General features: G+C 49.0%; 1 protein-coding gene across 1 annotated transcript; it reads right to left on the minus strand.

Annotated features, from left to right (window-relative positions):
- Nucleotides 1–15,781: 15,781 nt before the first annotated feature.
- Nucleotides 15,782–45,215, minus strand: SLC13A2 (solute carrier family 13 member 2). Its single transcript, XM_079955965.1, has 12 exons — nt 44,997–45,215; nt 30,616–30,744; nt 28,866–29,002; nt 26,573–26,781; nt 25,127–25,310; nt 24,276–24,398; nt 21,062–21,283; nt 20,659–20,762; nt 20,421–20,533; nt 18,461–18,622; nt 17,842–17,979; nt 15,782–16,710 (listed from the first exon to the last, which is right to left on the minus strand). The coding sequence occupies exons 1-12, from the start codon at nt 45,087–45,089 to the stop codon at nt 16,579–16,581; spliced, it is 1,746 nt and encodes a 581-aa protein (XP_079812091.1). The 5' UTR covers nt 45,090–45,215; the 3' UTR covers nt 15,782–16,578.
- Between the last annotated feature and the right edge of the window lie 8,070 nt (nt 45,216–53,285).

Genomic DNA, 53,285 nt, shown 5'->3' on the forward strand with positions numbered 1-53,285 from the left:
TGCTCTTTATTCAGCTCATAGTGGTGAGGAGGAATGAAAGTTCCCCCAAAGTATCTGCTTTATATACATTATTTACACAATGGGCTGCATGTGATTGGCTAATTCCGGAATTCTCCTGTAGGCCAATCAGGTTGTGGATTCACTTCCACCTAGAGCTGGATTGGGTGGCTCCTGCGGACCAATCATACTGCTTCATTGTTCTAGGACCAATCAGACTGCTGCATTCTGAATCCTATTGTTCTAGGACCAATCAGACTGCTGCATTTTGGATCCTATTGTTCTAGGACCAATCAGACTGCTGCATTTTGGATCCTATTGTTCTAGGACCAATCAGACTGCTGCATTTTGGATCCTATTCAACTCAGTACATGACAGGGGGCATCCCATAAAGCTGAATGTTGGGGGATTCAGGAATGAGAAAAGAAAGTCCTTATTCATGCAGCACATGGTTAACCAATGGAACTCACTGCCACAGGAGGCAGCCATGGATTCCAACCTGGAAATTTTAAAGAGGCAATTGGAGAAATTAATGGAGGAGGGCGGCTATCAATGGCTACGAGCCACAGCTGGAGGCTGCAAGGCTTCTGGAAACCAGAGGAGGGGAGAGTATCATTCTATTGCTCGAATCCTGCAAATTCCCTTGGGGGTATATGTTCAGATGCTAGACTAGGTGGGACACTGGCTTGATCCAGAATGCTCTTCCTACATTCTGAGGGTGCTGCCTTTTTGCTGGAGCTGTCTTAAGGACACCAGATTTCTGAAGCTCAATGGCAAATGTGAAAAAAGCAAAGGGGGAGCTATAGGACCAAAAAAAGGACCGCTCCTTAGAGACATCCTTCCTCCAACAGTGGAGAGGAGAACAGAGCCATTGTAGCTCATAGCCTGAGCATCTTTTGAAGTCCTTGCCTGTTGCGGCATCTGCCACAGTGAGAACAGGAGGCTGGGCGATCTGAGCCCCTTCAGCCTGATCCTGCACCCAGACACATCCTCTGATGTTCTGTGCACTGTGTTCCTGCAGAGAAAATTAACCCGACTGCCTGATGGAGGGAAGGGAGGGGATGTGGCCCCACCCTCCCCTCTTCCCCTGAGAACTCCTGCCTGTCTTAATGAATCGAAATTAATTCCTCAGATGATTTGCCCGAGGAAGAGGAGAGGGTGAAGGAAGGCACCCGGAGGACCGGAAACGCAGGCGACTCCAAAGCTAACCTGGAATCAGATGGTTTTCTCTTAATGGTGCATTTAGTGATTCTGCTTCTGATGAGGCGTGCTGCTTTGTGTGTTGAATCCGTAAGCAAAAACTGAAGCCTCCTGACCTGCCATTTTGGGGCAGGCTGGGAAAGCTGGTGCCCTTCCAGTTGTTGCTGACTACATAATGCCTATACTTTGGAACTCCCCGCCACTTGACAGCAGGTGGTCACCTTCCCTGAACTCTCTTCGCTGGTCACCAAGAACATCCTGTCCACCAGATGTTTAGAGAGCTGGTGCAAGTTTTGCTCTGCTTTCAGCCGGTTGCTAATTTAGCTGCTGGAGGTCTTACATGATACTTGTTAATTCTTCTTTTTGGGTAGTGTTTTTGTTTCTAAATCCTTTTCATAAACCTTTGCTGTTTTATGGTTTGTTGGTTTTTTAATGAGCAAGTGGAATATACATTTTATGGAATGAATGAATGAATGAATGAATGAATGAATGAATGAATGAATGTGTAAAGGTAAAGGTAAAGGGACCCCTGACCATTAGGTCCAGTCACGGACGACTCTGGGGTTGCAGCACTCAGGAGCCGGCGTCCAGCTTCTAGGTCATGTGGCCAGCATGACTAATCCGCTTCTGGCGAACCAGAGCAGCGCACGGAAATGCCGTTTACCTTCCCACCGGAGCGGTACCTATTTATCTACTTGCACTTTGATGTGCTTTCGAACTGCTAGATTGGCAGGAGCAGGGACCGAGCAACGGAAGCTCACCCCGCCGCAGGGATTCGAACCGCCGACCTTCTGATTGGCAAGTCCTAGGCTCTGTGGTTTAACCCACAGCGCCACCCACGTCCTTTAAGCAGCACCTTACTTGAGAGCAATGGTGCAGGTCTTTGGGGGCATGGAGAGCCTTGGCTGTTGTGCTATGCAAAGAAATTGGCTTGCTTCAAACTTAAGAAGAGCTTGCATGATCAGGCCAATGGTTCATCTAGCCTGTCATTATGCTCTCACAGTGACCAAATGCCCCCAAGACCCTAGGATTCTGGATAGACTGCCTCTGAGCCTGGATGTTCCATGAGCACGTAAGAAGAGCCTGCTGGACAAGGCCAATGACCCTTCTAGTCCAGCCTCCTTATCTCACAGAGCCCAACCAGATGCCAATGAGATGCCCACAAACAGGATCCAAACACAAGAGCCCTGTGCCTTCCTGCGGTTTCCCGCCACTGGTCTTTGGAAGCATTGCCCCTTCGGACTGTGGAGGCAGAGCAGAGCCAGGGTTCCCAGTAGCCACCGATAAGCCTTAGCCTCCACAAACCTGCCCCAGTGCTCTTCTAAAGCTGTCCGAGTTGGTGGCCTCCAGCGGGAGGGAGTTCCACAGTTTACCTATGTCCTGGCGCCTCCCTTGGGAAGCAGCAGTTGTGGTGTGTCCTGCCCGGGGCCCGAGTGACGTTCAAAGGTTCAGCAATTTGTTGCTTTCTCAGTAAACAGTTTATTGCCTTTGTAATTACTGTGATTAAGCGCCTGCCAGGCGGTGCCAGGCTGCTTTTTCTGGTGTGGCAAGTGAGATCCCTGCCACAACAAAGGGTGGGTTGCTTTCTGGGTCTCCCCCCCCCCATTCCACTGCCCTCCTGCTTTCTCCCAGATCCTGACATGCCCTCCTGCCCACAGCAGCACCCTGAAAGCCTTCAGAGCGTCTGAAATGGCCGCCTCTGCTCGGACCTGTTGCCCGTCACCTTGCGCGCTCTGGCTGGCAGCAGCTTCGAGATCTCAAGGGGAGAGCCAGGCTGCGCTGTGGGGCCACAGTTTTCCTTCCCACCCAGCAGAGCTGCTTCCATTCTGCTGCAGTTCATGTTTTCCCTAAAAGCGACGTTTTTTGTCTTGCTTTTCTGCTGTGGCGACATCACATAACTCTCACAACGTTAAGTCTTTCCGCAAGCACACTTGCAGTTTCTGCTCACAGTACTTTATTTGCTTCCTCGACTTTATTTATCTAATTTACATATCTGGCTTATCTGGCTTCTCTAACCTAACCTCTACCTTCCTGCATCATTTTGCAACTTTAAAAAGTCCTCGTGAAAAATCTCCATCGCTTTCTAGCACAAATTTTCTGTATCATTGGCAGCCTGGAAACAATTTGTGGGTTGATTTCTTCTCCAGACACAGGGCAAAGAAGTTTTGCATGCGATTTTGGCTGCGGTACAAATATGTATATTTGCCATTCTCCATAATATAAAACATTTTTTATGTCCACGGTCATGAATCTACGTGCTTTTTTTGTATACTGTGAATGAATGGAGGGGCTTGCTTATGAAGAAAAGTGGAGGAGTTTGGGACTTTTCAGGTGAGGAAGAGGCAACATGACAGAGGTTTCTAAAATTATACCCAGCATGAAAAAAGTAGAGAGAGAGAAACTTTTTGCTTCTCTCATAACATGAAAACTCCCAGGAATCCCATGAAGCTGAATACGGTGGTACCTCGGTTCTCAAACGCCTTGGTACTCAAACAACTTGGAACCCAAACACTGCAAACCCGGAAGTAAGTGTTCTGGTTTGCAAACATTTTTCTGAAGCCGAACGTGCTCCATTTTGAGTGCCATGCTTCCGTTTTGAGTATTACACTGAGGTCTGTCTGTTTTTGCTCTTTATTTTGCATTTGTTTGTTTTTTGCTGCTCTTTTTGTTTTGTTTTTGTAACTGTGTGGAAGCCAGTTCAGCTACTGATTGATTAATAATAATAATAATAATAATAATAATATAATTTATTATTTATACCCCTCCCATCTGGCTGGGTTTCCCCAGCCACTCTGGGCAGCTTCCAACAAAATATTAAAATACAATAATCTATTCAACATTAAAAGCTTCCCTAAACAGGGCTGCCTTCAGATGATTGATTGTGTGTCTGCAGTACATTGTTTATTGCTTTCATTATATGGATCAATGGTCTCGTTAGATAGTAAAATTCATTTTAAATTGCTGTTTTAGGGGTTGTTTTTAAAAGTCTGGAACGGATTAATCCGTTTTGCATTACTTTCTATGGGAAAGCGTGCCTTGGTTTTGGAACGCTTTGGTTTTGGAACGGACTTCCAGAACAGATTAATTTTGAGAGCCAAGGTACCACTGTACTGGAAGATTCAGAATGGATAAGAGAAAGTCCTTCTTCATGGAACATACAGGGTCGCTTACCCTTTGTCCTCCATTGCAGAGAGTTAGACTAGATGACTCTTGGGGATCTCTTCCAACTCTATGATTCCTTCTAGCACTTTAAAGCACCATGCCAGAGTGCTTTTTGTTTTTGCCTGGGCTCTTTCCCCGCAAAAAGCCAGTCTTTAATGCTGAATCACAACAAACAGCAATATGGGCGATCCACGGATTGCTGTGACCAAATGAAGGTGCTCAGAGACAGCACAGACCTGTGCCTAGAAATCCAGCACAAAAGGAAGTTTGAATGAGCCCATGGGACTCCCTGCCACTGGAGGCAGTGAGGGCCACCAACCTGGATGGATTTAAAAGAGGATGAGAAAAATCCATGGAGGAGGAGAGGGCTGGGCTGGGGCTTCGCAGTCAGAGACAGCAATGTTTCTGGCAAGCGCAGGAGGGGTTCTTTGTGCTCAGGCCTCGCTTGAATGTTTCCCATAACACAGGCATAGGCAACCTCGGTCCTCCAGATGTTCTGGGACTACAACTCCATTAATCCCTAGCTAACAGGACCAGTGGTCAGAGACGATGGGAACTGTAGTCTCAAAACACCTGGAGGGCCGAGTTTGCCTATGCCTGCTGTAACACATCTGCTTGGCCCCTGTGAGGAAAGGATGCTGGCCTAGGCAGGCCCCCTTTGGCCTAATCCCGCAACCAGGCTCTTCCTTATGGAACCTCCAGGTGCAGAGGCAGTCTATCTCGATCCCTAGGTTCTCAGGGGCATTTGGACGCTGTGAGAGCAGAACGCTGAACCAGACGGACCACTGGCCTGATTCTGCTGGGCCGTTCTGATGTTTTGAGCCCACATGGCCTCCATTTGAGGGTGGATCAGGAAAGGGGGGGTCCCAGGTGTGAGCAGGGACTGGAGGGGGCCGGTGACAGGAGGGGGGGCTGAGCCGCCATTCCCCAACAAGACAAGTGATTTATGAGTGTTCGTTTTCCCATGGCAGGAATGAAACAGCAGGAAGAGAGAGCCGACTTTGCTCTGGGGGACACGGCACCTTCTCAGCGGCAGTGGCGGGGCGGGGGGGAAATCCTTTTGAATTCCCTTGCAAGTCTCATCAGGACAGGCCTGTAGCGAAGCGGGGGTTGGTGGAGCAGAGTTGGGGGGGAGGACGGACCTGCGCTGTTTCTTTCTTACTCTGCCCGGGCAGGATCCAGTCCCAAGTTGGGGTCTCTATAAGGCTGTCCGTTCAGAAGGTGACATCGTGGTGGGGTCCTCGGTCATGGGACTCACTAGGACACCTGTGGAACTCACAGCCTCCTGCCCTCACCAGGGTCAGTCAGAGGCCCCAAGCAGGATTGGATCACAGACCAGTAAGTTCATGTTAGTCCACAGTCCGATTCAATCATTGAGCAGAAGTCAGAAGTCAATATGGATCAGAAACCAGGACAGGGCCGTGTTTCAATATATTCCTCTTCATCAGCTAATTTTTAAAGGGTCGTGTAAGTTTGAAGAATTCATATAAATATATCATATATATATATATATATGGACTAACATGAACTTACTGGTCTCTGATCCATAACTGGATATACATATCCTTATGTATGGAAGTGAGAGCTGGACCATCAAGAAGGCTGATCGCCAAAGATTGGATGCTTTTGAATTCTGGTGCTGGAGGAGACTCTTGAGAGTCCCCTGGACTGCAAGAAGATCAAACCTCTCCATTCTTAAGGAAATCAGCCCTGAGTGCTCACTAGAAGGACAGATCCTGAAGCTGAGGCTCCAAGACTTTGGCCACCTCGTGAGAAGAGAAGACTCCCTGGAAAAGACCCTGATGTTGGGAAAGATGGAGGGCACAAGGAGAAGGGGACGACAGAGGACAAGATGGATGGACAGTGTTCTCGAAGCTACAAACATGAGTCTGACCAAACTGCGGGAGGCAGTGGAAGACAGGAGGGCCTGGCGTGCTCTGGTCCAGGGGGTCACGAAGAGGCGGACAGGACTAAACAACTAAACAACAATCTTTATGAGTTTGAGTTTGTAATCTCTATTTGAGGCTGTAATCCTTGTCAGAATACATACTTTTGAATGGATTAGTTTTTGTTACAATTGACTATTGATTTGTGAATAGGGACCACTCCCACTACGGAAACTTATATTGGCCTGAGTTCTTGGTGTGCTTTTTTCTTGGGATCAGGCCAATGGCCCATCTAGTCCGGCATCCTGCCTTGAGGCAGGGTAAAAATAAATCAGGGAATCACAGAAAGGTAGAATTGATCATTTGGGGATAGAGCATGGAAACTCTTGATCTCAGGGTTGTGGGTCTGAGCCCCACGTTGAGGGAAAGATTCCTGCATCGCAGGGGGGGTCAGGCTAGATGATCGTCATGGTCCCTTCCAACCCTCAGCGATGCAGGAATCTCACGACGCCGACTCCCATACAACACCGGACTCCGCAAGAGATCACCAGGCCAGCCTGACTTTACCCAGACCTTGATTAATTCTGACATTTGCTGGACCCAATAATTTAGGGTGCCTTGCCCCCCACAAATCTTAGAATGTGTGCATTTCGTAGATTTGTTTTTAAACGCAGGCAGAATTGGAGAGAGGATCCTCTGCCAGATCAAACCTCTTTACAGTGGCACCTCAGGTTAAGAACTTAATTCGTTCTGGAGGTCCGTTCTTAACCTGAAGCTGTTCTTAACCTGAGGTACCACTTTAGCTAATGGGGCCTGCTGCTGCCGTCGTGCGATTTGTTCTCATCCTGAAGCAAAGTTCTTAACCCGAGGTACTATTTCTGGGTTAGCGGAGTCTGTAACCTGAAGTGTCTGTAACTTGAGGTACGACTGAAGTCTCCTCTGGGGCAGATTTAGAGGAGCAGGATTGCTTTGGTTGTACAGTGGTACCTCGGGTTACATATGCTTCAGGTTACAGACTCTGCTAACCCAGAAATAGTACCTCGGGTTAAGAACTTCACTTCAGGATGAGAACAGAAATCACGCAGCAGCGGCAGGAGGCCCCATTAGCTAAGGTGGTACCTCAGGTTAAGAACCGTTTCAGGTTAAGAACGGACCTCCAGAATGAATTACCAGTAAGTTCTTAACCTGAGGTACCACTGTACTGGAAGCAGAGACCTTGGGGGGGGGGGCTGCAGCTATGATGCGGAATGGAAGACAAGAGGCCGAGGGGTGCCAAATTTCTTTGTCGCCCAGGGGTGCTGCTGAAACTTGAAGCCCCAGGGTCTGGCACTGCTCTTCCTGAAGAACACTAGGAAGAACTTTCTGAGGTTAAGATGGATTCTTGAGGTGGGATTCCTGATTTGCAGAGTGTTGGACTAGATGACCCCTGGTCTACAATTCTTTGTTTGTAAGAAAGGTTAGAGCATTTGTAAGAAAGGTTAGAGCGTTAGAGGAAAGGTTAGAGCATTTGGGACTCTTTAGGATGAAGGAAAGGCAAGGAAGAGGCGACGTGATAGAGTGATAGACGTTTATAAATTCATGCCTGGCATGGAGAAAGCGGATAGAGAAACGCTTTTCTTCCTCTCTCTTAACCCTGGAACTGCTGCGAGATTCAGGAGAGGTAAAAGGAAGTCCTTCTTCATGCAGTGCAGAGTTAAACTATGGAACTCCCTGCCACCAGAGGCAGTGATGGCAGCCAACTTGGATTGCTTTAAAAGACGATTAGATTGAAGGAAGGACTCTCGATGGGTACTAACCACTACACTCTGCCACCCTGGTTGGAGGCAGCCATGGTTCTGAACCCCAGTTGCTGGAAACCCCAGGAGGGGAGAGAGCTCTTGTGTTCGAATCCTGCTTGCAGGTTTCCCATTGAGGCATCTGGTCAGCCCCTGTGAGGACGGGATGCTGGGCTGGAAGTGTGAGGAAAGGACTAAAATACCCGCCCTCTAAGCCTGTGTTTAACAGGGGCTGGCAGCGCTGGCAGTGGTGATTAGCACCCAATAAACGGGGGTTATTTTGGGCTCCTGGCACCTGATCAGTGCATGCCAGGCACCTGGGTGCTGGTTTGGGCACCTGAGCCTTGGCTGACTCCCATTGTAAAGCGGCGTGAGTCAGCCTGCAAGCAGTTTTTATGGGTGCCCCGTCGGAACAGAGGATCAGTTTGTAGGGTGTTGGGATGGGCCTGAGTGTGTGAAAGAAAGACATGGGTTTGGGGGGGCGCGGTTGACACTTGTGGTGTTTCTGCTGTGTCTGTGGTTGTATTGCACCTCAGACACAAAGGCTGTTGATCCATCTAGCTCAGCACTGCTTGCACTGACTGGCAGCAGCTCTCCGGGTAAGGGATCCTTCACAGCCCTGCCTGGAAAGGCCGTTGAGGGTTGAATATGGGCCCCTTTGCATGCAAAGCAGGTGCTTCACCCCTAAGCTGCAGCCCTTCCCTAAAAACAAAGCAAGATTCTAGTCCTCATGGTGCTAAACAAAGGTGGAATCTAGACACATATTAAAAAAACCCCTGTGAAAATGCTCTTTTGAAAAAACGTTTTGAAAAATATATTAAATTTGCCATTGCCCACCATCGCCATCTAGTGTCAAATTTGCATAATGCACTTTTACCACACACTTAAATTGTTTTATTTGCAGCTGTGTGGATGGTTTAAATGGTGGAAGAGAGTTTCCTTTGCTCCTCAGTCAGATGGATGGATCCACCTAGCTCAGCACTGCCTGCACTGGCTGGCAGTGGCTCTCCAGGGTTTCAAGAAAGGGACACTCCCAGCCCTCTCTAGGGACTGAACCTTCTGCATACAAAGCTGCAGCCATTCCTCTAACAATAAACTAAGATTCTAGTCCTCTTGGTCTGCTTTAAATAGGAATGTAGGGATCTGCTTTATACGGAGTCAGACCATTGGTCCATCTAGCTCAGTATTGTCGACACTGACTGGCAGCTGCTCTCTGGGCTTTCAAACCATGGGGACAGTCCAGCCCTACCTGGTAATGGAGCCCTGGTCCTTCTGCATGCTGGGCAAATGCTTCACCCCGCGGTGCCCAAAGTGGGCAGCAGTGGGATTGCTTAGGGGGCAGTAAGAGGCAAGGGAGCGGCCGAGGGGTGTTGGAGGCCCCCCCCCCCTGAGAGCTGGGATCACTTATTTACTAGGCTAGACCCTCGAGTGAAACACCTTCCTCACTTTGCATCTAAAATCTGATTGTCCCTTTCAAACCTGCTTCTTTTGGCCTGGTTCGTTTGCATTTATGATTCTGAGTTTTCCCAAGGCAGCCAATTACCAGGAATAATAATAATAATAATAATAATAATAATAATAATAATAATAATGAGCCCACTCCAACAAAATATTAAAATACCATAAAACATCAAACATTAAAAGCTTCCCTAAACAGGGCGGCCTTCAGATGTCTTCTAAAAGTCTGGTAGTTGTTTTTCTCTCTGACATCTGGTGGGAGGGCGTTCCACAGGGCGGGCGCCACCACCGAGAAGGCCCTCTGCCTGGTTCCCTGTAACTTGGCTTCTCGCAGTGAGGGAACCACCAGAAGGCCCTCGGCACTGGACCTCAGTGTCTGGGCAGAACAATCCTTCAGATATACTGGACCGAGGCCGTTTAGGGCTTTAAAGGTCAGCACCAACACTTTGAATTGTGCTCGGAAACGTACTGGGAGCCAGTGTAGGTCTTTTAAGACTGGTGTTATGTGGTCTCAGCGGCCGCTCCCAGTTACCAGTCTAGCTGCCACATCCTGGATTAGTTGTAGTTTCCGGGTCACCTTCAAAGGTAGCCCCACGCAGAGCGCATGGCAGTAGTCCATTGGATCACCTGCATCAGTTGGGTTGACTTAACTGAACTAAATAGCTTTCAACTGGATTTGGAATCAGTGGGTGATAGAGGGTTCCTGTTTTGAATTTTACTGTGTTGTTACCTTCTTTAGCGGGTCGTGCTAATTGCTGTTCTGAATAACGCTTTTCACAGGGCAGGGGGTGAGTTTTCAGAAACAAGGGGGCAGTGGCTGGGTGAGAGGGTTGGACTAAGATCTGGGAGGGGCCAGTGGGGGCTTTCCTAGCCCTGCCTGGAGGTTGAACCCTGGGCCTTCTGCATGAAAGGCAGGTGTTCCCCACCATTGCACCATAGCTTAGAGATGACAGAGGTGAGTTATGGCCACCTGCCATGGATGCTTTAGTTGAGATTCCTGCGTTGCAGGGGGTTTGGCTGGATGACCTTTGGGGGGCCCCTTCCAACTCAACAATTCCATGATCCTCCCCCCCCCCCAGCTAGTGGGGTGAAGCGGCTGGGATCCTAACGGGCAGGGGGATCCCTAGAGCCATGCCTGGGGTTTCCTTCTTGGAAGCACCTGCCTCTCTTCCCCGCCTGCCATGCTCTGCACCTTGCCAAATTGGTACTTGTTTTACCAGCCGCACGATAAGGATCAGGCCTGGAGCGGAGGGAGAGAAAGGGCGTGTGCCCAGGCCGTTTCCCGAGATGCTCAGAGCTGCAGTTCCCGAATGAGGCGGGTTCCCCATGTAAATCCTCCGCGGAGGGAGTCGTAAGCCTGAGACCGAAGGCAGCTGCAAAATGGGCAGCTGCGTTTGTTTTAAATTTAAAATATAGGCAGAACCAGTGCTTTTTTTCGGGGGGGGGGGGGCGACGCAGGGATATGCATTCCCCTAAACATTTTGTGAAACTTTGCACTTTTGTCCATTTACTGTATTTATTTCCCCTGATTTGAACTATAAAATGATTTATTTTAGTCAAAATGAGAGTACTCCTAAACATTTTTTTAAAGAAAAAAACAAGCACTGGGCAGAGCTGTGAAAAAATATGTAAAATATGAGAACATCAGCAGATGGCCCATCTTTTCTGAATTTTGCAAAAGTAGTTTTTGATTATTTTTTTTTAAAAAGTGTATAAAAGTGCATGCATTCAAGGGAAACAATGTGCAAACACACATTAAATTAGGGAGGATGACTTTGGGAGGGGGGGGGGTGAATATATTTGTCAGAGCTGCCCAAGGTCCCAGCTCACAGAGGACCAACGCCAGGTCGTCGTTATATACAAAAGTCTTTATTGAAGTTCAGTTTCCATTCCAAAGCCGTAGCGCGCAGCTCTACGTCTTAAACCCTAGACCGCCGAAGTTCCGTCTGAATCTCCTCCCCCCTGACACCAGTTTAAGATTCTAGCCCTGCTCCACCTCTTCCTCTGCTCTCTTCTCCTCTGGGTCCTCCTGTCCGCTGGGGCATTCCCCTTTCTGGACTCTTCTGACGCTGAGTCCCCTGACTCCTCCCCCTGTCTCTGGCGGGCTTTAGGACCCGGTTCCCAATCCTCGTTCTCTGCTGCCCTGCGTGCCTGTACTTTTGAACTTGGCTCTCGCGCCAACCCAGTGACCTTCCTCCTGACCGTTACACTGCTTCTGTCACTGCTTCCCTCTTCCGGGATGCTAGCTGGACCTGACCTCCCCTCCGTTGCCTGACTCTCCGATGGAGGCGTGGTCAGCCCTGACTCCTCTTCTCTCCCTGCTGGGGGAGACGCTACCCCCGATACCTGGGACTCTTCCCCCCCACTATGCTCAGGTGGGGAAGCTGGTCCTGATCTCCAACTGCTGCTCTGGGAGTCCCCGCTGGCCCCTTGCTTCTGGAGTGTCCCCCTTGGGACCCCCCTTGCCCTGGCCACCGGCGCCCCCTTCTGTGAATCTTCCGATTCGCTGGAGAGGCTCATGGAATCTCTCGGGCCACTGTCATCTTCTCCTACGCTGCCCTCAGATTCTTCCCCTTCGCTCTCCATCTCCCCTCTTCCCTGTGCTTCTGCTCCTGAGCCCCTGACAATATTGAATAAACCTGCCTACAGAAATGCATAGATCAGCAGAGAGGCGTACAAAAGTGAATTTTCATGCAAACTCAATTTAAAATATTGCAAACTAAGAAAGAAAAGGGGTGAGAACTGAACTTTAAGGATGGTCAACTCAGACACGGAGCACAAGCAGAGGATAGCGTCATGGAGTTAAGAACCTAAGAGCCCGCTGGATCAGGCCCAAGGCCCACCTGGTCCAGCCTCCTGTCCTCACAGGGCCAGCCAGGAGCCCACAAGCTGGTGAACAAGGCAGCAAGCACTGGGGCCCACCAGTCTGCATTGGCCTTAAGAAGCTCAGGTGAAATATTGTCTGCACCAGGAGCTTTGCCAGGTTTAAGAGACTGAATGAGCCTGGGAGCTTCTTCCGCTGACACCAGGGGCCACTCAGCACCAGGCTCACTTAGAGGTCAGGACAGAGCCTGAAGATGCTGGTTAGTTGTGTATAAGGATTGGAAGTATGACTCCCAAACCCCAACAGAGATGGTATATTCCCCTTTGGAGGGGGAATCTTGCCAACCTTTTGCAACTATTTTCCAAAGGTGACTGCGTCTCTCCTTTGAGAGGCCTCTATTAAATATTGCCACTCTTCCCGTTAGGCCTTAGGCTTTTTCTTTTTGTTCAAAGCTTTATAATTTCGTTCAGCTTCAAACCACTCTGCAGGGAGTAGATTGGCAGACCTCTAGTTCCTGTATTTTCCCAACAAAGAGTGCGTCATAGCGAGGCATTCCTGGTTGAACCAGGGTTTGGATTTGTTGGAGTATAATGGTCGTCCGCATGGGAAACAGGCAAGCAGGATTCGAACCCAAGAGCCCTCTCCTCTCCTCTCCTCTCCTCTCCGAGAGTCAGTGTGGTGTAGTGGTTAAGAGCAGTAGTCTCGTAATCTGGTGAACTGGCTTCACTTCCCTGCTCCTCCACATGCAGCTGCTGGGTGACCTTGGACCAGTCACACTTCTCCGAAGTCTCTCAGCCCCACTCACCTCACAGAGTGTTTGTTGTGTGGGAGGAAGGGAAAGGAGAATGTGAGCCGCTTTGAGACTCCTGAAGGGGAGTGAAAGGCAGGATATCAAATCCAAACTCTTCTTCTTCTTCTTCTTTGGCTTCCAGTAGCTGGGATTCAGAAGCATCGCTGCCTCCAGCTGTGAAGTCACAGCAGAGCCATTCTGGCTAGGAGCCATCAAAAGCCCTTTTCATTCATCAATTTGTCCCATCCTCTTTTAAAGCCATTCGAGATGTTGGCTGTCACTGCCTCCTGGGCGAGCAAGGTCCATGCAGCAGTGGTTAAAGGGCCAGACTAGTACAGTGGTACCTCAGGTTACATACTGTCAGGGGCTCAGGAGCAGAGGCACAGGGAAGAGAGGAGATGGAGAGCGAAGGGGAAGAATCCGAGGGGAGTGTAGGAGAAGAGGACAGTGGACCGAGGGATTCCATGAGCCTCTCCAGCGAATCAGAAGATTCACAGAAGGGGGCGCCTGTGGCCAGGGGTAGGGGGTTCCCAAGGGGAACGCCCCAGGAGCAAGGGGGCAGCAGGGACTCCCAGAGCAGTAGTTGGAAATCAGGACCAGCTTCCCCACCAGAGCAGAGTGGGGGGGAAGAGTCCCAAGGATCGGGGCCAGTGCATTCCCCACCAGGGAGAGAAGATAAGGCAGGGCTGACCACACCTCCATCGGAAAGTCAGACAACGGAGGGGAGGTCAGATCCGGCCAGTATCCCGGAAGAGGGAAGCAGTGACAGAAGTAGTGTAACGGTCAGGAGGAAGGTCACTGGGTTGGCGCGAGAGGCAAGTTCAAATGTACAGGAGCGCGGGACAGCAGAGAATGAGGATTGGGAACCGGGTCCTAAAGCCCGCCGGAGGCAGGGGGAGGAGTTAAGCGACTCAGCGTCAGAAGTGTCCAGAAAGGGGGATGCCCCAGCGGGCAGGAGGACCCAGAGGAGGAGAAAGCAGCGGAAAAGGTGGAGCAGGGCTAGGATCTTAAACTGGTGTCAGAGGGGAGGAGATTCAGACGGGACTTCGCCGGTCTAGGGTTTAAGACGTAGAGCTGCGCGCTCCGGCTTTGAAATGGAAACTGAACCTCAATAAAGACTTTTGTACATAACGACAGCCTCGCGTTGGTCCTCTGTGAGCTGGGACCTAGGGGCAGCTCTGACACATACGCTTCAGGTTACAGATTCCGGTAACCCAGAAATAGTACCTCGGGTTAAGAACTTTGCTTCAGGATAAGAACAGAAATTGTGCTCTGGCGGTGCAGCGGCAGCAGGAGGCCCCATTAGCTAAAGTGGTGCTTCAGGTTAAGAAGAGTTTCAGGTTAAGAACGGACCTCCGAAATGAATTACCGTATTTTTCGCTCCATAAGACACACTTTTTTCTTCCTAAAAAGTAAGGGGAAATGTCTGTGCGTCTTATAGAGCGAATGCGTGGTCCCTGGAGCCAAATTGCCCAGCGGCAAAAAACAGATCATGCTTTTCTTTTTGAAAGAGGGAAGTGGGTGTTGAAACAAAGCCGCTAATGGGCAAGCGATCGGGGAGGGAGATAAGGGATGCTAGAGATAAAGGAGGCTGCCTGGGAGGGGGCCGCAATGGTGCAAAAAAGTGGTTACAAAGCACGGATCCACATGGATCCTCAGGCTTTTTGCATTGGGTCACCCCAAATTCACCATCAGATCACATGTCTGTGGCCACAGCATGAACCACAAAAATCATACATCCACTGTTTTGTTCAGAATATTTTTTTTCTTGTTTTCATCCTCTAGGTGCATCTTATGGAGCGAAAAATATGGTTAGTACTTAACCTGAGGTACCACTGTACCTGAGAGATAGACCAGGGTTCAAATCCCCACTCGGCCATGTGACTTCCGCTGGATGACAGAGGGCCAGTCACAGCCTCTTGCTTTCTCAGCATAATTAAATTTGTTTCCCCTCCCCTTTCCCCCCTATTATGCATAACCATCAGTGCCGGATTTACATATAAGCTAAACAAGCTATAGCTTTGGGCTCCACTCTCTTGGGCCCCCCAAAAAAATTTAAAGGAAAAAAAACCTGGATGTTCATTTCCAAAATATAAGATAAAAAACAAATGAAATAAAACCTACATACAGTAACAGTGTTTTGTGTTGTGTAGGCTCCTGTGATGTAAGTAATGGGCCCCGCCTGCTCACCTGCTCCCTAAAATATCCCTGGTTTGCTCATTTCTATATATAGGGTGCCTATATTCTGCATGGGCTGGTTGCATGGCAACAACATGTGCAAATGGCTTTAGATCCCTATTAGGTCCACTAATTATCATATAGCATATATTCAACACAAAAAACAGCGACAATTTGTGGTTGACAAAGGACAGCTGGACATATAAAGGGCCCCATTACCTCCAGTAGCTTAGGGCCTCATCAAACCTAAATCCAGCCCTGATAACCATAGATAAGACCTAGTGCCAGAGCTTGCTTTTTTCCTCTTCCCTCCGGACGCTCTTTCCTTCTGTGCTGCGTCTCTAAAACTTGAGCTCGGCGACTCTGTTATCACTGATATTTGTGAGGTACTATGGATTATTATTTTTTGGCCTGGAGTGAGATAAAAGCACTTTAAATAGACTCAGTGTATGTGTGTGACTGTGTGTGATCCACAGATCCCCTTAAACGCATGAGAACAACCACAATACAGTTTTGGCCCACACTTTCTTTATTGCACAAAAGAGCTGTTGTGTTTTTCCCGGGGGCCTGGAAGCCCCGACCTCCTTGGAAGATGGGAGGCACCAACGGGGCACAGTGCCCACGATGCCCAGCGGCTGGTGGGGGTCACAAGGAGGTTGGGGGGGTGTCTTGGCTCTGCCTGCCCGCTGCTGGTGGCTCACACAGAACTACTCGGCAGCAACCTGTAAAAAGGACCAGCGGCAGAAAGACACGCCCAGACACGCCGGCGCTCTGCATCTGATGAAACGATCCTGCATCGCAGGGGTTGGACTAAATGACCTTTGGGGGACCCTCCCTCCTCCACAATTCCATGACCTCAGGAGGGAGCAGACTCTCCTTCTCTGGAGGCTTTTAAACAGAAGTTGGACGGGCGCCTGCCAGGGATTCTTGAGAAGTGATTCCTACATTGCAGGGGCTGGACTTGATGGCCTCTGGGTGTCCCCCTTCCAACTTTAGGATCCTGTGGTGTGTTGCCCAGGGAAGATGGTGCTGGGTGGAGATCTGGGAGGGGGCCATTTCTTTCCTGCCCCACAACGCTGGGTCTGTGAGGTGAGGTGCCCCACTGCTAAGCTCCACACGGGTGCTACAACTGGGGCAGAAGAAATCCCAGCGAGGGAGGGAGGGGAGCCCCGTCCACAGCCGCTGCCGGCTTGGGAAGGCTGCGTTTGCGCCTCCACGGCCCTCCAAGCGAGCCGGCCCCTCAGCGGAGCGTAGGAGTTGCCGCTCGAGGATCCGAAGCGCGTTTGCGAGAGAGTCGCTTCCCCGGGCTCAGCATTGACCTGCGGTGCCGTTTGCCCAACTTGGGAAATTGTGGAGGTCAAAGATGGGGAAGCCCCAGGTGTTGATGGCCAGGGTGATGGTCAAGACCCCCAGTAAGTTCAGCATGCAGCCGGCTTTGACCTGAGGACACAAAGGGAGGAGATCAGGATGCCAGAAGAGGCCGTAGAGCGAGCCAGACAGAATCCAGGTCAGTTCTGCCTGCACTGACTGGCAGCAGCTCATCAGGGTTTCAGGTAAGGGGCCTTCTGCATGCCAAGCAGGGGCTCTATCCCTCTTGCCCCAAGAAAGAGCAGCCATCCTAGATGTGCCTTGAGATATCACTGTACTTCCTCCACCTTCCTCTTCGCAGGAGGATGGGGGGGGGGCCAAGCTGGAATGAGTTGGCTCCGCCTCTCATTGGCCTTAGCTCCACCCACTGCTGGCCTCTGCCGGCCTCCCCACCAGTCCAAATAGGCAACCGGGCGCCACTGCAGGAGGGGCCATTAGAGGGTGCTGGAGTCGACAACCACCCATCTCTTTCTGCCACCCCCTGCCCAGGGAAGCTCCTGCATGAGCAGAGCCCGAGGTGATGGCACTGGCTTTGCGGGGGCTGGACTAGATGACCCCAGAGGGTCCCTTCCAACCCTACACGGCCTAGGACCCTCGTACCTACGGGACCGCCTCTCCTGGTATGCCCCGCGGAGGACCTTAAGGTCCATAAATAGCAACACCCTCGAGGTCCCAGGCCCTAAGGAAGTCAGATTAGCCTCAATCAGAGCCAGGGCCTTTTCAACCCTGGCCCCGGCCTGGTGGGATGCTCTGTCTCATGAGACCAGGGCCCTGCAAAATCTGATTTCTTTCCGCAGGGCCTGTAGGACAGAGTTGTTCCGCCTGGCCTTTGGCTTGGAATCAACTTGATCCTCTTCCCCTTTCTCCTTCTGTGATGGAACTCCTATTTGGGGACTTCCCTGGCTTTTTTTCTGGCCATGTAGGACCAGTCTGGATAGTTAGCTTTGGTGAAGACTTGACGTTTTTATCCCCCCAAAAGTTTTTGATTTGAGTTTCCACTGAAATGAGGCTGCATTTTAATGTTTTAATGTTTGAATGTTGTCTTTTAATCTTGTTTTTAAGTTGTATTTCAATCAATTTGTTTTATATCTGGTGTTAGCTGCCCTGAGCCCGGTCTTGGCTGGGGAGGGCGGAGTATAAATAATTTATTATTATTATTATTACTATTACTATTACTATTACAACGGCGTGACCCTCACTCACCATGTCTATGACGTGCAGCTGCCCGTAGGAGAAGACGATGGCGTTGGGAGGGGTGGCCACCGGGAGCATGAAGGCCAGCGAGGCGGAGAGGGTGCAAGGCAGCATCACGTAGAGGGGGTTGAGGCAGATGGCCTGGGCCTGGGGGCAACAAAAGGCAGGAGGAGATGGGGGGCATGTCTGGCTGGATCAGGCCAAAGGGGGCCCAAGAAGCCCACAAGCAGCAGGAACGCTCCAGCTGTCATTCCCCATTGTCTGAGATTCCGAGGTAGACTGTCCCTGGGCATGGAGGTTCTGCTATCACAAGAGACTTCCATAAGAAGAGCTGGATGAGGCCCTAAAGGACCTGTCTAGTCCAGCCTTCTGTCCTTACAGGGGCCAAGCAGATGCCCCAATGGGAAACCCACAAGCAGGATCCGAGCAATTCTTCCCTCTTGTGGTCTCTAGCCACTGGCATTCAGAAGCATTGTGGCCTCCAGCACAGCCCCTGTGGCCACCCATAGTCCTCTCCTCCTCTGTGAATGTCTCCATCTCTCTTTGCAACCCCTCCAAGTGGGATGGAGTTTCGTAGGTTAACCCCTTTTTGCTGTGCGAACGAGCCCTTCCTTTTTGCCACGCTTACCATGGAAGCCAGGATGGGCAGGAAGAGCGTGGTGGTGGCCACGTTGCTGGTGCACTCGGTGAAGACGGCAACCAGCAGGCAGAGCACAAAGGCAATGGCTGGGTGAGGGATGCTCTCCAGGGGGGTCAGCTTGCTCCCCAGCCATTTGGACAGGCCAGACGCCTGGAAGGAAAAAGGACAAGGGGGGGTGTCATTGATGGAGGACCAGACAGAGGGGCACAGACTCTGGCTTCTCACACAAGCGTGGCTCCCCGACTCCGCTTCAGCTGAGATTCCTGTATGGGCAGGATTAGACCCTGGAGGACTAGACCCAGTAGTGATGTATGGAAGTGAGAGCTGGACCATCAAGAAGGCTGATTGCCGAAGAATGGATGCTTTTGAATTCTGGTGCTGGAGGAGTCCCAAGGACTGCAAGAAGATCAAACCTCTCCATTCTGAAGGAAATCAGCCCTGAGTGCTCACTGGAAGGACAGATCCTGAAGCTGAGGCTCCAAGACTTTGGCCACCTCATGAGAAGAGAAGACTCTCTGGAAAAGACCCTGATGTTGGGAAAGATGGAGGGCACAAGGAGAAGGGGACGACAGAGGACGAGATGGTTGGACAGTGTTCTCGAAGCTACCAGCATGAGTTTGACCAAACTGCGGGAGGCAGTGGAAGAAAGGAGGGCCTGGCGTGCTCTGGTCCATGGGGTCACGAAGAGGTGGACACGACTAAACAACTAAACAACAACAAGACCCTGGAAGTCCCTTCCAACTCTCCTGTTCTATGATTTTTATTTCTTATTCTTATTTCTTAACCACCCATCACGATAAGGTTCTGCGGTGTCTTGCAGCAATTAAAAAACCCCGCAGCATTAAAAAGACTTCAGAGCAACCTGCAGCCCCAAGTATAGGGTGGGCTCCTAAAATAATATTGTTGCAGCTGAGCTTCCCAGGGGATAATAGAGCAGCCAAGTCATTCATCCCTTGAATGCCAGTTCAGCACGGCTTGGGCGCCCCCTAGTGCTTTGGCTGAGTCATTGCTGATGTTGATCTGAGTCAGGTCACTCACCCATCTCGGTGGGACCTCGTGGGAAAGTGAGAGGCGGTGGCGGTGTAGTGGTTAGAGCATCAGACTAGGAACCAGTGAGAGATCAGGGTTCATATCCCCCACTTGGATATAAAGCTCACTGAGTCCCTCTTCCGCTCAGCCTTACCTACCTCACTGGGTATTGTGGAGATTAAATGACGGGGGAGGAGGGAAAACCATCATCATCATCAGTGCTTTTTTTCTTAAAAAATGCTTAGGGGTACTCTCATTTTGACTCAAGAAAATCACCATTTTATAGTTCAAATCGGGAAAAATAAATACAGTGGTACATTGGTTTGCAACCGTTTTGGATTACAACCGTTTTGGATTACAACCACATCAAACCCTGAAGTGCGTGTCCCTTTTTTATTATTGCAACCCTTTTTATTATTATTACAACAGTTTTTTTGGGGAGGCCCTATTGGCGAAAGTGCGCCTTGGGTTACAACCTGTTTTGGTTTACGACCAGACCTCCGGAACAGATTATGGTTGTAAACCAAGGTATCACTGTACAATAAACGGACAAAAGTACAAAGGTTCACAACATGTTTAGGGGTATGCGTACCCCTGCGTCTCCCCAGAAAAAAGCAACAACAACAGATCCTGAAGCTGAGGCTCCAATACTCTGGCCACTTCATGAGTAGAGAAGACTCCCTGGAAAAGACCCTGATGCTGGGAAAGATGGAGGGCACAAGGAGAAGGGGACGACAGAGGACAAGATGGTTGGACAGTGTTCTCGAAGCTACCAGCATGAGTTTGACCAAACTGCGGGAGGCAGTGGAAGACAGGAGGGCCTGGCGTGCTTTGGTCCAGGGGGTCACGAAGAGGCGGACACGACTAAACGACTCAACAACAACAACAATAACAATAGCAGCAGCCCAAGGGGGATCACCTCACTGCCTTTGGCCAAGGCAAAGCCTCCTCCCAAGAGGATGACGATGTTCCAGGGCATCTTCTGATTAACGGTTGGCCAGTCCAGGAGGGCCGGGGTCACCCGGATCTGCCCTGCAATGCAAAGGGTCTGTGAGCCCCTGGGGCTGGACTAGATGGCCTTTGGGGGTCCCTCCCACCTCTGCAATTCTGTGAAGCACTTGCAGGTTAGGGGGCAGCATGGGGGCAGCATTGCTCACCTCCTGGTGGGGTTCGGCTCCGGAAGCCGCATCTGGGCACCTCCGAGGGGATGAGGAATAGCAGCATTGAAATGAAGATGACGACCGTGGCATCGGTGACGTAGCTGCGGGGGAAAGGATGGACATCGCAGGCGAGGATCAGAAGACGAGTCTGGCTGAGGCCGAATCGGGCCAGAGGGAGCCCATCTAGCCCAGCCCTCTACTCTCACAGCGGTCAAATGCCCCATAGAACCTGGGGGACCAGATAGACTGCCTCTGGAGCTGGAGGTTCTATCAAAAGGGCCCCCTCTAGCCCAGTTTTCTGCTCTCACTGTAGCCAACCAGGTGTCCCCAAGGGAAATCCACAAGCAGGCAGGACATTTCTAGGCCAGGAAGGAGCAGGGAAGGTGTGCCCCTCTCTCACCTCTTCCCGTCCCAGGTGAAGGCGGCACTCGCCCATCCCGGCATGAAGCCCGGCTCCCGGGTGAACCAGAGCAGCACCAGGATGATGAAGAGGACCAGGACGGTGATTTCAGAGAACTTCATGGGCCCCAGCGCCTGGTGCTGGTTCTTGATGATGCGGTAGGCCATCTGAGAGCCTGCCTTCTCCGAATCATTGGTGCCGCACCCAAAGTTCTTCCGGAAGCTGGAAAGGAAGAGAGAAATAAGATGGGGGGAGGTTGTGGTTCCCCTGGGGGACAAAACCCATTTAAGAGGGGCCATTCCCTGCTTGTGGGTCCAGCTCCATCCCTAGAGACTCGGGGAGCCTCCGCGGCCAGAAGTGCCTTTGACCAAGCGCAGCGCCGGCCACAAAAAAAATTGCCACAGTCATTGGATTGCTGCAATGAGCTCCATGTAGGACTCTCCTCGGGCTCGATCCGGAAGCTGCAATTACTGCTGGATGCTGCAGCATAATTGCTGATGACAGTGAGATTTGAGATCTGCACAGGCTGCTCATCATGGACCAACTTCATGGTGTTCCTATTTCGGTGCAAACCCTTTTCACAACTTGGGGCCAGTTGACCTGCCAGTTGACCTGAACCCGTGTACACCCGTTTGGCCGCTTCGATCTGCGTTGTGATTCGGGCCACATAATTCCTTGTTCCGCATTTGAAATAAATTGCCCTTTTAATGGGGCTGCACTTTGGAACTCCCTGCCTATTGATATCCAGCAGACGTCTTCACTGTACATTTTGGGTTCCTGTTCAAGACAATTTCATTCAGAAGCCTGTCCAGATGCTTAGAAATCTGATGCAAGTTTTAATCTGCTTTTAGTCTATTGTTACTTTCACTTATTGAAAGTTTTAGGTTAATCTTGAGGTTTTCTTTTGCTATCAAGCAGAGTATAAATTTTATGAGGGCATAGATAGATAGATAGATAGATAGATAGATAGATAGATAGATGATAGATAGATAGATGATAGAGATAGATATAGATGATAGATAGATTAGATAGATGATAGATAGATAGATAGATGATAGATATAGATAGATAGATAGATAGATAGATAGATAGATAGATAGATGATAGATAGATGATAGAGATAGATATAGATGATAGATAGATTAGATAGATGATAGATGATAGAGATTGATAGATGATAGTTAGATAGATATAGATGATAAATAGATAGATTATAGAGATGATGATAGATATAGATGATAGATGATAGATAGATAGATAATGATAGATAGATAGATATAGATAGATAGATATAGATAGATAGATGATAGATAGAGATATAGATAGATGATAGATAGAGATATGGATAGATGATAGAGAGAGAGAGATGATAGATTAGATAGATAGATAGATAGATAGATAGATAGATATAGATAGAGATAGATAGATAGATAGATAGAGATAGATAGAGATAGATAGAGATAGATGATAGATTAGATAGATGATAGATTAGATAGATAGATAGGAGGGCACAAGGAGAAGGGGACGACAGAGGACGAGATGGTTGGATAGTGTCTTCGAAGCTACAAACATGAGTCTGACCAAACTGCGGGAGGCAGTGGAAGACAGGAGGGCCTGGCGTGCTCTGGTCCATGGGGTCACGAAGAGTCGGACACGACTAAACGACTAAACAACAACAACAACAAGATTAGATAGATAGATAGATGATAGATATAGATAGATGATAGATAGATGATAGATAGATAGATAGATAGATAGATAGATAGATAGATAGATAGATGATAGATAGATGATATAGATAGATAGATGAGAGATAGATATAGATAGATGATAGAGAGAGAGAGAGAGATGATAGATAGATAGCCATGATCTGGTGTATGGCTGGCAGAGCTTAATGTCTCTCCAACACTGAGTATCGCAAAATGCCTTGTGACCAGTCCCTAAAAGAAGACCTAGGCAGCTGGGCAGAGTGGGTGTCACTGGGCCAAACATATGAACCTCAGCAGCTACCTTAGACCCACTCAGACTCTTTGCGCACTTAGCCTTGCATTGTCTGCTCTGGCTGGCAGCAGCTCTTTGGGGGCCTCAGACTCACCCCCTACCCCAACCCGATTTAGGATCACAGGAAATTGCCTTACACCAGCCTCACTGAAAAAGTCCGTACCTGAGGGACAGAGCCCCTGTACTGCATGCAGAAGGCTCAACCCCCAACGTCATCTCTGCTTAGGGCCGGGAGAGACTCCCTAGCCTGAAACCCTGGCAAGCCATGGCTGGCAGTCAGTGCAGGCAGCTCTGAGGTCAATGGGCCCATGGTCTGACTCTGCATAAGGCATAAGGACTAGAACTTTGCCTTCTTTTTTACATGCTGGTCTTGGGTGGAGAGACAGGAGTGACCCTCTTCCATGTGGGTCTCTCCTGTGTTGCCGGAATTTATGTATACGTTGGGGGGGGTTGCCCTCCAGCAGATATCATGCACATGCAGCCCACTACCAAAATCAACGCAATCGCTTTTGTGACTTTTGTGATTTGTCCCCACAAAACACTTCATCACAGTTCCTTCCTATCTATTCAAAGGGCCTTTGCGGCACGATACCAAATGTAAGAATTCACTGATAAATGTATCTATGTACTGGCTCACTGGGAAAATTTCATAAATTCACATAGACATGTGAGCTCAGCTACTCAGCAGCCCCTCTGCCTCAGTGATAATCCCTGGCATCCTGATACCAGAGTGCCAGACAGGTAGCCAATCCAGAAATACCAAACCCAGATGAAGACAAAAGGGTGGGATGAACTCGGCTGGGAAACAGGGAAATGTAAAGATCTCTTTTGTTCTACTTGATGGGTGTTTGGTGGGGGGCAAGGGGAACCATGGGGCAGGGTCCAGGATGCTCAGATTACTGCCACCAGACCTCCACTTTTATGATGTAACCATGGTGTAGTTTTTTTTTGGGGGGGGGGGTGTAACATGGGGATTAGCAGCTAATAAAAGTTTTGTTCAGGGCTTCGATCTTGTTCCCCCTATTGGCAGGTGGGAGTCCTGTCGCGACAGTCTTCAATCAAGACCAAGCCTACTGGCTGCTGTTTTGCTCTGGTATTCCTGGCTGGTGTCCTTGTTTTTTGTCCAAGGGAGCCCTCAGATTTCTCCATTAACACCTGCACGAGTCTCCCACCCACATTCCCACCGCATTATCACCTGTGGGTTTTGACTTACTCCACGCCCAGGAACAGCAGCAGCAGCCAGACCCAGGAGAGGATCAGAAGGACCACCATGGTGGGGAAGGCGAAGCTGAACCACGAGGCAAAGTTGATCACGTTGCCGTTGTCGGGGAAGAGGCTGGCGAGGAGAAAGGGGAGCCCTGAAATGTGAGCGGCTTGGTTGGCTTGAAGGTGGGTCTGCAATGCATGTCGTTAACCCCGTGCATTTTAATTATTGCACACTTTCCCCCTCCCCACAGTGGGTGCATTTTGTTCGGTTGCTGAATCGCGCTGCAAAATATGGAGAAATAATAGCACAGTCGATTTGGAAGGGATCCCATAGGTGATCTCACCCAATCCCTGCGACACAGGAATCGCAGTTATTAAGATTGCCCGCTGCTTTGATACTTCATGATACTTCTACAACTTGGGGGGGGGGGTTTGTAGAAAACAATTCTATACATGGAAAGAATCGCAGCTAAACATTCCCTGACAGGCTATTATCCAACCTCTCTTTAACCAAACCAATACAACCATGTGAAGAAGAACGAGAAGCTGAAATGGACAGATTCTCATCCATCACTGGTTCTGAGTCAGGGACTCTTCCTTCTCCTTATGAGTGTAGCTCAAGCAGAGAACAAATGGGGGTCATAGAATCGGAAGGATCCCCCTCACCACAAGAGGTGCTGGTCTTGACCTTTAAAGCCCTTTGTGGCTTAGGGCCCTCGTATCTGCAGGACCGCCTCTCCTGGTCTGCCCACAGAGGACCTTAAGGTCCATGAACAACCATTGTTTAGAGGTCCCGGGCCCTAAGGAAGCCAACTACCCTCCCCCAGGGCCAGGGCCAGAGCCTGACTCGGTACTCACTCGTCCATCTGCCCCTTCATCACCAGGTTGGGCGTGGTCCCCGTCAGGGTGGCGATTCCCCCAATGCTGGCCGCATAACACACCGCAAGGCTCATTCCTTTGCACAAGGTCAGGTGCTTCTTCTCCAGCTGCTGCTGCTCGTGGGACACTTTCTCCTTCTCCACAGTCACGACGTGTCCGTTCACTGCGGGAGGCGAGAGAGGGGTTGGTGAGGGGGAGGAAGGTTGGCCCAAGCAAGGTTGGGTGAGAGGCAGCGGTAGCCTAGTGGTTGGAGCACTGGGTGAGGACCTTGTTTCTTCATTTACCGGTAACCCTTTTACATCATTTTGTATGATTTGTGGTATTTTATGTGTTGAGATTTTGTGCTATTTTTATCGATGATAGATGAGTAATTTTTTATTGTAATTGGTAAGTGTAAACGGTGCAATTATTACTTACTGGTGTTTAATTTTAGTGTTTACTGTGGGATTCTAATGCATATTGCTTTATTTGGTATAAGTTGTTTATTTTAAAGTTATTGTGACTTTTTATATAGGATCTGATAGTTACTCCTAATGTTTGATTTTTATTTTGTGTGTGTGTGTGTGTGTGTGTGTGTGTGTTGGAAGCCACCCAGAGTGGCTGGAGCAACCCAGCCAGACGGGCAGGGTATATAATAATAATAATAATAATAATAATAATAATAATAATAATAATAAATTATTTATTTATTCATTCATTCATTCATTCATTCATTCATTCATTCATTCATTCATTCATACCCCGCCCATCCGGCAGGGTTTCCCCAGCCACTCTGGGCATCTCCCAACAGAATATTAAAATACAGTGGTACCTCGGGTTAAGTACTTAATTCGTTCCAGAGGTCCGTACTTAACCTGAAACTGTTCTTAACCTGAAGCACCACTTTAGCTAATGGGGCCTCCTGCTGCTGCTGCGCCGCCGGAGCACGATTTCTGTTCTCATCCTGAAGCAAAGTTCTTAACCTGAAGCACTATTTCTGGGTTAGTGGAGTCTGTAACCTGAAGCGTATGTAACCTGAGGTACCACTGTACAATAGTCTGTTAAACATTAAAAGCTTCCCAAAACAGCAATGCTTCCGGATGCGAATTGCTGGAAACCACAGGAGAGGAGGGGGCTCTTGGGCTCAGATTCTGCTTGGGGGCTTCTCTTTTGGTTGGTCCCTGTGAGAAGAGGAGGCTGGACTAGACAGGCCCCCTATGGCCCAATCCAGCTCTTCTTACAGAGCTCCATTGCAATAGCAGAGCCTCCATCCCCAGGAACAGTCTACCTCTGAATACCAGACAATGGGAAGCGACAACTGGAGAGCGCCGGATGCCGGCCTAGATGTTCCCCCTTTGGCCTGATCCTTCTCCGGGGCTCTTCTGACGTCCTTCCGGTGGCTTCAGGGGAAGGAGGGCTGAGTGACGGTCCTGAACCCGAACCTACCTTGCTGGTGGACGGTCTCCTGCAGCTCAAAGCCTCCGTTGATGGTCCCCTTCTTGGCCACGGCCTCCTTGGCCTGCAGCCGCTCCAGCTCAGATCTGTGAAGCTGCTCCAGGACGGCCTGGGCGATGGGGACCATCATGGCGGTGGTGGCCGTGTTGCTGATCCACATGGAGAGCAAGGCGGTGACGCCCATGAAGCCCAGCAGGAGCCTGTGGGGTAGGAATTTTGAGGTCTCAGATAGATGTTAAACGTTCATAAGTGTACCAACCAAGCACGTACATAGATCAGCACAGGAAGACCCACCTGGAACCATTTTTGATTCCCAAACTGACCAAATGTTTTCTCTGCAAGGTCAAAGTGGAAAAGCCTCCCCATTGTCTTTTCCCTCACAAATCCTGTCTTAAGGGTATGTCTGTGTTTGAATAGTGTGTGAGCCTGTGACCTGGCCCAGGAACGAAGTATTTATCATTACAAAAGACTGGCCAGGCTCCCCAGGGTATCCAATCAAGTGACCATTAACAGGTGGTCTGCCAGACAGGAGATAAACAACGCACTCAGATTTCTGTTGTAGACCACCCTTTCTGTGATGTATCTGGGGGGGTGGTCTTGAGGTACACCCCTTTCTGTGATGTAGGTATGATGTATGGAGGGGTGGTCTTAAGCTCCAGGGCGGGCAATTTAAAATGTCTTTATAAGGCCTTGCATGCGATTTTTCTGGGTCTTCCTCCTTTCCTGCAGGTGAGGGGAGCACCCTGTTGCAACAGATCAATAAAGATCGGGCTCACTAGCTGCTTTGCTTCTCAATATTCTCTGCTTGGCCTCTGTTATTTTCTCCTACCAATAGGGAACGTACGTAAGGACTCTATATGGGCTCTTGGATACCCCATAAGGGGAAAGGGCAATTTTTGTTTACAACACCTGCCATGGATGGAGACCCTGCCTGAGATGGGGTGGGCAGAAGGCTGGCACTCAGCTCCTCTCGCCACCAGAGCAGGGCGGCTCAGCCCTACTTGGGGAAGCTGGACGGTGGAGGCCAAGGGGCCGCCTGCCATGGCCCTTAAGTGTCGGGCTTTGGAGAAATGGCTCCCTCCCCAGCTTTGGTCGTGCATCAGCAGAACAAAGCCATTAGAGTCTGATGCAGGAATTTATGTATAGGTTGGGGGGGGGGCTGCCCCTCCAGCAGATATCACGCACATGCAGCCCACTACCAAAACCAGCCTTTGTGACTTTTGTGATTTGTCCCCACAAAATACTTCATCACAGTTCCTTCCTTTCTGTTCAAAGGGCCTTTGCTGCACGATACCAATTGTAAGAATTCACTGATAAATGTATCTATGTACTGGCTCACTGGGAAAACTTCAGAAATTCATATAGACATGTGAGCTCAGCTACTCAGCAGCCCCTCTGCCTGAGTGATAATCCCTGGATAATTGCTGATTCCCGGACTGTCCGCAGGCCGCATTTAGAAGGCAATTGGGCCGCATCCGGCCCCCAGGCCCTAGTTTTCCTACCCATGCTCTAAATCTATGCTGCTCCACTGTTCCTGGGCAGCTTCAGGATCCTGGTCAGGAGCAAAAAGAGGGGGAGTTTCCCACCATTCCTCATTAGAGCTGTAATCCTCAGTCTGGTCTCTGACATTAAGAATAAAGCAGGGTGCCCGTCCTCATGGCTCTGAATTAAGAGCCAGTTTAAAGAGAACTTGGGAACTTGGCCCAGCCAGCTCAGTGTTGTCTGCACTGGCTGGCAGCAAACTCTCCAAGGGGCTTTTCTACCTGGGGAGGATGGGGGTTGACCCTGGACCTTCTGCATGCAAAGCAGCTGCTCTGCCACCGAGCTATGGAGCAGAGGGAGCTGGCTTATGCCGAGTCAGCCCAACTAGCTTGGGATTTCCTGCACTGACTGGCAGCAGCTCTCCAGGGTTTTGGACTGGGAGGCCGCAGATGCTACTAGGGATCAAACCAGGGGGGCCTTCTGCATTCAAAGCAGATGCTCTCCTGCTGAGCCACAGCTCTCCTCATACAAGAAAGGTAAAATTCCATTCCCTGTGGATCTGAACTCAGGGTTGATTTAAATAGGAAGGAAACTGCCTTATGCTGAGTCAGGCATGACGCTTCTTGCACTGAGTGGCAGCAGCTCTTCAAGGACTTAGAGGCAGGGGCGATTTCTCCCGGCCTGAGATGGTGACGCCACTAGAGATTGAACCATGCAAAGCAGGTGGGGTGCCCTGACTCTGGGCCACCTCCAGAGCCTGCCCCCCCTTCCTCATTCCCTCTCTCCAGGCAGCATGACTCACAGGCCTGGCCGGACCCCGATGAGCAGCAGGACGCGGAGGGCGATGCGCTTGTGCAGGTTCCAGTGCTCCACCGCGATGGCCACCAGCAGCCCCCCGATGAAGAGCATGTTGGTGTCCTTCAGGTACTCCATGCACACCTGTGGGGAAGGAGGGGGGTGTTAAATATATCAGTTTAATCAAGCCTATGTTTGAATGCATTGTATTTAACATGCTCTGCAGAGAGCTTTGCATCAGGCAGGAGGTTACACTCTAGGTAAATGCGGCAAGGAGAGGCTCGGTGAGCATGCTGAGTGGTGGCGTCACAGCAAGAGATGGAACCACCAGCAGCAGCGGCAGTGTTGAACAAGGAAGTTGTTTAGGAGCTCCCTCTGAGCTCGGAGAGAGGATAGATCCTGGACTGAATTAAAGAAGACTGACCCCATTGCTAGTTTGTTTAGAGCAATGTGTTACTTTGCGTAACTAGTTTAAGACTGTTTTGCAGTAAAACTTTTTGGAACTTTTTCTTGTGGTGGAGAGCACTCATTTCTACTCTGCACAAGGTCCAGATCAGGGATTCAATTTGCAGTGGGGGGGGGCATTGACAGCCAGGAGAGGCTATAAGCCATGGGTAGGCAAACTAAGGCCTGGGGGCCGGGGCCGGCCCAATCGCCTTCTACATCCAGCCCGCACACAGTCTGGGAATCAGTGTGTTTTTACATGAGTAGAATGTGTCTTTTTATTTAAAATGCATCTCTGGGTTATTTGTGGGGCATAGGAATTCATTCATTCCCCTCCGCAAAAAAATATAGTCCCCCCCCACCAAGGTCTGAAGAACAGTGGGCCAGCCCCCCTGCTATAAGCCTCTCTCTTGCCCTTTTAGCGCTGAGCCAGAGTTTCCAGGCCACTTACTGATTAATAAAAATACTGAAATTTATATGCCACTTGATAATGAAGAAAACCAAACTAATCTCAAAATGGTTTCCAAAAAACAATAAGACAATAATATTACCCATAAGAAGAAGTAACAACAATAATTTAACACTTTCAAAAAGTGAAAAAACAGAAAACTAAAAACAGCTTAAAAGTCACACCAGCTTTCTAAACTGAAGGTCTGATTTCGGGGGGAAGTTCAAAGAATTTGATATTATAGTGGATATGAATGTGTCATTTAAATTTGTAAAAGAAAATTTTTCTAAAAAATTAATTAAAAAAAAATAAAAAAAATAAAGAGGAACAGAGGAAGCTGCCTTTACGCTTAATCACCGCAGTGGTCCATCTAGCTCAGTATTGTCCACTCAGACCGGCAGCAGCTCTCCAGGGTTGCTGGGAAGAGGTCTTCCCAGCCCCTCTGGAGACACTAGGGATTGTGCGTTATGCATGCAAAGCAGTTGTCCTGCCACAGAGCTACAGCTATTCTGAAAACAAATTAAGATTCTAGTCCTCTTGAAGGCCTAATTACAATGAAGCTGACTGAGTCAGAACATTGGTTCACCTTGGCTCAGTTTTGTGTCCACTGACTGGCAGGGGTTTTAGGCAGATGTCCCTCCCAGTCTCAGCTGGGGACACCATTAGGGCTTGAACCCGGGCCCTCTGCATGCCAAGCAGACGCTCTCCCACTACGCTGCAGCCCCTGAGAGGTTATTGAGGGCCATGCTTTGTTCTCCCCTGGCTGGGACTGATGGGTGCAAACAGAGGGCGCCAGGTCATGTCAGCCCTGCATGGCTGGCCAGTTGCAAAACCGAGAGCCTCTTTGGTCCGGCCGTCTCCTTACCGTGGTGGAGTCCATGATGCCCATGAGCGGGAAGAGGATGACGGGCAGCAGAGCGGTGACGGCCAGCGGCAGGGCCTCTGTGCACCAGAAGAGCGCCATCAGGATGATGGTGTAGCCACATTGCGCTTCCTGCAAGGGAGAGGCAGAAGAAATGAGAAGGGCCATTTTGCATGAGCTCATTGCTGGAGGGGTTTGCAATAAACTCAGTAAAAAGGTAAAGGTAAAGGGACCCCTGACTGTTAGGTCCAGTCGTGGCCGACTCTGGGGTTGCGGCGCTCATCTCGCTTTATTGGCCGAGGGAGCCGGCGTACAGCTTACGGGTCATGTGGCCAGCAGGACTAAGCCGCTTCTGGCAAACCAGAGCAGTGCACGGAAACGCCGTTTACCTTCCTGCCGGAGCGGTACCTATTTATCTACTTGCACTTTGTGCTTTCGAATAGCTAGGTTGGCAGGAGCAGGGACCGAGCAACGGGAGCTCACCCCATCGCGGGGATTCGAACCGCCGAGCTTGTGATCGGCAAGTCCTAGGCTCTGTGGTTTAACCCACAGCGCCACCAGCGTCCCTAATAAACTCAGTACATGCCATCTATAGGGGGCGGGGATGTAAGCTGCTTCAAGATTCTCAGAATTTAATCTTGACAGAAATGAGAAATGTTACCAAAGGAACCAAGGTCCAAAATTAATGTTACTGGATATTTTGGGGGCACATTGTCAAAAGCAGTGCTTTTTTTTTCTAAAAAAAAGAAAAATGTTTAGCATTTTCCTACTCATATTGAGGATTTAGAAGAGGCAGAGGAACCAGAGACCAAATTGCAAACATGCGCTGGATTATGGAGAAAGCTAGAGAGTTCCAGAAAGACATTTACTTCTGCTTCATTGACTATGCAAAAGCCTTTGACTGTGTAGACCATGGCAAACTATGGCAAGTTCTTAAAGAAATGGGAGTGCCTGATCACCTCATCTATCTCCTGAGAAATCTCTATGTGGGACAAGAAGCTACAGTTAGAACTGGATATGGAACAACTGACTGGTTCAAAATTGGGAAAGGAGTACGACAAGGCTGCATTTTGTCTCCCTGCTTATTTAACTTATATGCAGAATTCATCATGCGAAAGGCTGGGCTGGATGAATCCCTAGCCGGAATTAAGATTGCCGGAAGAAATATCAACAACCTCAGATATGCAGATGACACAACCTTGATGGCAGAAAGTGAGGAGGAATTAAAGAACCTTTTATTGAGGGTGAAAGAGGAGAGTGCAAAATATGGTCTGAAGCTCAACATCAAAAAAACGAAGATCATGGCTACTGGTCCCATCACCTCCTGGCAAATAGAAGGAGAAGAAATGGAGGCAGTGAGAGATTTTACTTTCTTGGGCTCCATGATCACTGCAGATGGTGACAGCAGCCACGAAATTAAAAGACGCCTGCTTCTTGGGAGAAGGGCAATGACAGGCCTAGACAGCATCTTGAGAAGTAGAGACATCACCTTGCCAACAAAGGTCCGTATAGTTAAAGCTATGGTTTTCCCAGTAGTGATGTATGGAAGTGAGAGCTGGACCATAAAGAAGGCTGATCGCCGAAGAATTGATGCTTTTGAATTATGGTGCTGGAGGAGACTCTTGAGAGTCCCATGGACTGCAAGAAGATCAAACCTCTCCATTCTGAAGGAAATCAGCCCTGAGTGCTCACTGGAAGGACAGATTGTGAAGCTGAGGCTCCAGTACTTTGGCCACCTCATGAGAAGAGAAGACTCCCTGGAGAAGACCCTGATGTTGGGAAAGATGGAGGGCACAAGGAGAAGGGGGCGACAGAGGATGAGATGGCTGGATAGTGTTTTCGAGGTTACCAGCATGAGTCTGACCAAGCTGCGGGGGGCAGTGGAGGACAGGAGTGCCTGGCGTTCTCTGGTCCATGGGGTCACGAAGAGTCGGACACGACTAAACGACTAAACAACAACACTCATATTGAAATTCTGGCCCTCAATGAGGCCAAACTTAGATTCACAAAATGTTTAGCAGTATGCATACCCCTGTGTACCCCCCAGGAAAAAAAGCACCAGTCAAAAGAATTGGTCTCATATATGATCTGGGCAGCACAAATCGTCATCGCAACTCAATGGAAAACAGCCCAAAATATTACACTGACCATTTGATAGCACTCACTTGGGAATATTGTTGTTCTTATTTCCACCGCTACAATTCTATGACTATTTATTATGATTTATCTGAATTTATATACCACCCTTTAGCCAAAGATTGTCCAGACAGAGGTCATTATATAAGGCGACCCGGGCAGTTTCTTTGCCAAAGCCAGGCTGAAACCCCAAATGAAATCGATCTAGAAAATCAATTTCCGCCAACAGCACCTGGATCTGGTCATTACAAAACGATAATGGAGAAAATCACACAAAGATTGCAATTTCGGTGAGGACATTTCTTTGTGACATGCACAGTGGGACCATCTTTTTCAAGATAACTGTTGGCACAAGCCTGGCAAATCTGGAACTTGACTCGATAATCAGATAACACCGATATTCTTCACTTGGACTTTGTTATTCTAACCCGCATGCAACTGTGCTCATTCTATGTGCCTGTTTTATCGTTTTGTTTTTCATCCTTTACTTTTCACCTGTTGACATAACCGTTCTCTCTGTTTTATATACAATATAAAATGATTTTTTTAAAAAAAAAAAAAAAATATTTACCAAAAAAAGTGGGGAGGGGAAGGGAGTTTTGCAAAGGGTCCATGTCTGTATCAGTGTCTGGGAGAGAAGAAGAAGCAGGAGATTTTGCAAAGTAAGACACTTTGCAGAGCCAGGATGGCATAGTGGTTAGAGTGTTGGCCTAGGGCCTGGGAGATCAGGGTTCAAATTCCCACTCAGCCGCGAAGCTCTCGCTGGGTGTGACCAATGCACACTCTATTTAAGACTTCCCCCAAAGGAACCTGGGAACTATAGTTTACCTCTCACAGAGCTACCATTCCCAGTACCTTTGGGGGTGAAAGTTCCCAGGATTCTTGTGGGAGGAGTTGAATACGAATACAAGTGCTTAAAATGTGTAGAGTTGGGCTCTATATATCTATATAAGGGCAGGCACACCTTTGTTCTGGGTCCTCCTCCTTTCCTGTGTGTGAAGGGAGCACCCTGTTGCAACAGATCAATAAAGATCAGGCTTACGAGCTGCTTTGCTTCTCAATATTCTCTGGCTGGCTTCTTATTTTCTCCGACCAATGGAGAACCTACAAAGGACTCTATAAGGGCTCTTGTGTCCCCCATAAGGGAATAAGGGCAGATTTTTGTTTATTACACTTTCTTTCTTTCTTTCTTTCTTGGGCGCCACATTCACAACAACCCTGCAAGGTAGAGTGAGTCCCCTTATTGGCAAATGAGAGGGTGTGGCTTTCCTGAGGATGTCATGCTCTGCTTGAAGGGGGGGTGGCAGAGAGAAGAAAGTTGCCAGCTCTCTCCGTTTTCAGCTGTGCCTCAGATTCCACTCCCCCCCCCCCCGAAAGGCTTGACTGCATAATTTGTTTTTAAGGTTTGTAGCTGGAGATTGTGTCAACAATGCAGAGCATGAGCGAGAAAACTCTTGCCTCAAGGTCCACTTTCCTTCCCAGGGAATTTTCCGGGGGCCGCATGCCCGGTGTGGGTAGGGCTGCAGAAAAGCACAGGTAAAGCAATGGATGGCCCGACTCGGTCCTGCATTCCTTGCCCTCATTCAAGCCACGGAAAAGTCCAAGGTCTCTATACATACTATTGCAGGAATTTATGTACAGGTTGGGGGGGTTGCCCTCCAGCAGATATCATGCACATGCAGCCCACTACCAAAACCAGCACAATCACTTTTGTGACTTTTGTGATTTGTCTCCACAAAACACTTCATTGCAGTTTCTTCCTATCTATTCAAAGAGCCTTTGCGGCATGATACCAAATGTAAGAATTCACTGATAAATGTATCTGTGTACTGGCTCACTGGGAAAACTTCATAAATTCATATAGATAGGTGAGCTCAGCTACTCAGCAGCCCCTCTACCTGAGTGATAATCCCTGGCATCCTGATACCTGAGTGCCAGACAGGTAGCCATTCCAGAAATACCAAACCCAGATGAAGACAAAAGGGTGGGATGAACTTGGCTGGGAAACAACGATAAGGTTAAGATTAATAAGGTCTTTAAGAACCATATTGTCAGGAAAGCAGTTTTTAAAGTCTGGACAAAATACAAAGACTTATTGGAAAATAAAACTCCGAGGTGGCTTTCACCTCTGGAAGCTAAGGCCCGAAAAAGACTCAATATGGAGGCCAACTGGCCAAAATATTGGGAAATATTAGAAAAAGATGGAGACAATTGGAAATTGCAGAGTTTGGAGAAAATGAAGGATAAAGTGCGAGACTGGTTACATTACGCTCAGATTAAAGAAGTTTTTAAAAATGACAAAAAGCTAGGGTTCCAGGTGGAGAAATCGAAGTTGGAAACAGAATTGTTAGAGCCAAAAACTAAGGTTTTATCAAGAATGTATAACTTGCTGCTGAAATGGAATACACAAGACGAAATGGTTAAATCGGTTATGATAAAGTGGGCTCAGGATATTGGGCATAATATTATGTTTGAGGACTGGGAAAGGTTGTGGACCACTGGGCTGAACTTCACTGCATGCAATGCTTTGAAGGAAAATGTAATGAAAATGATATATAGATGGTACATGACCCCAGTTAAACTTGCCAAAATATACCATTTGTCTGATAATAAATGTTGGAAATGTAAAGAACATGAAGGAACATTCTTTCACCTCTGGTGGACTTGCCCTAGAGTGAAGGCCTTCTGGGAAATGATTTATAATGAGTTGAAAAAGGTATTTAAGTATACCTTTACTAAGAAACCAGAGGCCTTCCTTCTGGGCATTGTCGGCCAGAAGGTGTTAAAGAAGGACCGAACATTTTTTATGTATGCAACAACGGCAGCAAGGATACTCATTGCCAAGAGCTGGAAAACTCAAGATCTACCCACACTGGAAGAATGGCAGATGCAGCTGATGGACTATATGCAACTGGCCGAGATGACTGGCAGAATCCGAGACCTGGGAGAAGAGAGGGTTGAAGAAGACTGGAAGAAATTCAAGATTTATCTACAAAAGTATTGTAATTTGGTTGAATGCTAAGAAGGATGCTAGATCATAAATAATCGCCTACCACTGAATTAGATTGAACTTGATGATAAGTGAGATTGAGGGAAACATAAACTTGTGGAGAATAGATTAAATTAACTGAATAAAATTTAAGAATATAAACAAGATGATAAATTGCTGGAAAAAATTTACAACGATGTAAGTGGGAGTGGGAGATGCGAGGGAGTCCAAAGAAGTTCTAAAAAATGTGTTATGATCCATGTTATATTGTTTAGTATTTTTGCATTTTGTATTTTAAAAAATCTCAATAAATATTTATAAAAAAAAAAAAGAACTTGGCTGGGAAACAGGGAAATGTAAAGATCTCTTTTGTTCCACTTGATGGGTGTTTGGTGGAGGGCAAGGGGAACCATGGGGCAGGGTCCAGGATGCTCAGATTTCTGCCACCAGACCTCCCCTTTCATGATGTAACTGTGATGTATGAGTGATGTGGTTGGGGGGGGCGTGTAAATCCGGATTAGCAGCTAATAAAAGTTTGGGTTCTCTTTTGTTTGGGGCTTCCATCTTGTTCCACCTGGTGGCAGGTGGGAGTCCTGTCGCGACAGTCTTCAATCAAGACCAAGCCTCCTGGCTGCTGTTTTGCTCTGGTATTCCTGGCTGTGTCCTTGTTTTTTGTCCAAGGTAGCGCTCAGATACAATACAAGCCATCCCCCTGTTTCTCCACCCAGGTTATTATTACAGAAGCTCAAGAATTCACCATTGCAAGCAGGAGGAGCACTCAGGGAGAGCGTGGAGCAGGATTGCGGGGCTTGGAAAGAAGATTGGAGCCCTTCAGGCAGGAGGGGGCTATCGGGGGGGGGGGCCTGGGTGGTCAGAGGCAGCAGCACTTCTGAGCATGACTTGCTGGAAACTGCAGAAGGAGAGAGTTGCTCTTGTACCCAGATATCCTGCTTGTGACCACTTAGGTGGCCACTGGGAGGACGGGATGCTTCTCTAGTTAAGTTCCCATTGGCCTGATCCTGGAGGGTGGAGCATGAGGCACCTAATCTTAGGGTCATGGGCTCAAGTCTCACCACGTTGGGCAAAGATTCCTGCATTTCAGGGGCCCTGGTGGTCTCTTCCACCTACGATTCCTTGGTTCTTCTGATGTACCTGTTTGCAAGGGGGGTGGCTTAGGGTGAGCCCCAATGGCCAGCTACCCACACGCGGCTGGGTGGAGAGGAAAGGTGGACAAGGCTGCTTGCCTGTTGTTGCTGGTCATGTTCTGGTTTCTTTTGACGAGGAAAGATGGGCCTCTCATCTCTATGAACATCATGATCAGGGCGGTGGGCCCATCTAACCCAGCATTGTGTTCTCACAGTGGCCAAATACCTCCAAATAATCCAGATAGACTATCTCTGGACCTGGAGGTTCCATCGGAATGTAATAAGAGCACTGCGCTCACAGTGGCCAATCAGGTGCCCCAAAGATAAGCCCACAAGCAGCATCCGAGGGCAACAGTATGCTCCAATTGTTGTTCCCAATAATAATAAGAATAATAAATTTTATTTATACCACGCCTTCCCTACCAAAACTGGGCTCAGAGCAGCTAACATCAAATATATGACACATTACCATAAACACATCTTAAAACACATCTTAAAATCAAGTCAGAATCAAAGTGAAATCCAATCAGATGGCAACCCACAAAATAAGAATGAGGACCTTAAATGCTCACCAGGCCTAACTGTTTATACTGATCTCATATGAGCCTGTGAGAAAGGTTGGGGGGCCACTTTCATGCCAAGTTCTTATAAGGAGAGAGGGGGAGTCAGATTGGACCCCGGCCAAAGGCCTGGCGGAATAGCTCCATCTTGCAGGCCCTGCGGAAAGATGCCAAATCCCACAGGGCCCTGGTCTCTTGTGACAAAGCGGCCCACCAGGCCGGGGCCACAGCCGAAAAGGCCTTGACCCTGGTTGATGCCAGTCTTATTTCCTTGAGGCCTAGGACCTCCAAGATGTTACTATCTTGTATTCAGAGGTAGGCTGCCACTGGACATGGAGGTTCTGCTATCACAATGGACCTCCTTAAGAAGAACCTAGATGGATCAGGTCAGTGGTCCACCTAGTCCAGCCTCCTGTTCCTACACAGCCAACCGGGTGCCCCCAAGGGAAATCCACAAGCACAAGAGCAACATTCTCCTCTCTTGCGGTTTCTAGGAACTGGTATTCTGAAACCTCTGGAACAAGACAGATCCAGCCCTTTCTTTGGGCTGTGGACCATGAAGCCTCTTTTGTTTCTCTAAATTGTTGTGCTCTCTGCCTTGGCTCGGGATCCTGCTTCCTGGGTAGCAACAGAGCGAGAGACAGGTGAAGAACTTCCTGAAACCAACAGCCTCTTATCAGCCACATCATCCCCATTAATCTCTGTTTTCCTCCTCCTCAGCTGACTTCAGCACAATGCTCTGTTTTATTGCCCATTCTGCGGCATGAGCGTGCTGCCAAGGGCAGAAGAGTTCACTGCCCGCCCCGCAGGGTTGGTGTTTCTCCTCCCCTGTTGCCACCCGAGATGGGTCTCTTGCTGGAAGAAAACCCTGAGGGCCGGCCGATGCCTAATGCCGTCGAGGCTAAACAGCCACAGAATCATAGAATTGTAGGTCTGGAAGTGTTTAACCTGCTGAAATGCAGAAATTGCAGCTAAGGAATCTTTGACAGATGGTTGTCCTCAGTTAAAAATTGTCCAAAGAAAGCAAGACCCCCACTTTCCAAGGGTGTCCGTTTCACTGCTGAAAAGCTCTCAACGTTAGAAAGTTCCTTTTTTTGGTAATTTGACTCCACTGCAGCCAGAGGCAGTGTAGTGCAGTGGTTAGAGTGTTGGAATAGGAGCTGGGAGAGACCAGGGTTCAAATCCTCCCACTCTGTCATGTTGGGTGGGCCTTGGGGCTCAGTCGCTGCCTTTCAGCCTAACCTACCTCACAGGGCTGTTGTGAGGATTAAACAAGGCCCTAAACGGCCCAGAATCCCTGAAGGAGCGTCTCCATGCCCACCGTTCAGCCCGGACACAGAGGTCCAGCTCTGAGGGCCTTCTCGTGGTTCCCTCACTGCAAGAAGTGAGGTTACAGGGAACCAGGTAGAGGGCCTTCTTGGTGGTGGTGCCTGCCCTGTGGAACGCCCTCCCACCAGATGTCAAAGAGATAAACAACTATCTGACATTTAGAAGACATCTGAAGGCAGCCCTGTTCAGGGAAGTTTTTAATGTTTGACATTTTATCGTGTTTTTAATCTGTTGGAAGCTGCCCAGAGTGGCTGGGGAACCCCAGCCAGATGGGTGGGGTACAGATAATAAATTATTATTATTATTATTATTATTATTATTATTATTAGGAGGGGGAGTACCGTGTATGTCACCTTAAAGCTCCCTGGAGAAAAAGCTGTGATATAAATGCAATCGATAATCACACAATCATAGACTTGTAGGGCTGGGAGGGACCCCAACGGTCATCTAGTCCAACCCCTTGAAATGCAACAGCAACAGATACAGTAAATGGAAACAGAATTGGATTTCCCCCCTCCCTCCAAAGGATGTTACGGGTGGTCCTATCCTGAGAGGGGCCACGTTGCCTCTAGGAAAGAAGGTTGGAGGCGTTCCTTGGCTGAGGGCCGTGATATTTAAGCAGGCTTGCAAGTGGATTTTAATTGTGTCTCGTGGACGTTGTTTAGGAGGCACTGCCTGGCAGTTTTTGCCCTCTTGTTTGGAGAATTTAATTGGCTCAAGGCAAAAACAACTTTCGCTGATTTACACAACCTCATTTATGGTCCATCACCGCTTTATGGCTGCTTTATCACCTTGGCAGATGCAGCCTGTGGTGGATGAGTAATGAGCAGTTCTGGGTTTGCTTTTAAAACGGGACTGTTTACTCTGCCTTGTGCAAAACTTGCTTTTTGCTATGACAGGGGCAATCAGAATAAGGGCCACTAACTGACTGCTGATTCAGGACTTTAAATTGTGCTTTTATATTAAATTTCCTTTTCTGCGTATACTGTAATGTTTTACGGTTGCTATGGCCATTGGCTAACGCGAATAAAGTTTTATCTGTCTCTCTTTTCGCTATGACAAGAGGCAGAAGAAAACCTCCCTTGCTGGGAGATCCAGGACCAACAAAAGAAAGGGGGTTGGACTTGATGGCCCTTGTGGTCTCTTCCAACTCTATGATTCTATTCTATGATTCTAAAGGACTCTTTTCACACAGCATGGTGTTAAACTTTGGAACTCCCTGCCACAGGAAGAACCTCATCTTGTAAAGTAAACCTGTACCATGGCTCCCTTTTTAATTGTCTTTTTCTAAATTGCAGCTCACCAACAGTTTGGGGCTAGAAGCACATCTCTGGGGTCTCAGGCAGAACTCATCTCATTGGGTTATTTAAAAAAAAACAACTGGACATGTTGAGGATATTTCACCTTGGCTCTTTTGTATGCAAGGGGTTCTAACACCGAGCTAAGGCCCTTCCTCATAAAATACCCCCAAGTATTTCCCCTTGAAACCAGCCCTTTACCTGAACTCATGAGGACTAGAATCTTACTTTAGTTCTAGGAAAAGGCCCCCCGCCTAGTGGCAGAGCTCCAACTTTGCGTACGGAAGGTCCCAAGTTCAGTCCCCGGTGGCATCTCCAAGTAGGGCCAGTGAAGAAAGACTCTCTCCCTGAAAGCCCAGGGAGCTGCTGCCAGCCAGAGTCTGCAATACTGAGCTGAGTGGGCCAAGGGTCTGGCTTGGAATAAGGCCACTTCCTCAGTCCCTATTTGAATCAGACCTTAACTCAGAACCATAAGGACCAGAATCCGGACTTGAGTTGGGACAGGGCAGAGGAGAACTTGCAGGTAATAAAGGATGAAAGTTCTGGGCCAATTGCTGGCGCTGCTGGCGTGGAAACAGGAGATCAGGTTAGTCACGGACTCTTCTGGTCTCCTTGGAGCAAAGAGGTGAACTCTGGCCCCTTAAAGTGTAACTTCTGTCTGCCCAGCCGCTGCCCTCTTGACCCCTGCCAGGGGTCAAAGCATCCCAGGCTTAAAAATTGATAGACAGCTCTCCCACGCTCCCTCGTCACCTTCTTTGTGGGTTGAAAGAGACCATGCAGGACTTTGATTTAAGGAGGGCCATCGCCCAGTTGCAGAACACCTGCCTTGCATGCAGAAGGTTCGACCCCTGATGGCCTCCCTAGGTAGGACTGGGGAGAGCGCTCGTGTGAAACCCTGGAGCAGGCATAGGCAAACTCGGCCCTCCAGATGTTTTGGGACTACAACTCCCATCATCCCTAGCTGGATCCCAGTGGTCAGGGATGATGGGAGTTGTAGTCCCAAAACATCTGGAGGGTCGAGTTTGCCTATGCCTGCCCTGGAGAGTCAGTTCAGACAGCACTGAGCAAGACAGAGCAGTGGCTCTGACTCGGTATAAAGCAGATTCCTGTTTAAACCAGAACAATGAGGACCAGAAACTTAGAATCAAAGAATCGTAGAGTTGGAAGGGATCCCAAGGATCATCTAGTCCAACCCCCTGCAATGCAGGAATATGCAGCTGTCCTTTATGGGGATCGAACCTGCAACCTTGGCATTAATCAGCAGCACGCTCTAACCAACTGAGCTATCCAGGCTGACTTGCTTAAAGCTTTAGGAGGGTGAATAAGAGCTTTATGCTAGAGCACCTATCTGGCATGCAGAAGGCCCCAGGTTCAACTCCCAACAGCATCTCCAAGCAGGACTACTGAAATCTCTCATCTGAAAGCCTAGGGAGTCGCTGCCGGTCAGTGTAGGCAATGCTGAGGTAGATGGACCAATGGACTGATTCGGCCTTAAGCAGTTTCCTATGTTTCTATTGAAATCATCCATTTATCCAGAACCATGAGGACTAGAATCTTACTGTGTTTCTAGTGGGATGAACCAGACATCTGTGCTAGAGCATTCACAAAGGCTCCAGGTTCAATCCCTGATGGCATCTCCAGGTAGGGCTGGGGGAGACCCCCTGACTGAAATCCTGGGGAGCTGCTGCCCGTCTGTGCAGGCAGTACTGGTACCTAAGAACATAAGCAGAGCCTGCTTGATCAGGGCAGTGGCCCATCTAGTCCAGCCTCCTGTCCTCATAGTGGCCAACCAGATACCCCAATAGGAGACCCCCAGGACCCAAGCATAAAAGCCACTCTCTGCTCCTGCAGTTCCCAGCAACTGGTATTCAGGAGGCAGAACCGAGCCATCCTGGCTAGCAATCCTCAACAGCCCTCTCCTCTTCCATGAATTTGCCCAATCCTCTTTTAAAGCCATCCAAGCTGCTGGCCATCATTGCCTCCTGTGGCAGGGAGTTCCACAGTTCAGCGATGCTCCATGTGATTGACGCACATTCCTTTCATCTTCCCCGAATCTATAATCTAGATCATGGATAGGCAAACTAAGGCCTGGGGGCCGGATCCGGCCCAATCGCCTTTTAATCCGGCCCATGGACAGTCCGGGAACCAGCGTGTTTTAACATGAGTAGAATGTGCCCTTGTATTTAAAATGCAACTCTGCGTTATTTGCTGGGCATAGAAATTCGTTCATTTCCCCCCCTCCAAAATATAGTCTGGCCCTCCACAAGGTTTGTGGGACAGTAGACCAGCCCTCTGCTGAAAAAGTTTGCTGACCCCTGATCTAGATGGAGCCCTGGTCTGACTCAGTGAGAGGCAGATTCCAATGTTCCTGAGGGCCAATTTGGGGAGGTGGGAAAAGCGAGCATCTCTGCTCTGTAGCTCAGCACTGAAGAAGCTTCCCAAAGTGGGGGTGTCGTGCTTTCAGAAATATTCAGGTGATCATCTCAGAGGGTGAGGAAGAAGCCGCAGCTTCTGCCATGCAAGGAGTGTGGTCTAGTGGTTAGGGGCGTCAAACGGAGACCTGGGAGACCAGAGTCCCCAGTCTCTGCTCCTGGGACCTTCCTGTCCAAAGGTCAGGATGTTGCAGTGGGTCGGGAGTGGGAGTGTCCTCCTCTAAATCAAGGCTTGGCCCATCTGGCCCAGGGAACCCTCTCTCCGGTCTATTTGCCCAGCATTCATTTCTTTTGACACCTTCCCTGCAGCCAGAGTCCCTTCACACCTGGAGGGCAAGACGGGGAGTGAGCTGGAAGGGGTCCAAGCAGGAAACTCAGTGTCCAGAATGGGAGCTGGCTGCCGTTTGGCTCCGGGGCCAGGCTGCTTATGTAACTGGGAAATGGGCACAAAGGCAGCAGCAGCAGCAGCAGCAGCAGAGTTCGACGGAAGGAGGTGGTCCTGGTAAAAATGCCGTCCTGTGCCCAAATTGCTCCAGATCCCTGAGGACTAGACTCTTGCAAGGGCTGGGATTTTAAAGGAAAGGACCACAGCTCTGTGACAAAGCACCTGCTTCGCCTGCAGAGGGTCCCAGGGTCAGTCGCTGGTGGCAGGGAGTACCTGGGGGAAAGCTGCTGCCAGCCAGTGCAAGCACCACTGGGTGGGGAACAAATGTCTGACTCGTGTGTTCTTTGGGGGTTGGACTAGATAACCCTTGGGTCCCAACTCTACCATTCTATGATTCTTAACATACTACAGTTCCCAGGATTCCTTAATGGGAGGCGATCATCTGCTACCAATGAATGGTGTAGTTTATTTTCTCCAAAACACTGGGTTTTACCTGCTTTTCCAGGCATCAAGCTATTTTTCCTTTCCTTTCCTCACAAACGCCTCTTAACTCTTCTCTACTTCTCTCTGAAGGTTCCAGCATAGGAAGCTGCTGCCCGGGAATGAGGCAGTGACTCTTTGGGGAGAATACCTGGTGTTGCTATCAGCACTGCCATTGGGGATTGTACCTGGGACACCCTCCTTCATGCCAAACCGGTGCTCAGCACCACTCAGCAACACAGCCCTTCCCTCAAAGAGGCGCTTTGGACTGGAGCAGGTTATGGGAGACGGTTCCACGGATGCCAGGGGGTGCAATTTGAAAGGCTCCTGCAGCTGCCAAACTTTCTCCCTGGATCCTCCTTGGAGTTTGAAATATGAAGGCCACTGCATGCAAACCCTCCGAGTTGCATTCCAAGGCACACAGAAACCCAGGCTTGACCTTAAACTGTGGAACACCCTGCCACAAGAGGCAGGGATGGCCACCAACTTGGATGGCTTTAAAAGAGGACTGGGCAAAACCAGAGGAAGAGAAAGCTAGTGCTTCCATTTCTCCCACTTCATATAGACTCATAATAGAGGTGGAAGGGACCCCAAAGTTCACCTAGTCCAACCCTCTGCAATGTAAGATTCACAACTAAAGACACTTTGCTCCACCTGCAGGGCTCTTCCACCTTGTTGGTTCCCATTTCATTTAGATTCCCGGCCCTGCACGCTGTGGCCGTCAGGTTAGAACAGGGGTAGGCAACCTAAGGCCCATGGGCTGGATGCGGCCCAATCGCCTTCTCAGTCCAGCCCACAGACAGTCTGGGTGTTTTTACATGAGTAGAATGTGTCCTTTTATTTAAAATGCATCTCTGGGTTATTTGTGAGGCATAGGAATTGGTTCATTCCCCCCCCCCCCAAAAAATATAGTCCGGCCCACCACAAGGTCTGAGGGACGGTGGACCGGCCCACAGCTGAAAAATGTTGCTGACCCCTGGGTTAAAAGATGCTTGGAGGGCCTCCAATTCCTGTTACGTATTATGTTAAATTACCTGTCACATCTGCCCTCTGTACAGCGCAACACCAACAGGGGCTTATCGGCAGCGTCCCCAGCAGTTGCTCCTCCTGCTGAAGAGGCAAGCTGCTGTTCAGGTGCCACAATTTGAGGTGGCTCGCCTCTTCAGCGTGTTCCGGAAATGGCAAAGGAAACATTGCTTCTTCGGGACATGGTGTTCTCTCTCTATTGTTATTGCCGTCTTTGGGGACTGCCTGGAAGATGGGGGGGGGGGGTTTCCTCTGCTAAGGGACTGTGGTGTCACAACCTTGACCCCCCACTTTTCCTCTGGGAGCGAAACCCTGTGCAGCTCAACAGCTGACCCTTCACCCTAAGCACTGCCCATAAAAGAAAACTGTGTCTTGATGGCTTCATTGCTTGGATCCTGCAGCCGCTGGGACAGGGCAAGGGAATTTCTCGTTTGTTGGGTGACAGGTGGTCCTCTGTCATGGATGCTTGAGTTTCCTGCATTGCTGGGGGTTGGGATAGATGACCCTCGGAGTCCCACCCAGGTCTACAATTCTAGGATTCTGTGAATCCCCGACGACTCTCCTTTTCCATGGCGAGGGGCACAGGACCCAGAGAGCGACTTACCTTGTAAGGTAGGACCAGGGGCAGGGGGAGAAAGAGGAAAGGGGTCAGCAGGACGATCAGGTAGTTCCTGTGCGCCAGAACCTCCCTCCACATGACGATGGGGGACGCTGCCTGCCTGGGGCCGAAAGGAGCTCTGGATCTCGCCTCCGAGGCTTTATAAAGGCTCCGGGGCACCTGGCAGCCGACCTTGGCACCTGAGCGCCCTCCTGCCAAGGAAGAAGAATCAGGAGCTGCTCGAAATCTTCCCAGGGAGAAACTCCTGCGCGCTCGCCAAGTTAACTCTTTGGCAGCCTCCCAGTTCAACGCTCTCCGGCGCACACCTGTGACTCAGGTGCGCGGATCCCGTTCTCCAGGTCGGGCTGGCGAAACCCGCCTCCAAGTTCCCACGCGCGGCAGCCGGCAAGAGCCTCGGCGAGGCGGCGGCGGCGGGGCCGCTTCAGTTTGTGGGCGTCTGCTGGCAGCAACTTCTAGGCCAGACTTGCCGCCCCCCAAAAGTGCCGCCCTCCAGAAGTTTGGGGCTGCAGATGCTCCCCGAGACGCATGGGAGGTGTTCCCAAAGATATCGGGAGGCGCACCACCAGGCTGGGGGCAGGCTCGATGGGGAGGATGCGCCTGTAAGCCGAATTGCAGCCCCAATACACACACACACAGCGCCTTGGCCTGAAACCGTGGAACTCACTGCCACAAGAGGCAGCGGTGGCCACCAACTTGGAGGACTTTGAAAGAGGATTGGGCAGATTCGTGCGGAAGGAGAAGGCCAGCAGTGGCTACTATTAGCCACAATGGCTGTGCTCCTTCCACTGTTGGAGGCAGTGAATGCGGGGGTAAGGAGGGTCTACACTGCATTTTCACACGTTCAGCTCCATCGTGAACTCCTGAATGCTTTCCAGAAGTATGAAACTTGTTTGTTTTGCTTTTTTAAAATTCTGCACGTGTAATTTGAAATAAAAATGGGCTGCAAGAGACTTTCTGTATTCTTATTTTTAGGGGGATCTGTTTTTCTCCTTTTTGCATGCTGTCATTCACTGGAGGGAATCAGCAGCCACTTCCCCCCCAGATTAGAGGAGCGACACTGCCAGTAATATTTGCAGAGCCCCTTGCTCTTTCTCCAAAGTCCCCTCCCTGTTTGACAACAACCCTGGGAGGTAGGCAAAGTTTAGATACAGGAATCTGGTCCAACCTCTGCCAACATTAGGCATTTGTATTGGTTCTGCGCCAGTCTAACTTTCGGCCCCAACCACAAAACTTTGGAACTGGAATTGGTCCCGTCCCCGTCCCCCCCCCCCATCTCCCACAAAGCTACAGTTCCCAGGTTTCTGGGAATGCGTTAAACCAAGATGTCTGTAATATAGGTAGGGGAGGGAGGGGGAGAGGGCTGTGTTTATTATGGGATGGGTGATCATGCAGAAAATATTATCACAGCCTGGTTGGCATAGAATGGCGACCTGCATTCTCCCCTTCACCTACCCACCAATTTAACCTAGAATTAACCTTTCGAGGAAAAATCCAATGTTTATTATTACTGTATTATTAATTGTCTGCTTCATGACCAAGTTATCGAAGCAGGGCACAGTGAGATAAACTAGCAAAGATTGCAAACTCAGGAAAACACCAGAAGAGTCTTGCGGGATCTGGCCTGTGGCTCTTCCAGCCCATCCTTCTGCGCTCACAGCAGGCGACCAGATGCCTATTATGGGAAACCTTCAAGAAGGATCCAAGCACAAGAACCCCCTCTTACGAAGGCAGAGCAGAGCCCTCGTGGCTAGAAACCATTGACCATAAAACCTGCATTTAAAAAATTTCAAACCGCGCCTGCTTTGCAATTTCTGAACGACTCTGTTATTTTAACTCCCCTTCTGGAAGCACCTCCACCTCCAAGACTAAATTTAAAATAATAGAACTGTAGGGTTGGAAGGGACCCCAAGGGTCATCTAGTCCAACCGCCTATAATGCAAGAATATCGGCTAAAAGGGTCCCATTTTGCAGGCTGGGGTTAAAGGTGGAGCTTCCTGGCTCTACTTCTGAAGGGCTGCATACACACCATATCTTATCACCCCCCCCCCCAAAAAAAAACCCCCACCCATCCCGGGAACTATAGTTTACTCTGCACTGTGCTACAATTCCCAGCACCCTGTAGTTCTTGTTTTGGGGAGGAAGAGCTCCCAATGTACTCAGAGCTTGCCCTTCTCATCTGGCCTCTATCTGCTCGTGGTGGGAGGAGGTCCAAATTGGGGATTCCCTTTCCTTGTGCTCCTGTTGCAGCCAAGGAAGGTTGAGGAGGGGGTTAATCCCCAGAGAAAGACACACCCTTCTCCAACACTTGATCCTCGGGGTGTGGGTGCACGTGCAGAGTGGGGCGGGTGTCGCAAGGCCCTGTGTGCCAACTCCTGGGAAAAGGACAAGGAAGTGAAGCACAACTGCATGCTTTCTCTGTAAGGGGTGAAACTGAATACCCAGAGGCAGCCTCCCCTCTCACGGCATCGCCCCACTCGGCACCTAAAGCACGTTCAACGCACGCTCAAATAATCCCAGGAACTGTAGCAAACTGTATAGCGGTTTGCCGGCGGCGCCGGGATCCTCTGCGAACGGAGCATCCTCCCGGGCGTCACGACGCCTTCCTTCGCCCCTGCTCAGACCCACCAACTGTCCTGGCTTTACCGGGTCTTCCTGGATCACAGAAGGCAACCCCGGCTTCTGTTTTCATCCCAGAATGTCCCGTTTTTAGGTCCAGGGCTCTGGTGCAAGTCCTGGACCAAGAGACACTCCCTCGGATGGTCGTCAGCATCGTCGCATCAAAGCACTTTCCCGTCCAGAGCTGTGGCACGACTCTGCGGATATTTGCCAGAGCGCCAGGCGAGAGCGCGCGAGCAGGGGGTGAGGGTGGGGAGGGCAAGTGGCAAGAGTGGGTGGGCAGGGGGTGTCCCAAATTTAGTTAGGAAAAGTTGGAGCGTGTGTGAGTTTTGTGGCTCAGCAGGAATTTGAACCCTGCTCTCTCCCGGGTCCCTAGTCCAGGAGTCCAACCATTACACCCCACTGGCTCTGTTTTTAAGCCTGGGAGCCACATTGTCTCACGGGAAATGTTTTGGGGGCCAGGGTCAGACATGAATGGGCTGGGGGCCAAAGTGGGTGGGGCCAGGGGCAAAAGCAGCAGAGGAACGGATGTGACTCTAACCTTTGTACGTTAGATTATATTTCCAGCCGCAGGAAAGTTAGAGAGGCACATCTCCAGGAACGCAAGAGGCAGGATCACAGCTCAAGGCCGCATTCCATCCAGCAAAAACATTCAAAAAGGGGGCAGAGCAGGGGCGACGGGGGGTGTGGCCTGGAGAGAAGGGGTGTGGCTAAGGGAGAGTGCTGAGGTCCAGATTGAAGGGCCTAGGGGGCCAGATTTGACTTCCAGGGCCGAGGCTTCCCATCGCAAGAGCTCTTTCTCGCTCTCTCACTCTCGCTCTCTCTTTCTTTCTCTCTCTCTGATCTGATAATTTCCTTATCTGACGCCTTTTGCAACATTATGGTGCAAAGTCAGCACATTATGTAAGATCATAAATCCATTAAAAATATCCCTGTAATAATCAAACCATCAAACTTGTGAGTGTGTGAAAGAGAAAGAGAGATCGCATCCCTTTGCTCTGCTTGGCTGAGGTTCACGTTCCAAAGAGATCTTTCAAGAAGCAAACGGATGGAAGAGGGAGGGAAACAAAACCTGCCATCACAAGGGTGAGCAGGAAGCTGGATCCTGTCCAAGGTCATGGTTTGTCTAGGGAGGGGGGTGGCTTTTTGCTTTCGCTCCCCCTCGCCCGCTCCTCTGCAGCCACACCTTAGAAACCACAGAGGCCTCTGCAGCTCGGTTTCTGAACAAAGAAATAATAATTAATGTGTCATAGTGGTGCCAAAGCCAGGGGGGTCTGGGGGTCTGGGCACCCACCATTTTTTTGTGGGTGCCCGGCATCTGCCCCCCACTGCTGCCACACACTGCCTGCTGCCATTACTGGCTGCCACCTGACCTCTGGTGCTCCAGGGTGGCAATGGCAACTAGATCAGGGCTAGCAAACCTCCAAATCTCCTGGTCTGCCCCACAGAGGACCCTAAGGTCCATGAACAACCATAGTTTAGAGGTCCCGGGCCCTAAGGAAGTCAGACTATCCTCCACCAGGGCCAGGGCCTTTTCAGTGATGGCTCCGACCTGGTGGAATGCTCTGTCCCATGAGACCAGGGCCCTGCAGGATTTAACTTCCTTCCGCAGGGCCTGTAAGACAGAGCTATTCCACCTGGCCTTTAATTTGATTTCAGCCTGATCTTTTATTTCCCTTCTCTTCCTTCCCCCTCCCCTTTTATGAAGATCACCCGCTCTGAGACCCCACAGCTAATTCTCCCCTGGCCTCCTTGCTGACCCAAGTAGGACCAATTCAGCCAGCTAGCACTGGGGATTATCTAATGCTTAAAGGTAAAGGTTCCCCTGACCATTAGGTCCAGTCATGGCAGACTGGGGTTGCGGCGCTCATCTCGCTTTACTGGCCGAGGGATGTGGCCAGCATGACGAAGCCGCTTCTGGCAAACCAGAGCAGTGCATGGAAACGCCGTTCACTTTCCCGCCGGAGCAGTACCTATTTATCTACTTGCACTTTGACGTGCTTTTGAACTGATAGGTTGGCAGGAGCAGGGACCAAGCAACAGGAGCTCACCCCGGCGCGGGGATTCGAACTGCCGACCTTTTGATCGGCAAGTCCTAGGCTCTGTGGTTTAACCCACAGCACCACCCACATCCCTATCTAATGCTTATTTCCCCTAAATTGATTTTTGAATTTTATTGTTATTCATGTTTTTACACTGTATTTTATGCTGCTTTTATAATTAAGTGTTTTAAATTTGTTGTTAGGCGCCCTGAGCCAGGTTTTTGAACCGGGAAGGGAGGGGTATAAATAAAAATTTATTTATTTGTTTGTTTATTCAGAGCAGGAGAGTTCACAACCTCTTTATGTTTTCTCCTCTCCAGCACCTTTTGTCACCAGAGGTGCTGCCAGGAAAAGGAACCTGGGACCTTTGACCTGCAAAGCAAGGGCTCAGCCCCAGAGCCGTTGCCCCACATTTGCCCTCCACGTGGGGCATGCACAAGGCCAGTCATTGTGCAAAGGATCCCAGAGCTCGCGCCCTCCACTTTTGAGGGCGTCACAAGCACAAACATCCGTCTCCAGCCCATCCTAGCCGGTAATGGGGTGGTTGTGATGGTTTTCATTTCCTCCAAATGAACTCTGCGCCTTCAGAGCTGCTCAGGAGGAAGCCTTTTTCTGCTGCTATAGCAATTATCACAGTCCTGTTCCCCTCCGAACAAGGCGAACATTGCGCTCTCCGAAGGACAATGCCAGTCGCAAGAGTGTTGCTCTGCCCCTTCACCAGAAGCCAAGAAACCTCATCATAAATCAGCCTCATAAATTACTTCTGGGAATAAAAAGGAGAAGGGGAGGAAGGCTGTCAAACCTTGAAAAGGGATCATTTATCTTTTGCAGCTGGGAGCAGGCCCAAGGAGCAAAGTCACCGCCCGGGAGTATTTATTTATTTCGTAAAACTTATATGCCGCTTGTGTTTTGTTTTTTAAAGTCGTCAAAGCGATTTACGAGAAGATTAAACAATAAAACCAAGGAAAAATCGCAGCAATACTTTAAAACACCAGAAAAGTTAAAATACTAAGAACGAAACTTGCAGCGGCTTTCTAAGTGCCTGGAGAGGCTTGTCTAAGCAAGAATGTTTTAAGCAGGGGCTGAAAAGAATGCAGGGGTCTGCTTGATATCAACCAGGTGAAGAAGCTCCATGGCCACCAGAAATGTCTTGTCTCAGCACACCCCTGTGGCCTCATGGGTGTTTCTGGGCCCCAATGTTAGACATTCAGCACAGAAACATGTGTGTATACATTTAAGAAGTTTCTGGGATTAATTGGCTGCAGCTGGCCGTTGCTATAAAGGAAAAAAGCTGAGTTTTGTAGCCTGCCTGCAGGAATAACACCCACCAGAGTTTGTGTTTATTGTTTTGCAATAAAGTCTTCGTTTTAGTTTGGGTTTTTACACCTATGTCTCCTGGAGTCACTCTGTCCTCTGCCACCAGCTGGAAATCCCCCTCCAACACCCAACCCCAGTTTTCCTCACTGGCCAGCATGGCCAATGGTCAGGGACAATGGAGCTGCAGGCCAAGAACATCTGGAAGGTCCAGCAGGGCCATTTCCACTGTTTCATCAAGATCATCAGAGGCTCTCCAGATCTAAGTGCCCAACTGTGCAGCACAGAGTTAAGCTGTGGAACTCCCTGCCACAGGATAATAATTATTATTATTTTTTATACCCTGCCTATCTTTGGGTGGCTCACAACAGAATACCAAAAGCACAATAAAACATCAAACGTTAAAAACTTCCCTGTCAGGGCTGCCTTCAGATGTCTTCTAAAAGTCAGGTGTTAGTTTATTTCCTTGACATCTGAAGGGAGGCTGTTCCAAAGGGTGGGTGCCACCACCAGGGCGGCTTTGAAAAGAGGATTTGGACCTTGAGCTTGTTTGGAGGTTCTAGCAGGGGAGCGCAGCTATTGTATACCCTTGACCGAAGAACGGTACACTCCTTCTATTTGGGATGGTTGTCGTCTTCCACGGAGCGCGTAGCTTCGGGAGGGATGCACATGGAGTGGTGAGGAAGGAAGGGGACACCCAATTGCAGAGTTTCGAGAAATTAAAGGATAAAGTGCAAGATTGGCTTCACTATTTTCAAATAAGGGAGTCTTATAATCTAGATTAAAAAATTGGTTTCCAGGTGGAAAAATCAAAACTAGAAACAGAATTGTTAGAACCCAAAGCTAAGACATTATCAAAAATGTACAACCTGCTGCTGAAATGGAACACTGAGGATGAAACGGTAAAATCTGCTATGATAAAATGGGCACAAGATATCGGTTATAACATTATGTTTGCTGACTGGGAACAGTTGTGGACCACAGGTATGAAATTTATGGCATGTAATGCCTTAAGAGAGAATATTATGAAAATGATATACAGGTGGTACATGACCCCAGTCAAGCTTGCAAAAATCTATCATCTGCCCGATAATAAATGTTGGAAATGTAAAGAGACTGAAGGTACATTCTTTCACCTCTGCTGGATGTGCCCAAGGATTAAGGCTTTCTGGGAAATGATCTACAATGAATTGAAAAAGGTATTTAAATATACCTTCTTGAAGAAACCAGAGGCCTTTCTCCTGGGTATGGTCGGCCAAGTGGTGCCAAAGAAGGATAGAACTTTCTTTATGTATGCTACAGCAGCAGCAAGAATACTCATCGCAAAGCATTGGAAGATACAAGACCTACCCACCCTGGAAGAATGGCAGATGCAAGTAATGGACTATATGGAATTGGCTGAAATGACCGGCAGAATCCGAGACCAGGGAGAAGAGTCGGTGGAAGAAGATTGGAATAAATTTAAAATCTATCTACAGAAACACTGTAAAATTATTGAATGTTAATGACGTTGGGATGAAATGAAGTGGTTCTAGTAATAAGGTAAAATAAGAATATGCAAGAAGGGATGGATATCAGATGAAAATTTGAAGTTAGAATATGTGAGGATAAATAATTAAGGGTAAAATAAGAGGTTATGAATTTGCTGAACAAATTCTTAAATGGAATACAAAAAAGGGAGGTGTGAGGAAGTCACGAAAATAAGTAAATGAATGTAATAAAAGAGGGATTTTTAGTTTTCATTTTTTCTTTTTATGTTGAATTTTGGTTTTTGTCTTTTTGTATTTTTTCTGTGTGTTGTTGTTTTGTAACTCTTTTCTGTTAAAATTTAATAAATATTATTTTAAAAAAAAGAGGAAGGAAGGGGACCCCCGCCTAGCCAGCCAGATCAGCCGAGTCAACCCTGGCAATCAATGGGGTGACAGATTCCTTATTAAAGATTATATAAGATTTTGCAACTACTGGACTCTTATCAGGAAGAAGAGGACAAGGCCGGCCTTGGTTTTCCAACAATATCTTGGAAATGGAATTGAAATAAGTAAACCGCTTTGAGGTGTCCTTTACAAACAAGCAGTGCATAAACTTTGTGAAATAAAATTAATAAAAGATGATGGAATGAACCTTCAGAAAGAAAAATATAAACTTATGCAGGATTAAGCATTCTGAATATATATGGGTCAATTAATTTTTTTAAAAAAAGACAATTCTAATATAAACTTTAAAACCTTAAAATGAAAAGATGTGATGTTGGCATAGAAAAGTGTAAAACCTGTGTGTGCTTCCCCATTAAAATATTTCTAAG

Source organism: Podarcis cretensis, assembly GCF_951804945.1.
Source record: "Podarcis cretensis genome assembly, chromosome: 15".
Classification (NCBI taxonomy): Eukaryota; Metazoa; Chordata; class Lepidosauria; order Squamata; family Lacertidae; genus Podarcis; species Podarcis cretensis.

Coding starts and splice junctions, on each gene's coding strand:
- SLC13A2 (XM_079955965.1), bottom strand. CDS start 45,089: ATGTGGAGGGAGGTTCTGGCGCACAGGAACTACCTGATCGTCCTGCTG. Junction 30,745..44,996: donor CCCTGGTCCTACCTTACAAG/GTAAGTCGCTCT, acceptor TCTCCCTTGCAG/GAAGCGCAATGTGGCTACAC. Junction 16,711..17,841: donor AGCTGCACGTCATAGACATG/GTGAGTGAGGGT, acceptor TTGTGTCCTCAG/GTCAAAGCCGGCTGCATGCT.